The sequence below is a fragment of the Chionomys nivalis genome, chromosome 7 (genome assembly GCF_950005125.1).
Source record: "Chionomys nivalis chromosome 7, mChiNiv1.1, whole genome shotgun sequence".
Lineage (NCBI taxonomy): Eukaryota > Metazoa > Chordata > Mammalia > Rodentia > Cricetidae > Chionomys > Chionomys nivalis.
Genome location: NC_080092.1, coordinates 76,032,490 through 76,102,589, shown reverse-complemented (window position 1 = coordinate 76,102,589; position 70,100 = coordinate 76,032,490). Strand labels below are relative to the sequence as shown.

Genomic DNA, 70,100 nt, shown 5'->3' with positions numbered 1-70,100 from the left:
ATTCCCAGCAACTACAGTTTGGGTATCGGCCATCTGTGGGATATGGTGCCTTCTTAGGGTGTGCAGGCATACATGTAGGCCGAACAATATATACATAATAAATTAAGTAAATAAGTAAAAAAGGCTAGTTAGAAATAAGCCTAAGCTATAGGCCGTGCTTTTCATAGTCAGAAATCTCAGCGTCATTGTTTAGCAAGTCCCTCTGGCTGAGACATTTCAATTCATCTCAGTCCTCTCTCTATCCAGTAGTCCCACCTATATCTCCTGCCTCGCTATTGGCTCCTTAGCTTTTCACTAAACCAATCACACTGCCACATCTTCCCACAGTGTAAGGGAATAATCCAGAGCAGCGTCCCAGCCCCTCACACTGGAAGTCTTGCCTGGTCACAGGAGACAGCAGTTCAGGCCTCACATCCACTCTTGCCAGAGTCGTTAACTCCAAGGAGTGCCAGTCACTCTGCTGCTCACCTTCTCTGCTGGTGGGAAGTCCTGCTGGAAGGAAGGACTGGAATAGAGCGGCTGTGGTGTCTCTTGCAGGGAAAGGTGGAAGAGATGGAGCAGCGCACTAAGGAGCTTCTCCGAGAAAACCAGGACCTCAAAGATAATTGCGCTACATTGCAGCGGCTGAACCCAAACACAGACAAACAGGCAGAGCTCCAGGGGAAGAAGGTACAGCTGCTGACCAGAAGTGTACTTGGAACAGTCTCTCTGGCTCTACAACTTAAATTAACCCATTTCTGTTTATCTGCATGTGGGCACAGGGCTGTGATCTCTCCTCCAGCCTGATTGCTCCCTCTGTGTCTGGTTGGAGACGCCCCTTCCCAGAGCTCTCTGTCCAGTAGCCCCATCTGTAGCCCCTGACTCGCTATTGACCGATCACGGTGCCGCATCGTGACGCAGTGTAAAGGACATTCCACAGCAGTGTCCCAGCCCCCACTGCGAGTCTTACTTGGTCACAGGAGAAAGTCAGGTCAGGCTATGTATCCACTCTTGCTATAGAGTTTTTCCTGGGGTGTCTACCCTTCCCTGAAATGTGTCCCCATCCAGTTATCTCCCAGTACTGTACCCCTCCACTCACCCCACCTACCCTGATCCCCTCTGTTCCCACGCCTACCCAGCTACAGTCCACCCTGGAGATCTTTATCTTCCCTTTCCATACGGATCCATGCGGTCCCATTTGAGCCTTGTTCCATAGCCTCTCTAGTGGGTGTAGCATGGATATTGCCACACCTTTTGAGACAGGCCTTCTGCCCTAGAATGGATGTCCATAAACTTACAGAGACCTGCCTGTCTCTTCCTCACAACTTGTGGCCTAAAGTCTTTTTTCTCTGTTGGCAAAGGCAGACCTAATTCCATGATTGCACTGGCAGGCATGCCAATGTTGCGCCTTCTGACTCACTGCGTAGTTGCTCTGGCTGGCGTGTGCCAGGGCCACTCCAGTGAATGCCAGTCACTCGGAAGCTCCTGTGGAAGGAAGGGCAGGAAAAGAGACGCTGTGGTGTCTCTTGCAGGAAAAGGAGGAAGAGATGGGGCAGCGCCTTGAGAAGCTTCTCGGAGAAAACCAGCAGCTGAAGGAGATGTGCGCCCTCCTCCGTCAGCAGAAGTCAGACACGCAGGCAGAGCTGCGGAGGGGGCAGGCAGAGCAGGTACAGATGCTGGCCAGAGGTGAACTTGGAGCATGTCCACGAGAATCGCAGTGTCTCTGACCCCACGAGTCCTGGCTGTCCTGGAACTCACTCTAGACTAGGCTGGCCTTGTACACAGAGATTTACCTGATTTCTGCCTCCTGAGATTAAAGGCTTCAACCGCCACCACCAGGCGGTTCTTTACATCACACCTAATATTGATTTACGAGTGAGTGGGTACCGCCTTGTGTTTCTGGATCCATGTACCTCACTCTTTTTATAGTTCCATCCATTGCCTTCAAATTTTGTGATGCCAGCCGGGCGTGGTGGCGCACGCCTTTAATCCCAGCACTTGGGAGGCAGAGGCAGGCGGATCTCTGTGAGTTCGAGACCAGCCTGGTCTACAGAGCTAGTTCCAGGACAGGCTCCAAAGCCACAGAGAAACCCTGTCTCGAAAAAACAAAACAAAAAAAAAAAAAAAAATTCGTGATGCCAGTGTTTTTGTTTTTTGTTATGCTTTTTGGGTTTTTTTTTTTTGTTTTGTTTCTTGTTTTTTCAAGACAGTTTAGCTTTGGAGCCTTTTCTATAACTAGCTATTGTAGTCACGGTGATCCTTCTGTGTCTGCCTCCCGAGAACGGGATTAAAGGTGTGCACCACCACTGCCTGGTGTGCGAGGTCCTTCTGACTATATGTTGCTTTTATCGATTAATGAATCAAGAACTGCTTTGAGCCTACGGCAGGAAGAACAGAAGTAGGTGGGGAAAGCCAGGCTGTATGCTGGGAGAGAAGGGCAGAGTCAGGAAAAGCCAAGGAGCAGCCAGAGACAGAAGCTGGGAACTTTATCTGGTAAACCACAGCCAAGTTTCGACATACAGACTAATAGAGATGGGTTAGTTGATTTGATTACATTGATCCACCTGTATTTATGCCAATAAATAACATGTAATTTTTTTAATTACTATATTTCTTAGCTCTCTATTGCTGTAAAGAGGCCCCATGACCACAGCAACTATTATAAAGGAAAAATATTTAATTGTGGGGGCTGCATTTTTAGAGATTCTGTCCATTATCATACGTGTGACATGGTGTACAGGTAGACATGGTGCTGGAGAAGTAAGTGGGAATCCTACATCCTTGATCTGCAGAACAGGAAGTGAACAGAACCAGAACTTGAGCATAGGGGACCTCAAAGCCAGCCCCAACATGACACATTTCCTTCATAACAATACCACACCATCTAAAACTGATACTCCCTACGAGGTCATGGATGCCAGTTACATTCAAACTACCATTATCCCATGTAGTAAATGGTTGCGTGTGCCCTGTGGCACATAGAAGGGGTCCTGAGATATATCTGGCCTGGGGATGTGGCTCTGGGGTACTGTTATGGCTGCGTCCTGGAACCCCTCAAACAAGACCACCACAGAGCTACTAATCCAACACACCGCCTCAGCGGGTGGGGAAGATTGGCCAAGGCATTAGGGTAAGGGGATTTTAAGGGAAGAACCCGCAAGCCTTGGCTGTACAGCATTGGGTAAAAGTACCATTTCTTCCTGGGGGTCTAGGGAGCACGGAGGGAGGGAATGAGAGGAGGGAGAGAAACTGGTTGGAATCTAAAACTTGATTTAAATAAAAATTTTAGTGTGAAGTCAGTCCCCTTGGATATACCATTCTCTGCTTTGTATTTTAAAGTAGTTACTGAGTTAAAGGTGCCAGCATAGGCATCGCTATCCTGTTGCTATGACACAACCTACGTCCTAGGCAGCATAACGAAGGGGGGGTTCAGTTTGACCTATAGTCCCGAGGGGTGAGTGCATCATGGTGGGGAGGCAGCAAGCTGTAGGAATGGTGGCAGAAGCAGGAAGCTAAGAATCCACGCGTCTTCTTCAGCAAGCCTGAATTTTAGTGAGAGCAGGAAGTGGCCAAGGCTGTACGTGATGTACGACCTCCAGCAAGTCTGCACCTTTCCATAACCATAAATGGCGCCCAGCTAGGGACCAAGTGTTCAGATGCCTGAGCCCGAGAAGGACCTTTCTCATGAAGCGACCACAATTCTTACCTGATAAAACTTGTCCTAAAATAATCTGCTTTGGGGCTGAAGATGGCTCCCCAAGAGGTCCTGAGCTCAATTACTAGCCACCACATGTGGCTCACAACCATCTGTATTGAGATCTGGTGCCCTCTTCTGGCCTGAAGGAGGCATTGGAGGCACTGCAGAGCAGCAATGAGCCTAGAATATAAAGCAGAACAGCTCTAGGTTTAGGAAGAAAGACAAGCCTTTGTTTAAAAGAAGAGACTAGATTCTTAGGCTCTAGGTTAGAGCTGGTGAGCAGGGTCACTGTGAGGGTTCTTTGCAGTGGGGAATTGCTGGGACGGTCTTCCTTCCTTTACAGAGATTGTAACATTTTTGCTGGGTATTTTTCCTTTATATCTTACTGTAAAATTCACTGTTTGCTTTAGGCCCAACTTGTTCAACAGAACAAGGAGCTCGTTGTGAAAAACCAAGCGACATCAGACACCATGCAACACCAACGAAGTAAAATTGGCGAGCTCCTCCAGCGTTTAGCTGTACAACAGGTAGACTACAAGATGGCAGCTACAGGATGTAGCCTTTTTTCTCTCTGCGTCCAGTTTCGTTTTCCAGTCTACTTATTTTGCCATTGGCCAAAGAGATTCTTTATATTAACCAAGGTTAGCAAAACATAGTCACAACATACAGAGGGGAATCTCACACCACCTGATTCATCTCCTTCTTTTACATTCTGTCTTAAATTCTGTGCCTTTCTAAATTGTTTTCAATGGTGGCTACTAGTTTTTAAGACAGGGCTTCCCAGTGTAACTGTCCTGGTCGCCTGGACGGCACACTGGATTTCAGACTGCTTCTGCCTCCCAAGTGCTGGAATTAAATGTATGATAATAGTAACAATTAACTTGGCTTTTATCCACTGAAAGCAGTGTGCCAGGGCCACTCCAGGGTTGGGAATCACTCAGCTGCTCACCTTCCCAGCTGGTGGGAAGCTCCTGTGGGAGGAAGAGCTGGAATAGAGCGGCTGTCGTCTGTTTTGCAGAAAAAGGTGCGAGAGATGGAGCAACGCATTGAGAAGGTTCTCCGAGAAAACCAGCAGCTGAAATATAGGTGCGCCAGCCTCCCTAAGCCGAACTCAGATGAAGACACGCAGGCAGAGCAGCTGCAGAGCGAGCAGGTACAGATGCTAGCCAGAGGTGAACTTGGAGCATGTACATGAGGATGCGGTGTCTCTGACCCACTGAGTCCTGGCTGTCCTGGACTCACTCTAGACCAGGCTGGCCTTGTACAGAGATTCATCTGGTTCTGCCTCCCAAGTGCTGAAATTAAAGGCACGAACCATGACTGCCAGGTGGTTCTCCTTTACGTTACGCCTAATAATTGACTTATGAGTGTATGCATACTGTCTTTGTTTCTGGGTACCTCACTCTATTATATATTATATACTATATTATATATAGTTCCATCCAATGCCTTCAAATTTCATGTCAGTGTTTTTAGTTTTTGTTATGCTTTTGGGTTTTTTTTTATTTTTTTTTGTTTTGTTTTTTGCTTTTAAGACAGGGTAGCTTTGGAGCCTTTCCTGGAACTAGCTCCGGGCTAGGCTGGCCTTGAACTCACAGATCCCTCTGTGTCTGCCTGTACTGGGATTAAATGTGTGCACCACCACTGCCTGGTGTGGGAGGTCCTTCTGTCTATGTGTTGCTTTTATTGGTTAATGAATAAAGAACTGCTTTGAGCCTACGGCAGGAAGAACAGGAATAGGCGGAGAATTCTAGGTTGTATGCTAGGAGAGAAGGGCAGAGTCAAGAAAAGCCATGGAGCAGCCAGACACAGAAGCTTGGAACTTTAGGTGGTAAACCACAGCCATGTGGCAATATCCAGAATAGAGATGGGTTAGTTTAGGATATGAATTTAGCCAGAAATATGTTTAAGCTATTGACCAAACAGTATTGCAAATAATATTGTCTTCTTAGTGGTATTTTGTGGCTGGGCGGCTGGGACAAGCAAGCGGCCTCCCTCCAAAAACTACCACATTTTTCTTGTCCATTCTTCAATTGAGGGGCATTTAGGTTGTTCCCAGGTTCTGGCTATGACAAACAAAGCTGCTATGAACATAGTTGAGCACATGACCCTGTGGATATATACTCAAAATTGGTATTATTGGGTCTGGAGGAAGGTTGACATCCAAAGGGGCTGTACTAGCTTGCATTCCCACCAGCAATGCAAAAGTGCTCCCTTTTCCCCACAACCTCTCCAGCATAAGTTGTCATCAGTGTTTTTGATCTTGACCATTCTTACAGGTGTAAGATGGAATCTCAGAGTTGTTTTGATTTTCATTTCTCTGATGGCTAAGGATGTTGAGCATTTCCTAAAGTGTCTTTCAGCCATTTAGATTCCTCTGAGTTTTCTGTTTACGTCTGCACTCCATTTTATTGGATTATGTGATCTTTTGGTGTCCAATTTCTTAACAATTTATTGTTTCTCTCAGTGTCTGTGCTACTGGGTTTGTATTTAGGAAGTGGTTCCCTGTGCCTGTGTGTTCAAGTGTACTTCCCACTTTCTCTTCTATAAGGTTCAGTGTGGCTGGCTTTATGTTGAGGTCTTTGATCAATCTGGAGCCATTTTAACTCTTGAGTGTGGTTCCGTGGCATTTAGTTCCATTGGTCCTCCTGTCTGTTCTTATGCCAATACCAGGCTGTTTTCAGTACTGTAGCTCTGTAGTAGAGTTTGAAGTCAGGGGATGCCTCCAGAAGTTCTTTTATTGCACAGGATTGTTTTGGCTTTCCTGGGTTCTTTTTTCAAGGTCTTTGACCATTTTTGCTAGGATTTTGATGGGCATTGCCTTGAATCTGTAGATTGCTTTTGGTAAGATTGCCATTTTTACTATGTTCTGCCTACCCAAGAGCATGGGATATCTTTCCACTTTCTGGTGTCTTCAATGTCTTCAAAGATTTAAAGTTTAGTTTGATGTTGTCTGTTGGCTTGGTGTATATTGCCTTTATTATGTTTAGGTATGTTCCTTGTATCCCTGCTATCTCCAACACCTTTATCATGAAGGGATGTTGTATTTTGTCAAGGTTTTTCGACATCTAATGAGATGTTCATGTGTTTATATGGTGGATTACATTGTCAGATTTTCGTATGTTGAACCATCCCTGCATCTGTGGGATGAAGCTGACTTGATCATGGTGGATGATGGTTCTGATGTGTTCTTAGATTCGATTTGCCAGTATTTTATTTAGTATTTTTGCATCAATGTACATGAGTGAGATTGGACTATAATTCTTGAGCTACAGGGTAGAGCTGGTGAGCAGAGTTGCTGCGGGGAATTGCTAGGACGGTCTTCCTTCCTGTACATACACAGACTGTAGCATTGTTGCTGGGTAGTGGTTTTTTTTTTTTTTTTTTTTGGTTTTTCGAGACAGGGTTTCTCTGTGGTTTTGGAATCTGTCCTGGAACTAGCTCTTGTAGACAAGGCTGGTCTCGAACTCTGCCTCTGCCTCCCGAGTGCTGGGATTAAAGGCGTGCGCCACCACCGCCCGGCTGTTGCTGGGTAGTTTTATATCTTGCTGTAGAATTCACTGTATTTGTTTGCTTTAGGCCCAACTGGCGAGGGATCAAATGAAATGGCCATTTAACTAAACAGGTAGACTTGTGCAGGAAAGCATTTTCAAGAAAAGCACACTTCGTGCTTTCTTTTTTTTTTTTTTTTAAATATTTATTTATTATGTATACAATATTCTGTCTGCAGGCCAGAAGAGGGCACCAGATTTCATTACAGATGGTTGTGAGCCACCATGTGGTTGCTGGGATTTGAACTCAGGACCTTTGGAAGAACAGGCAATGCTCTTAACCGCTGAGCCATCTCTCCAGCCCCACTTCGTGCTTTCTTTACCGGCTCTGGGGAAGGTCTCCCTGTGTAGTAGCCTTGGCTGGCCTGGAGCTCAATTTCTCCTGTCTCTGCCCCTTTGGTTATGGATTGAAGGTGTGTACTACCATGCCCAGATCAAAGAAGCATGGCTTTAGAAAACTCTTTCTCATGAGTTCAGCACGTTACTGTGTGCGCGCGCACGTGTGTGTACCCAACCATGCATGGTACTAAAGTCTCTTTCTGTGCAGAAGGAACAGAAGAACAAGCTTGAGAAGACTGAAGAAGCAAAGAAGAGGACAACAAAGAAACTGGTTTTCATGGCATGTTCCTTTCTGCATGGCTATGTGGGCGGGTGTCTGTTTTTAGGAGATGGAAAGGGATAGTAAGATATTAGGATCTTTGGATAGTATTTACCTATGGTGCTTTGCTTTTTATCCAAAAGGACAGAGAAAGCCGAGCAGTGGTGGCAGGCAGATCTCTGAGTTCAAGGCCAGCCTGGTCTAGAAGAGCTAGTTCCAGGACAGGAACCAAAAAAGCTACGGAGAAACCCTGTCTCCAAAACTCAAAAAAAAAAAAAAAAAAAAAAAGACAAACATCTGCCATTTAAGATGTTTCAGAGAGGTGGATGTGTCTGATATGATCAAGGAGTATTGAAATTGAGCATCACAACACTATAGTAATCTTTGTGTTAGGAACAAGTTAATAACCATAAAGTGATACAAAGGGAAATTATGACACAGCCAATTTTGTTATTGATGTTGGCAATTATCATTAGTGTTAAATCGTTCTTAGTAGTCATGGTAATGAAAGCCCCATTAAGTAGTAACTACCTGAAGTAGCTTGTTGTAAAGGAGGCCTCCTGATGCTGACAGGTACCTGCAATCTGCTTTCCGAAGGTAGGGAAAGAAAAGGGAAGATCCTGCTGTCTGTCAGTCTCTAGCGAGAGCTGTATCTCTCTCCACAAGCATAGTTGGTCAGTTTTTGAAAACTGGATGTTTGCCAGCTCGTCCTTCCAGCCTCAGCCAGGTAGAGGTGGAGGCAAAAACCCGCAAATAGTAGGATTAGGCGAGGTGTGTCTGTGAGCTGTGTGTGTACAACCAAGACGTGGGGAGTGCTGAAACAACCAGGAACTCTAGTAGGAGAAAGCCCTCCCAACCCAGACCCAAGCACCTCAGGCCTCATGGGCCTCTTTACATCTGACACAATTTTAAGGTCTACCTTACCCTGCCAGTTCAACTGAAACCCTGGCATTACCGTGCCTGCTCAAGCTCTCCAGCATTTGGCTAAGTCCCCAGCGCTGTCCTTCCTCCCAGAGGTTCCTTATTCCTCGTCATCTCCCACCACCTTACCCCCCCACCCCCAACACACACACCCCACCCCATCCCTCCCTTTGAAGCCAGTCTGCTTTGGGGCTACTTTTCAGCCTAAGATCCTAATTCTAATCCCTTTGTTGACAGGGGCGCCCCCTCTTTTCTCTCATTGATCTACCAGAAAGCACAAACAACGCAGACTAGGAAGAAGAAAGAGTTGAGCCTTGGGCCCAGTGTTGGAGTAGCCTGTGGAGGTGAGAAGGCTTTCCATCAGCGTCGCTCGGGATGCACTTCCTGCCAGCATTCAGTCTTCCCTGCCTTCTTCCTTAAGTTCTTCCTTAAGTTGCTCCCAGTCTGTAAGTCGCTTAGGAGTGCAGGCATACACGAAGGCAGAACACTGCATAGACAATAAATAATGAGTCAATCATTAATCTCTTTAATATTCAAAATAAATTCCTTTTAAAGATATCGGTTCTGTTTTTTCATCCCCACCCCCACCCCAAGACAATTTCTCTGCATAACAGCCATGGCTGTCCTAGAACTTACTCTACAGACCAAGCTGACTTCCACCTGCCTCTGCTGGGATTAAAGGCATGTTACACCATGGCCTACCTTTTTTATTTTTCGATACAGGGTTTCTCTGGCTTTGGAGCCTGTCCTGGAACTAACTCTTGTAGACCAGGCTGGCCTCGAACTCACAGAGATCCACCTGCCTCCAGTGCTGGGATTAGGTTTGGTTTCTTTTAAAGGGGGAAGGACTAGAGAGATGGCTCAGAGGTTAAGAGGCACTCCATGCTCTTTCAGAAGATCTGAACTCGGTTCCCAGCAGCTCCAGGGAACCTGCCTCTCTCACCTGGCCTCTGGCTTGTAAGCTGAGGGACAAACATGAATAACAATTCCTAGCATTTTTAAAGGGGGCAGTGCGATAGCTCAGTGGGTAAAGACACTGCCAAACTGGTGACCTGACCTGAATTCCATCCCGGAAACCCACATGGCAGCAGGAGAGAACTGACTCCCAAAAGTTCTCTGACTGCCAAATGAACACACACACTAAGTAAACAGTATTTTAAAGAACTTACCTGAAAGGAGACCGTTCATTTATCAACTCGTATGAATTGATAACACTTGCGGATTAGGCAAAAGGCTATGGGAACACTACCATCTCACGGTCTTCTCAGTCAGTGGAAGAGTGTACCTGGTCCTGCCTTCTCACTGACTTTATGCATATTGAAACAGTGAATTCTGTATGCTTTATTATTGGGGCCCACAGGTTTGAGTCCCTTCCTTGTCAGAGTTACGACAACAGGTGGCTACAGAGCAGACGAGATCCTGACCTAGGGTATGGGTAATTAGTGTCTTGAGTACAGAGCTATCCAGCTCTGCCTGGACCAGAGTTTGGAGATGCTCTATGCTTTGTATCATGTTAATAAAGTCCGCCTCCCCTTTTGGAGTGGGGTATCAAAATGGGTTTCCCTCCCGATGCTATTCTGTGTTTCATGTCTTATTTCTGTTGCTTTTTGCTTAATTCTGACCCTCACATTCCTGCCCTGGAACACGCCAAGTCCAGCTCAAAGACTTCTCCAAACCTGCCTAATTGAACTGTCGCAAAGGCAATTCTGCTTTCTCCGGTTTGGGGGACCAAACTGGCACAGCTCCTGGGCATCAGCAGTTGGTCACCGCAGAAACACCTAGGAAAGCTCTTCCTGCTGGGGCTCTCCTGATGTAACCTTCATCCAGTCCCTTTGATTTTAATTGTTTTCATGCATAGGATGTGTTGATGAATTCCCCTCACTCCAATTCCTTTTCTACCCTGCCTGTCTATCTCCCCCCCCCCCCCCCCCCCCAGCAATTTCACATGCTCTTGTTTGTAAGCGCTCTTAGTCCTCAGGGCTACTTGTGTGACTCTGGGGCCCACCTACTAGACGCCTCAGGAGCTGCTCCCCTGGAGAAGACCGACTCTCCCTTTGCAGTAGCCAGTCTGACAATGTGTGACTTCATTGTCATCTACAGAGTTCACACTTAAGACCCACGCAATAAACAAGAAATGAGAATGAAGAATTAGGGCCGATTTTGTGTTTAGACTGGTCAGAGCTATCTTCAGCCTCATGTGGTCCATGGACCAGGTATGGACAAGCCATCTAGACAACAACCCTCATCTCAGCTTTATAATAAAATGAAAATGAAACAATACTCCTTCTGTGTCACTGAGAACTCGAGCCTTTTGTGTTACCCCACCCTCAGAGGACCAGATGCAATGTGAGCCCTACTCCACCATGGAAATGGCAAGTGCAGTTGATATTTCCCAGTATGCCTTCCTGGTCCCTGAGGGGTTGCCGTGGCTCCCTAGATGGTTCTAGAGAAGAACTGCAGCTTCCTTCATTTTGTTCTAGTCAGCTCTTAATTGAGCACTTGAATGGAGAGAAGCTGGGGTGCGCATAACCCGAAATCAGCAGACACCGTTTTCTGGCGAATTGCCCACCTCTTTGCCCCTGCTGCCCCGATGGTTCCCCAGATTAGCAGGGGCAGCAGGCACCCTTCCACCACTGCAGGAAAACAGTTGAGGTGGTAATGAGCCTTTCTGCTGGGGGTGAAACAAGCGGATCTAACCACAGTTCATTATCTCCAGCTGCTCTTAACCAAGGTTGAGAAGGGGAAACTATGCCCCAGGCAGTTCTGAGTCATTAAAGAGAATCAGTCTTCAATAACCCACTGCTTGCCTGCCTGCCTTCCCCATCCCCTGTGTACCCCTGTAGTTCAAAGTTGTGAGATACCGGCAAAATGATAGTTTTGTGAGCAAATGGTAGTTTTATCTAAACTGGAACTCTGAATCTTTATGGTTATAAATAGTTATAACTTTATAGTTAGTTGCGGTAACAGTTTTCTTTCATTTCTCTATCGCTGAAATCTTTCTGCCTTAGCTCCATTACTTGCTAACTTAGGGTCGGAGAAGAAAATGGTAAACCCAGCCTGGTAACACACTTGTGCAGCTGCAGCACTTGGAAAAGCTGGGACAAGATTGCCACGATTTTGAGGCCAGTTTGGGCAAAATGAGTACCAGGCCACCAGCCAGAGCTACATAGCAAGACCCTGTTTCAGAAAACAAAGGGTTAAGAGAGAGGAGCCATTGATTGTGGAGGTGGTGATACAGTTCTAAAGTGGCTAGAAGAAACACTGGCCCCCACTTGAAGATTTATGTGTAGGACTGCTAGAAGGTGTCAGATTCCTGAGGCTGAGAACCAAACCTGGGTCCTCTATAAGGGCAGCAAATGCTCTTCTCTTAACCGCTGAACCATCATTTCTCCAGCCCTAAATAACACTGAACAAATGTGTTTTGCACTGTGTTGATTGTGTCAAGTGGTTTTTTGTTTTTTTTTTTTTAAGTTAGAAAACTTGCTAAGCCTCCAAATTGGCTCACGGTAAATGCTTCAAATGCAGAGAAAGGTCAGCGGCAGAACTCGGGTAAATTTTGCTTGGCTCAGTACTGCACTGAGTTCTCCCTTTCTTTGGACTGGTGACAGTAGCAGTAGCAGGGAAGAAATCAAGGCGATCTCAGTGGTGGTCACCATTTGGCCAGCAGCATGCATGGTTCCTGTTGGGGAATTTCTATTCTGTGGAGATGATTGGACCCAATAAAATGGGGGGGGAAAGAGTCCACTGCCTACAAATCCCAGGTAATCCCATTAAGAGGTTCAGTCTGCTCTGCCTATTGGTATTGCTTTCTCCCTGTGGAAAGACTATGACGCCCCTGCGCCAGGGACCAAGCGCTCCTTTACCCAGTCAATCAACTACTATTGAGCGCCCACAGTATGCATAGCTTGTATTAGTCCAGGATTTAAAAAGCCCTTGCCGTCAGGGACCCACAAAATTAATGGAGACATTGTGCCCTCTGATAACTCACAATGCCAAGGGAGAAACTCAGATGGGGAGCGGGGGGGACATCTCCAAATCTAATGTGCGAAGGAGACAGCCTCCTAGAAGAGGAATTTTAGAGCACACGGAGAAAAGAGGTCCCTGAGGCCAAACGGGATGGAGGAGTCACCAGGTTAATACAGGAGTGGAAGCCGGGTGGTGGTGGCGCACGCCTTTAATCCCAGCACTCGGGAGACAGAGGCAGGCGGATCTCTGTGAGTTCGAGGCCAGCCTGGTCTACAAAGGGAGTTCCAGGACAGGCTCCAAAGCTACAGAGGAACCCTGTCTTCGGGAGGGATTGGTTTGTGTCTTGAAAATGTCTAGTTGTCAGAGCCTGGAAAACGATGTAGGCCAGCAGGCTTGCCTGGAAGTCAACAGCAATCCTCCTGCCTCTGCTTCCCATAAGCTGGGGTTACAAGCGTGACCTCCATGCCCAGCTAATACAGGTGTTTGCCAAGTGGTAGTACCTTGGCACAGAAATGTTCTTTCGAGGAGATAAAGAGACGAGATGGGAGAGAGTCAGAGAACCCTGAGTAGCTGGAGTTCCAGGCAGTGATGAGCTGCCGGGTGTGGGTGCTGGGATCGGACTTGGATGCTCTGGGAAGAACAAGGGTTCTTAGCGACCGCTGCAGCCCAAGTGCTGCCATTTTGTAGTTGTTTTACCAGACAGATTCTCATTACCCAGCCCTGCCTGTCCGGGTCTTGTGACCTCAGCCTTCTGAGTGTTGATTACACACCTGTGGCAACCCACCTAGGAAAGAAACATTTTGATGATTTTTGTGCTGCTGGGGTTTGAACCCAGGGCCTTGCGCATTCTGGGCAAAAGCATTTCCTCTGCTGTCAAACAGCACCAGTAGGCTAAGGATCTCAGGAAAAGCAGTTGTGCTAGATTGTCTTAAATGGTCTTTAAATCCATGGATAAGAGTCCTTCGAAGAAAGAATGCAACACACCAGAAAGGAGGCAGCATCGTGAGCCAGGAGGTGGAGTCTGGAGTGATAGAGTGAAGGATGCTGTCTGTTTTGTTTTGTTTTGTTTTTCAAGACAGGGTTTCTCTGTAACTTTTGGAGCCTGTCCTGGTACTAGCTCTGTAGACGAGGCTGACCTTGAACTCATAGGGATCCGCCCGTCTCTGCCTCCCAAGCGCTGGGATTAAAGGTGTGTGCCACCACTGCCTGGCAAGGATGCTGTCTTAGTCACTTAGTCACTGCTCTATTGCTGCAATGAGACACCATGACCAAGGCAAGCATTTAATTAGGGACTTGCTTACAGCTTCAGTGGAGTAGTCCATGATCATCGTGGCAGAGGGCATGGTAGCAGGCAAGGAGAAGATATGGGGTAGGGTGGCTTCCAGCCTGAATATGAAACTGGGAAGAGGCTGTGCGGTGGGGAAACCTTGTGGAAGAAGCTGCTATACCAGTTTGATCAGTGCGAACACCAGGTACATTTCCCTGGGTCAATATTTTACATCCAGTCTCAGGATCTCATAGTGTGCATCTGTTCCCTGGGTCGTCCTCTGATTCTAAACTACTACATGAAAAGCTCCCAGGGCTTTCTCTGCCCTGGTGCATCTTGCTTCCTAGCCTCCCTTTTAACCCTCTAGCATCTGCCCACGCCACTGATCACTCTAAAATTTCAATTGGCTGTTCCACCCTCCACTTAGAAGTCCCTTCCAAAGCTCGTGAGCTCACAGGGCCCTGGTGAACAAGTAGGCTTCTGCTCAATACAGTGACCTTATCTAGTCTTCAACTCTAGTCCCTGCCCTCCTGCTCTGTGCTCACGTAGCTCAGGATAGCCATGAACTCCTGATTCTTCTGCTTCTATTTGCCAAACTCCAGGAATACAGGATTGCACCAGCATGCTTGGCTTGTGCTTACTCATGACATGTCAATTCTCTAGGACCTACATTCTAAACCAGCATCCTGCTTGCCCCCTGTACTGACTCCTGCTTCCTTCTGTCAGTCCGTGGAGCTCTGAAGACACACATTTATTAAACACCATCTCAAAACAGATGAGGAAAATGCTGAGCTTGGCAGTGTACATCTGTAATCCCAGCTAAGAAGCTAAGTCAGGCGAGTCTTAAGTTCAAGGCTAGCCTAGGCTATAACAAGACCCCTCACAAATTTAAAAAAGAATAAAACCAGCCAGGTCGAGGTGATGCAGGCCTTTGAGCTCAGTACTCAGGAGACAGAGCTGGGGATCATGGAAGATGCTGAAAGCTGGGGGCTTAGTGGCTGCCCTCATGGGAGAAGGGAGATAGAGTCAAGCCTCTGGCCTGTCCTGAACTCCTAAGCCCTCTGGTGGAGAGTCTGCAGTTAACTTCCATTCTGCTTCATTCTGGGCACCCCAGCATGACTTGACACCTCAAAATAATACACACTCACATCCCACATGGCCTATATATGGCTTATACACAAGCTCTATAGAAATTGAATTGCAGGGGGCTGGAGAGATGGCTCAGTGGTTAAGAGCATTGCCTGCTCTTCCAAAGGTCCTGAGTTCAATTCCCAGCAACCACATGGTGGCTCACAACCATCTGTAAAGAGGTCTGGCGCCCTCTTCTGGCCTTCAGGCATACACACAGACAAGAATATTGTATACATAATAAATAAATAAATATAAAAAAAAAAGAAATTGAATTGCAGCTGACCGGATAATATATTAGATTTACCTATTTAATTTTTGTTTAATTCCATAATGTGACTTTCTTTCATTTTTTCTTCTTTTTTCTTCTTATTTTTTCTTCTTTCTTTCTTTTTTTTTAAAGAATAACTTTTTTCTAGGTTCCTTTCATGGTCTGCAGATCTAAGGCTGTGACAGAGGCTAAGGAATGGGTCAATAGTTCTACCATTATTACAGTAGTTAAGCTAAACACCTCTCCCAGGATTTGCCAAATCTAAAGGCCAAGCGGCTGTACCCACTCCATTTACTTGTCTGTTCCTTACCGTCCACCAATTCATCCAGGCACCAATGCATGCTGTGGTAGAAAGGCTAAGTGCGGTATGAGACTGCCCTCTAGAGGTTGCTCCGGGAAGGTGCAGGTGGGGTGTTGAGCTCATTCCTCACTCAACCTTAATGAACACATAAGGTTAAACTCACAAGGACACACAAAAAGACACGTCAATACAGTTTGTTGCAATGACTGATGGGATGAATTTGTGTACCAAGCCCGCTGGGAGCACCAGGGGAAACTGAATGTCTCCAGTAACAGGAGTTGGCATTACAGTGCTAGTACCTTCCAAACTGGCCTCAAAGGGTGTCTAGACACTTCCAGGCATCTCTGTAGAGGAAAGCTATTCCGGGTGACAGGAACAGCACTGTAGAGGGGCAGAATAAATATAGTACTGAGTAGCCAAGACACATCTAGCTGGGGAGGGAGGGCCGAGTGATGAGGAAGCCCATCCGACAAAACTCCTGCTCTTAAGGATGACATCAGAATGCTGACTACAAAGCTGTCGGATCTTAATTCTTGGAATGAGTGCATTGATTTGTTCATTAGATGGGCATTTGCTGAGTTAGCCCTCGCCTGTGCCAGAAGCTATTTTAAGCATGGTGCGTACATCGGGCAACAACAACACCCACGTGACAGTCCTAACCTGCTGTCACTCAGGTCCCAGAGGATCCAGTGCCCGCTCATGAACTCCTTAGACACCAGGCATGCATGTGCTACACAGACATTTCTGCAGGCAAAACACCCATACAAGTAAAAATTACACATAAAGTCAGGCGTGGTGGTGCACACCTTTATTCCCAGCCCTTAGGAGGCAGATGCAGGCAGATCTCTTGAGTGTGAGGCCAGCCTGGTCTACAGAGTGAGTTCCAGGACAGCTGGGATACACAGAGAAATCCTGTCTTGAAAAACAAAAATTACACGTAAAAGTAAGTTAAATCAAAAAGAAATTTTAGATTTATCTTAGATATACGAGTATGTTAGTTGCATGCATGTCTGTGCACGACAGACATGCCTGGTGCCCTCAGAGGCCAGAAGAGGGCATCAGATACCCTGGAATTGGAATTAGAGATGTAGTGAGACACAGTGTGGGTGCTTGGTCCTTTGGAAGAGCAGCCAGTACTCTTAACCACTGTGCCATCTCTCCAGCCCCTCTTTTTCCTTTTGAGATAAGTTTTCTAACCCAAGATGGCCTTAAAATCACTGAGTAGCGAAGGATGACCTTGAACTTCTGACCTTCCTGTTTCCACTGCTCCATTGAATTCCAGTTCATGTCACCATACACAGTACTTGTGCTGAGGATTAAACCCAGGATCTTCATGAATGCCCAGCAAGCATTCTACCAACTGAACTACATCCTCAGCGAAACTAACTTACCTTTTACGATAGATGATAGATAGATTAGATAGATAGATAGATAGATAGATAGATAGATAGATAGATAGATGATAGATAGATAGAGATGCAGAGTAAAAAGATTAGGGATATTAGGGTAGGGATTGGGCAATTGCCATATTAAATGGGGACATCGGGCAAGCTTTCAGTAAGACCCAAAGAAAACTATTGAGTGAGCCACTTGGTTGCAAACAGGAACCGGAGCAGAACACCCAGGGGAAGGGAATTCACCAGACAGAGGAAGGGGGTGAGAGCCTTGATTCTGACTAACGATTACTGTAGCCACAGAATTTGCAAACAGAGTGTGAAGTGGTACAATGTAAGGATACACTTGGGTGGTAGCAACAGGAAGATCAAGAGTTCAAGGTCAGCCTCATCTAAATAGCAAGTTCAAGACTTGAGTGGTCGGTGGATGGCTCTGTGGGTAGAGGTGCTCACTGCTATCCCCGATACTGAGTTCAAGCCCTGCTAATGACACGGTGGAAGGATTGAACTGACTTTGGAAAATTCCTTTCCTTTCTTTTTTTAATTTTTCACACTTTTTTAAAATTTATTTTTATTTCACGGGCTTTGGTGTTTTACTGGCTTTTTGACAGGGTTTCTCTGTGGTTTTGGAGCCTGTCCTGGAACTAGCTCTGTAGACCAGGCTGGTCTTGAACTCACAGAGATCCGCCTGCCTCTGCCTCCCGAGTGCTGGGATTAAAGGCATGTGCCACCATCACCCGGCCTGGCTTCAGTTTTAATCACAGTTTTTAGGGGAGAGCACACGCGCCACAGCATATATTCAGGCTTGAGGCAAGGGTTCATGTAGGTGTTATCGGGCATGCCAAGGCACGCATGTGGAGATCAAACAACTTGTAGGAGTTAGCTCTCTCCTTCTGCCATATTGGGGCCTGGCGTTCAAACTCAGGCCATTAAACTAGGTGGTAGGTGCCTGAACCTCTGAGCCATCTCCAGCTCCTTTATCCCATGTTAATGGGTTACTTTTGTTCAACTTGTAGTTAATGTCATATGTCTTTCCCTCCCTCTGACCCTTCTTATTTTCTTATTTTTTCTTTTTCTGTGTGTGTGTAAGGGATGAGTGTGGACAAGGTCTAACTGTATAGCCAACGTGCAGTTCTCAGGGCTGGAGAAATGGCTCATCAGTTAAGGGTACTGGCTTCTTTTCCAGGGGACCCTGGTTTGATTCCCAACACCTACACTGTGATTCACCATATCTATAAATACAGTTTTAGGGTATCAGCTGCCCTCTTCTGGCCTCTGTAGGCACTGCACATATCAACATATGTAGACATACATGCAGGCAGGCAAAACACCCACACACAACAATAAGTAACAAATAAAAAGAACTTGTGATTCTCTTGTCTCTACCTTCGAAGGGCCAAGATAACAGTGTGTGTAACCACGTCTGGCTGCTCTTTCTTTTTATGTCGCATTGTATTGGGTAGGCTGGCCACAAATCCTTAGACTCATGTGAATCTCCTGTCTCATCCTCTTTGTAGATATAACTAGAAGTGTGCACCAACATGCCCAGCTGTAGTTGATACCAGTTCCCTACTACAGAACTAGTACTACATAGATAATCAATAAGAAAGTAGAAATCAGGCTGGGCAGCAGTGGCGCACGCCTTTAATTCCTTACTTAGGAGGTAGAGACAGGTGGATCTCTGTGAGTTTGAGGCCAGCCTGGTCTACAGAGCAAGTTCCAGGATAGCCAGGGCTGTTACATGGAGAAACCTTGTCTCAAAAAAAAAAAAAAAAAAAAAAAAAGGAGAAAGAGAGAGTCAGAATTTTTGCTTTCTGCTGCTTGTCTGGCTACCATGTGACCAGCCACCTCAAGTTCCTATGGCAGCACCCACAAACTGTGAGCTCATCTTTCCTTGCTTTGCTTTTCATGGGCATTTGTGTCAGAGTGAGAAAAGTAACTAGTGCAGTTAGAGAACGAGCCAGCAGACGACAGGAAAGCTTAGGTTCTTCTCAAGTACACAGGGATCAATCCTGAGGCACACTGGGCCATAAAACAAGCTTAAGTAAATTGAGAAGACTCAGCACAATACAAAGTATGTGCTCTGGTTGGAATAGAAAGAGTTATCTGAATATAGTGATTCACCGTAACCCCAGAATTTGGAAGGATGAGACAGGGGGGATGGCTGTGAGCCAGACCAATCAGATATGAAGTGAGACCCTGCCTCAAAGCCCTTCCCAATGCAGAGAGTACTTCTGAACTTACGGTCATTGAGCGCCCATAGGTAAACAAAGAGCCCAAGATGTGTTCCAACCTTACAGAGTACGGGGTGAGGCTGACCACACATAAGCCCCCTGCCACACGCAGACATGATCCTCATCAAAGAGTGAATGGTACCTAAGTCAGAAGTGGAGGCTGCACAGAAGTGAAACAAAAGCAGCGTGGGAATACATGTAAGCTTAGGACACAATTGCACACACCCACAGTGCCAAGGCAAGAGGGCCTCCCCTAATCCAGTGGGTATGTAGTAAGGCCCTGTCTCACAAAAATAGGAAGGAAGGAGAAGAAAATGATTAAATAACGTCATCTTAAATGCAAAAAAAAAATTAAAAAGAAAAAGAAGAAAAAGAAGTTGAAAGACGGGGACTGGAGAGATGGTTCAGCGGTTAAGAGGATTGACTCTTCTTCCAGAGGTCCTGAGTTCAATTCCCAGCAACCACATGGTTGCTCACAACCATTTACAATGAGATCTGGTGCCCTTTTCAGGGATGCAGGTACACATGCAGGCAGAGAATTGTATTCATAATAAATAAATAAATAAATAAATCTTAAAAAAAAAAAAAGAAGTTGAAAGGCTGCCTTGCCCCTTCCACCATGTGAGGGTTGAGCAATACGGTGGTTTGAATGAGACTGGCCCCCATAGGCTGGTATTTGAATGCTTGGTCCCTAATTGATTAAACTATTTTGGAAGGATTTGTACTTAGGCTTCCTTGTTGGTTGTCAGATCCAAAATAATGACACAGAGACTTCTTATTAACTATGAAAACTTGGCTTTTAGTTTAGGTTTCTTCCCAACTAATTCGTATAACTTAAATTAACCTATTTCTATTAATCTTCATTCTGCCATGTGGCTTTTACTTCTCTTCTGTATACTTGACTTGCTCCACATCTCGCTGGAGTTTCTCCGACTTATCTTCTTCCCAGAGTTCCTCTCTCTCTCCCCAGAAATCATGCCAATTGTTTCCTGCCTAGCTATTGGCCATTCAGCTCTTTATTAAACCAATCAGAAGACACCTTAGACAGAGACATATCTTTGCAGTATACAAAAAGATTACCCCACAATAGCCTTTGGGTGTCACTCGGGGTAGGCATTGAGGTTTCAAAAGCCCACACCATGAGTAGCGATTTTTTTTTTTCTCTGCCTGATGCTTGTGGATCAGATGTAAACTCTCAGTTATTGCTCCAGGACCATGACAGTCACAGACTGACCCTCTGAAACTGTAAGCAAGATCCTAGTTAAATGCTTTCTTTTATAAATTGCCTTGGTCATAGAATCTCTTTACAGCAATAGAACAGGAAAGACTAAGACAGGCAAGAAAGGATTATCTTGAAAGCAGAGAAGGATTGCTGAACCTGTGGGTACTGAGATGGTGGACTTTCTAGGGTTATGAGAATAAATTTTTTGTTTATTTGTTTTTTGAAACAGGGTTTCTCTGTAGCTTTGGAGCCTGTCCTGGAACTCACTTTGTAGACCAGGCCGACCTCGAACTCATGGAGATCCACCTGTCTCTGCCTCCTGAGTGCTGGGATTAAAGGTGTGTGCATCACCACCCAGCAAGAACAAATTTCTTATAGCAGACTGAACAAATTAAAATAATGATAGATAGGGGCCAGTGAGATGACTTGGAGGGCAAAGGTACTAGTTGCCAAGTCTGACCATCTGAGTTAGATCCCCGGGAGTTCAAGACTAGCCTGGGCTTATAGTATGAGGAGACCCACTCTGACCACTGCATACAACCATAGCACTCAGGAGGCAGAGACAGATTGATTTATTTCTGTAAATTCAAAGTCAAGGTTAGCCTGGAAGAAAAAAAAAAAGTTAAAGCATAGACTCTCCCTGGCACCTTATCTGTAGTGGATGGACTCCAAGACCCCAGTACATGCCTGGAACCCAGTAGACAGAACTTTGATAACTGTGGATCTGGTAATGATGAGTTAAGCTATTAAGTGACTGACTTGCTGATAGCTTGTACCGGGCAATGCCAGGCAAGGGGAAGATTCCCCTCCAGGGACAGGCAGGGACAGGACATGACGGTACAAAACTTCACCATGCAACTCAGACTGGTGTGCACATTTAAACTGACCTTTCCCATACAGCAGCCTCTCTCCTCCTACCCTCACTTTTCCCTCACTCTTGATGCAGATACTCTTGTAGCTCAGGCTAGCCTTGAACTCACAATGGTGTCAAAGAGCTTTAACTCCCAGTCCCCCTGCCTCCATTTCACAAGAGCTGGGTCACAGGTGTTTGCCATCACACTGTTTCTGCCATTCTGGAGACTGAACTCAAAGTTTCATGGGTTAAGGAGGTCATCAGATCCCCTGGGACTGGAGTTACAGACAGCTGGGAGTTGGCATTTGAATGCTTTTATAAGGGGCCAGAGTTCTGACTTTTCAGTCATTTTGCTTTTTTGTTGTTTCAGAATCTTGTTGTGCAGCCCAAGTTAGCCGAAAATTTATGTCAATCTTCCTGTCTCAGCTTCCTGGGCACCAGGATTACACCTGCCTAACTTTAAATATTTCCGTTAGAAATATAGCCGGGCGGTGGTGGTGCACGCTTTTAATCCCAGTACTCAGGAGGCAGATGTAGGCAGATCACTGTGAGTTAGAGGCCAGCCTGGTCTACAGAGCTAGTTCCAGGACAGGCTCCAAAGCTACAGAGAAACCCTGTCTTGAAACACCAAAAAGAAATAGAAAAAAGAAAAAAAGAAAGAAAAGAAAAAAATTAAGAAACCATTGTGAGCTTGGGCTGTTCACAACCACCTGTACCTCCAACTCTAAGGGATTCCACACACTCTTCTGGCCTCCTTGGGTACCTACACACATGTGGCATGCACTTACACACACACACACACTTTATCTCACATACAAATATAAACATTTTTTTTTTTTTTTTTTTTTTTGGTTTTTCGAGACAGGGTTTCTCTGTGGTTTTGGAGCCTGTCCTGGAAAAATATAAACATTTTTAAAAAGTTTTTTGAGGCCAGGTGTGGTGGCACATGCCTTTAATCCTAGCACTTGGAAGGCAGAGGTAGAGTCAGATAGATTTCTGTGAATTGAAAGCCAGCCAGAAACTGTCTCAAAACAAACAGGGGCTGGAGAGATGGCTCAGTGTATAAGAACACTGGTTGCTCTTTTAGAGGACCTGGGTTCAATTCCCAGCACCCATATGGCAGCTCACAACTGTCTGTAACTCCAGTTCCAGGGGACCTGACACCCTCATGCAAAATATATACAAGCAAAACACCAGTGCACATTAAATAAATAAATAAATAAATCTTTAAACAAACAAACAGAATTTGAAGATTGGAAAGATGGTTCAACAATTAACAGCACTGACCGTTCTTCCAGAGGTCCCAGGTTCAATTCCCAGCACCTCTGGAATTGGAATTACTCTACCAGCACAAACCAATACACATACGATAAAAATAAATAATATTGTTGTGACTGGAGAGACAGCTTCATGGTCAAGAACACTGGTTGCTCTTGCAGAGAACCAGTTTCAATTCCAATTCCTAGCACCCATATGGTAGCAAGTAACTATCCCTAACTCCAATTCAGGGGATTCTCACCTTCTATTTTTGTTTTGATTTTTGGTTTTTTGTTGTTTTCGTTTTACAAGTGAAGGTTTCTCTGTGTAGCTGGCCTCGAAGTCAGAGATTCACCTGTCTCTGCCTCCCAAGTGCTGGGATTAAAAAGGGCACGTGGCACCACTGCCCAGCATATACATAAATTTTTTTTTCAAAAATTTACTTATTATGTACATAGTGTTCTGGGCACCAGATCTCATTATAGATGGGTGTGAGCCACCATGTGGTTGCTGGGAATTGAACTCAAGATCTCCAGAACTACAGTCAGTTTTCTTAACCTCTGAGCCTTCTCTCCAGCCCCCTATACATAAATATTTTAAAACATTTTTTAAATAAATATTGCTTTTGCAGGGTGGAGGTGGCACACGCCTTTAATCCCAGTGCTCGGGAGGCAGAGGCAGGCGGATCTCTGTGAGTTGGAGGCCAGCCTGATCTACAGAGTGAGTTCCAAGGTAGGCTTCAAAGCTACACAGAGAATCCCTGTCTCGAAAAATAAATGATAGATAGATAGATAGATAGATAGATAGATAGATAGATAGACATTCAGATAGATAATTGCTTTTTACATGTTTTTTGAGGGGTTTTTTTTGGGGGGGGTGTTTGTTTGTTTGTTTCTTGGTTTTTCGAGACAGGGTTTCTCTGTAGCTTTGGAGCCTGTCCTGGAACTAGCTCTTGTAGACTAGGTTGGCCTCAAATTTACAGAAATCTGCCTGCCTCTGCCTCACGAGTGCTGGGATTAAAGGTGTGTGCCACCAGAGCCTGGCTAAAACGTTTTTTTAAAATAATGATTAATGTTAAATACTGTTGTAGTTTGCTTTCTGCGGCTGTGATAGACAACATAACCAGAAGTAACTTGGGAAGGAAAGGGCTTACTTCATCTTACAGTCTACAACCATCATGAAGGGAGGCCACGGCAGGAAGCTTAAGGTAGGAATTGAAACAGAGGCCATGTCAGAACACTGCTTACTGCTTTACCTGACTGTGGTAATTTGAATGTAACTGGCCCCCATAATCTCATATGGAGAGACACTGTTAGGAGGTGTGGCTTTGTTGGCATGATTTTGGCCTTGTTGGAGGAAGTCTGTCACTGTGGGACCCAGCTTTGGGGTTTCCTATGCTCAAGATACTGCCCAGTGTTTCAGTTGACTTCCTATTGCCTACAAGATTGTAGGTCTTTCAGCCACTCCTCCAGCACCATATTTGCCTGCATGATGCCATGTTCCCCACTACTATGATGATGGACTGCACCTCTGAAACTGTAAGCAAGTCCCCTCAATTAAATGTTTTCCTTATAAGAGTTACTGTGGAAAAAAAAGAGTTGCTGTGGTCATGGTGTCTCTTCACAGCAATAAAAACTGTAAGACATCCCCCCCCCCAGCTAAAACTGCTAAGACCCCCCCCCCAGCTTATTTGTTAATGTCTTACATATTCCAGGACCACCTGCTCAGGGATGCCACTGCTCACAGTGATCTGGACATCCCACATCAATCATCCATCAATCAAGATGTCCCCAGAGACTTGCCCACAGGCCAAGCTGATGAAGGCAATTCTTCAGCTGAGAGTCCGTCCCTCTTCCCCACTGATACCAGCTTGTATCATGTTGATAAAAAAGCATACCCACAGGGCTGGAGAGCTGACTCCGTGGTTAAGACTGTTCTTCAGGGGACTGGGTTCCATTCCCAGTACTCACAAGTCAGCTCACAACCTCTGTGACTTCAGTTCCAGGGATCCAATACCTTCACACAGACATACACGAAGGCAAAAACACTAATGTATGTAAAATAAAATTAAAAACAAAAAACAAGCTGGGTGGTGGTCGTGTATGCCTTTAATCCCAGAACTTGGGAAGCACAGCCAAGTGTATCTCTGCGAGTTCAAGGCCAGTCTGGTCTACAGAGCTAGTCCCAGGACAGCTAGGGCTACACAGAGAAACTCCATCTCAAAAAAGAAAAAAAAAGAAAAAAAAAGAAAAAAACAACCCCCCCCAAACCATACTCTCTTCTGATATCCTAACCATATTTATTTTTATGTGTTTATACATGTTTGTGTGCCAGTGTGTGCATGTGCATGTCTGTGTAGGCCAGAGGACATTCTATCCTTTCTCAGGTACTTTCTACCTTTTTTTTTGTTTTGTTTTTAAGATAGGGCCTGGATTTGCCAAGCCAGAGAACTCCAGAGAGCCACTCTGCCTCCTCTGGCAATCCCCAGCACTGGAATTACCAGCCATGCCACTATGGGTTCTGGAATCCAGCTCTCTTTACTGAACTCCCTCCCCAGTTCCTGGCATCTATCTGGTTTTTTTGTCAGTTTCTTGTTGTTTTTCTGAACAGAGAGCCTCATTACATAGTCCTGACTGATCTCGAACTTGCTATGTAGACAAAACTGGCCTCCGCTAGCGCTGGATTTCCCATCTCTGCCATCCCAAATGTCTGGATTGCAGGCTGGTGCCAACATGCCCAGTTTATCATTTTGCAGCTTTCATATTTTTACATTATGAACCTTTTCTGTTTTTAAAATATATATAGATGTATATATATAAATGTGTGTGTATATATATACCTGAAACACTTGTAATCCGGGTCCTGGGAAGGCAGAGACAGTAGGATCCACTCCAAATGCTCTGTGTAGCAAGTACCTAGTCAGCCAGGGTTACATACCAGAGACAAGGTTGTCTCTGAAAAAAAAAAAGGAAGGGAAAAATGATTCTTTTTTCTTTCTTTTTCTTCTCTCTCTCTCTCTCTCTCTGGTTTTGGTTTTTCAAGACACGGTTTCTCTGTGTAGCTTTGGCTGTCCTGGAACTCACTCTGTAGAGCAGTTGGCCTCTAACTCATAGAGAGATCTGCCTGTCTCTGCCTCCTGAATGCCGGGATTGAAGGTGCATACTACCATACCTGGCAAGAAATATTCTTAAATTGGGCATGATGGTGCATGCCTGGAGTGGAAAGCCACCCTAGACTACATGAGACCCTGTCGAAAAAAAAAAGAGAAAAAAAAAAAAAGAAGGAAGCCGGGGTGGTGGCGCACGCCTTTAATCCCAGCACTCGGGAGGCAGAGGCAGGCGGATCTCTGTGAGTTCGAGGTCAGCCTGGTCTACAAGAGCTATTTCCAAAAAACTACGGAGAAACCCTGTCTCAAAAATCCAAAAAAAAAAAAGGAAAAGAAAAACATCATGATTTTATTTATATTCCTGCTTACTTTTAAAGATTTATTATTTTAATTATGTATATGTTTATGCATCTGCATGTCGATGTGTACCTGAGTGTGGGTGCCTGCAATGGCCAGAGGTCATTTTGAATCTCCTACAGACAAAAATGGAGTTACAGAGGGCTGAGAACTGCCTGACATGGATGCTATGAACCAGAGTTCGGTCCTCTGGAAGAGCAGCACATATTCTTAACCACTGAGCCCCTCTCCAGCTCCTGTTCCTGCTTATTTCATTTTTTTGGTGGGGGGGGACGACAGGGTTTCTCTCTGTAGTGCTGGCTGTCCTGGACCTCACTCTGTAGAGCAGACTGGCCTCGAACTCACAGAGATCCACTTGCCTCTGCCTCCCAAGTGCTAGGACCAAAGCATGCACCACCACCTCCCGCCTACTGCTTATTTTGTAAGTGGACTACATAGCTGATTTACTCGGGGCTGGTAAGATGGGTCAGAGGTAAAGCGATAGTCTTGCAAGAGAGACAATAGCGTTCAATCCCTGTAACCTAGGGTGGGAGGAGGGAACTGAGAGCTGTCCTCGATAGCTACAGTGCCAGTGTGGTGCCCACAAGTTGAAACTCACAAATACAGTAGCACACACACACACACACACACACACACACACACACACACACAAATAGGGCTGGAGAGGTGGCTCGTCAGTTAAGAGGACCTGGGTTTTATTCCCAGCACCCACATAGTGACTCACAAATATCTCTAACTCCAGTTTCAGGGAATCCAATGCCCTCTTTTGGTCTCCTAAGGCACCAGGCCCTTATGTGCCACATATTCATAGGCACGGGCAAAACACCTATACACCTTAAAATTTTTAACAACAACAACAACAAAAAAAAGTTTATTTAAACATTTACTATCACTGAGCATTTCCTTTTCATATTTAGTAAATTCTGTACAGGACGTGGTGGAGAATGTCTTTAATCCCAGCACTTGGGAGGCAGAGACTGGGGGAATCTCTGAGTTCAAGCTCCAGGACAGCCAGGGCTACATAGAAGGAAGGGACTTGTCTCAAAAAACCCCAAAGCAAAAACTCTGCAATGCACATCTTTTTTTTTTTCCTGAGAACCTTTGCATAACATTATTTAGTACAGGTTCCCAGAAGCGACAGTACTGGGTCAAAAAGGGTGCAGTATGTAAAGGTTCTCAGTGACTCAAGGATTACTGGGTCAAAGAGGATGGCTCATTCATAGCATTCCAAAAAAAAAAAAAAAAAAAAAAAAACTGCCAAACTGCTTTCCAGGAAGGTTTTCTAATTCATACCAGCTGTGTGGGAACTGCGTTCCTAATTCTCTGCTCCTACCCTTTGTGCTTGTGGCACCTATGTGTGGTTTCGTTAGCGGGGTTTTGCTACTTAATCCAGACTGGCTTGGAGCTTGTGCGCTAGTGCGTAGTCTTGCTGCCTTCGCCTTCTGTTGCCCGGATTTATAAGCGTGCACCACTCAACTTCTTCTTCGCACGCTTCATTCTACCGAGTATTGTTTTCTTCTAGAATCCGCCTCCGATATAATTTTCTGCCCCCACCTTGGTTTTTTCTTTTTCTTTTTTTTCTTTCTTTTTCTTTTCTTCTTTTTTTTTTTTTTTTTTTTTTTTTTTGGTTTTTCGAGACAGGGTTTCTCTGTGGTTTTGGAGCCTGTCCTGGAACTAGCTCTTGTAGACCAGGCTGGTCTTGAACTCATTTTTTTTTTTTTTTTTTTTGTTTATCTAAACTCATGAAGCTGAGTCTGACCTTGAATTCCTGATCTCCCTATCTCCACCTGCTAAATGCTAGGATTACAGGTGTCAAACACCAACCCTGGCTTTAACTGTGTTTTGGGGAAAAAAAAATCCAGTTTGTAAGTCCATGTCTGCTTACCACTGACAGAAGCCACAAGAGCACGCACACTACTTGGAAATTTTCCAACCTCCCTTAATTCTCAGGCGGAAGCGGAGATTTTTACAAATCACTATGGTGGAATATACCGCAAAGGCGTCGGCTTTCCCTACCGGGAAGCAACGTCTCGCGTGATCTCGGTGGTCGTTGGGCCCTTGGACTGGACTACAAACCCCAACATGCAACGCGCTCCTAGGTCCGAGCCACCGAATGAAAGCGCGGAGCCCGTGTCACGTGTCCGTCTATGTCAAGCACCCGGTCGTCTCTCCCACGCCTTTTTCTTCCGCTTGCACCTTGGTCGCCATTTTATGTTGAAGGTTGTAGAACCTCTAAGTCTCATCGACTCTCTGGTGGAGCATTTCGGAGTTCGACCAATCCTAACACTGATCTCGGAAAAAGAACCCGCCTTTATCCGCAAGGAGGCGGGAATCGCCACGAAGCTCCTGTGGAGAGAGAGGAAGAAGCTGAAAATGACCAATAAGAAAGAAGGAGTTGATGACGTCAACCAATTGGAACGCGGGAAGATAACGGCCAATGGGAGTGGAGGGACCCCGGGACACGTGGGTGGGGAGCCGAGCGCTGAGACCAAGGGCTAAAGCTGGGAGGTGAGTCAGTCACCTTGAGCAGCAAGAGTGCCGTGGGCCGAGCAGGGGCTGCAGGGGAGTGGGAGTGCAGGTGACTTGGGGCCGGGAGCCAGGGCTCCGAAAAGGCAGGGCTGGGCCACTTGGAGCAGCATTCGTCTCCAGGGACGGGGAAAGACTGCGGGAGTTTTTAAGCTTTACCAATTAATGTTAATTACCAACGGTAATGAGCGATAAACGGCCGCTGGGGAGAGTAGGGGACAGCTATGTAACATGGGCAGATTCCTGCACGACGTCTGCCAGTTTCTGCCTCCAGCCTTCCCGGGAGACTATTCCTTTTCGCAACATTTCCCTCTTGGGGCCTCAGCCGCCTCCTTTATTTCCGATCTCAGTTGCTGTTCTTCTGCAGACCCGCTCCGCAGAAAGTGTTTGACCCCGGAATCGGCGCTGTCCTTCTGACCTCTAATGCCCTCCCTAGCTGGGGCACAGGAAAAGAGGGGTCGGGGAAAGCCAGCGGAGGTGGATGGGGACGACTAAAGGTCGCCACTATAAGCAAACAACCAGGCTTTCATAGGAATTATGTTTTTTTTTTTTCCTCTCCTTGCAGATTGAAAAATGCAGACCACCAAGGCACTGCTCGTTACTCCAGTTCTGGTAAGCTGTGTCTCCGGGTTACCCTATAGTGTCGTGTGTGGAATGGGAGCGAGCTTGTGTAATGAATGGAGAAAGAGGAGCTAGCGCCCATGATGGTGATGGCTCTTTGGGGAGGCCATAAGATTTGGTGCAGGTAACCTATCCTTATTCAGGCCTGTAAACCAAGCTTCTTGGCTCTCTGAGTGTCCTCAGAGAGACTGCAAATGACCTTTTATTGTAGCCCTGGTTTAGATACGTAGCCAGACAACCGGAAAACAGTTTTTCTAAACCTTGCCTGCATGTTCAGTTCATCTGGAAAGCTTAACACTCCCAGTGGCCAGACTGCACCCTAGACCAATTGCATCAGATTGTGAGAATAGAGGTGGAACTCCAAGCTATTTTTTTTTTTAGAACTCCCCAGGTGATTCCAATGTTCTGCCAAGTTTGATAGTCATTGCACTAAATGATGTGTCAAGAAATCCATTTCACTGGGGTCTCTCCTAAGATGGCTATCCCCAGAGCCAAACCAGGCTTTCTGGCCCACTGCATGCAGGGCATGTTGCTGTGAGTGCGTTTTAGTAAATTTCTCCCTTTGGTGCCTTTTGTTATCTCAGTACGCTTCCTATAGCTGACTGGATGTTGGAGTCTTACTCTATTCTAGGAAGTTGATTAAAGCTGTGCCCTTGGAAATGAACTTTGGTACCTTGTTTGGTGTGGGCTTGGTTCTGAGGATTGAGCCCAGAGCCTTGTGAGTGCTCTCCAGCCTGGTACACGATGTCAAATGGTGCTGGTGCCACTGCTGGCTACTGTAGACTTTCAGGACAACTGTGTCTGCTGCAGACCTACTCAAGAGAAATAAGAACAAGTTAATTGACCTTGAAATTCGATGAACTGGTTTTGACAGATCTTATCATTATCAATTAGATTTGGTTTTGCTTTTTCTGGTTGTTTTTTTTTTTTTTACTTATGTATTTTGGGTTTTGGTGTTTGTTTTTGATTTGGATTTGCTATGGCTTTCTGATTTTACAGATCCGCTCCTGTACCAGGGGTCTAATCAGGCCTGTGTCTGCCTCCCTCTTGAGTAGACCAGAGGCCCCATCTAAACAGGTTAAACAGGTAAGGAAGTAAGGCTCCTCAGGCTCTCCCTAGGCAAGACTGAATGGCTGTTAGGAGAATTGGAAAATCTATGATGCTCTTGTAATTCTAAGACTCAAATAACAGTCATAGATGTGACTTGCCTTGCCTGAAAATAGGGCTGACATTCACCCTGCAAGCAGGGTATTCTGCCCTTGTCAGGCTCTCACAGCTGTTTCTTAGCTCGGGTGGGTGGGGTGAGAATGGAGCCAGCCCCCTGCTAGGTGCCTCACTGCCCCCTTGCTCCCTTCCTTCCTCCTTTCCTCTCTTCCAGCCTTCCTGCAGCAGCTCCCCTCTCCAGGTGGCCAGACGGGAATTCCAGACCAGTGTTGTTTCCCGGGACATTGACACAGCTGCCAAGTTTATTGGTGCTGGGGCTGCCACAGTTGGTGTGGCCGGATCCGGGGCTGGCATCGGAACAGTGTTTGGTAGCTTGATTATTGGCTATGCCAGGTAAGTTTGGGGCTGCCCATAGTGTTTTTCAGTATAAGTTCCACCCCGTTAGGGCAGAAACGTAGCAGGGAGGGGGCCTTTGTGTTGATGTTATTTACCTCCTATTTCTCCAGTGATCTAAGTCAGAATTGAAGTATGTATCCCACCTGCCACATGTGAACTTGCCAAATTGTTAGTCTCCTTTCCTATCCGTGTAGGTGAGGCCCTTTTGGAATAGTAGCTTCTTCCCCTCCCCTGGACCCTCACCCTTTCGTGTCCCTGGCAGGAACCCGTCTCTCAAGCAACAGCTCTTCTCCTATGCCATTCTGGGCTTTGCCCTGTCTGAGGCCATGGGGCTCTTCTGTTTGATGGTCGCCTTCCTCATCCTCTTCGCCATGTGAGGCTCCATGGGGTCACCCAGCCGTCCCTGCTGCTTCGACTCCATGCCGGTCCTGGTGCTGGAGTGTGCTGAGCTTTACCATTAAACAACAACGTTTCTCTAACCATATGCCTGTGCCTGTCTTTCTGCTCTGGGGGGCTGGAAGAGGCTTTGTGGAACGAGAAGTGACACTTGAGTCAGCCTTGGTGATAGGAAGTGGACAGAGTATGGACGGGACCCGGTGTCTCTCAGAACAGCTATGAAATAGCTGTGTAATCATAGTCGGTACTTTATCCCTTTTTAACTTCCGTGTTGTTGGCTTTTGCGTTGTTTTAGTTTTTGTTTTGTTTTTGGCGGGGAGGGGGTCTTGTTTTATTTTGTCAAGTTCTTAAGACCTTACTGTGTCGCTCAGGCTGGCCTGGAACTGGAACTTGCTATGTAGACCATGCGAGCTTTGAAATTATGAGATCCACCTGTTTCTACCTTTCCAGTGCTGGGATTAAAGGCAAGTGCCACCACCACCCAGCAACAGGTAACATTTTAATTTTCGAGACAGGGTTTCTCCGTAACTTTTTTTGGTTCCTGTCCTGGAACTACCTCTTGTAGACCAGGCTGCCCTCTAACAGAGATCCACCTGCCTCTGCCTCCCGAGTGCTGGGATTAAAGGCGTGCACCACTACCGCCCGGCAACAGGTAACATTTTTGAGGAGCTTAATTTACAGCAAACTCTGTACTAAATGTTCAACAGCAATCCTATAAATTGTAAGCATAGCCATTAAACTTGTTTGGTACATGATGGACCTATGCTTTAGGGAAGCAAAATAATTTGTCCAAAACACTGAGCAGGTAAGTGGAATTAGCCTATACTTAAACGTGTTACTCATTCTGCCCCCTTTCCCCTAATCTTCATTTCCACACAGTTTAAGGTAGCATATTAAAGTGTTGAGCGGGAGAGATGACTCTGGGGTAAAGGTTCTTTTTTTGGGGCAAGGTTTCTCTATGTAGCCCTGGCTGTCCTGGAACGCACTCTGAAGACCAGGCTGCCTCAAACTCAGAGATGTGCCTGCCTCTCTCTGCCTTCCCAGTGCTGAAATTAAAGGGTGGACCACTACACCCACCTGAGTAAAGGTTCTTGCCACGTGCCTATTGAAATGTTCTTGAATAAACAGAAGACAAGTTTCCTCTTAGAGAATCTATAATCTTTGCTTGAGACTGAGGGTGCTGTTGGAGGGTGTCAACTAATGAATTGCTTAGCTTCGTGTAGTATCTTCTGTGCCTGGGCCTTCCCTCACCCTCAGTTGGCTAAAATGGCACTGATAACCAGGTAAGATAGTGATTAAGCTGCTGCCGCCCCTCCTGTGGTGTGGTGTGTATGTGTGTATATACACACCGGCATGAGAGTTTTTGCGTGCATGCGGGCACTCAGGCCAGAAAAGGCTGTCAGATCCCCGGCAACAGGAGTTACAGGCAGATGTGGGTAGTAGTTCTGAACCCACATCTGCAAAAACAGTATGCAGTTTTAACCATTAAACCAGCTCTCCTATAAGGAACAAGTTATTTTTATAAGTAAAGAAACCAAGGAAAAGGCACAGAGGTGGGGAATCCTGTCTTAAGGGTGCATAGCTGGTTAATAAATCTGTAGAACCTGTTCTTATCACTGCTGAATTCGGTAACTAGCCCAAGGTTATGCAGCAAGCCAACATTTCCAACCCAAGTCCATTTGACATTTTCTCCTGTATTTCTTGGCTTTGTTGTGTAGGGACCAGGTAGTTCAATGATTGGCTTAGGGTGTTTCTGTTCAGTGGGGCAGTAGGAACATACCTAACAGCCACTAGATAGCAGAAGCAACAGGTTCTCAAGCTGACTACCATTGACAATGTCCTCTTACTTGGTTTTCCTAAAGAAATTCCCCCAGGGTTACCAACCAGTGCTGAGTCCCAAAACAGACTGGCAGTCTGAAGCCAAAGACAAGGAACAGGACTGAGGCTGGCTGGCAGAGTGTCACCAAGGGAGCAATAGATGAGCTGGCAGTGCTGTTACAGAATACCACGACTCTTGGGGCATGATGCTGGCACCCTTGCCTGGTCACTTGCTTTAGAGGTAATCAAAGAACACTCCCCGGGGAAAGTAGTTGCTTTTTCTTTCCTGTGAAATACCGGGAACCTATTTTTCTTCAAGAGACTGAGAAGGATCTTCCCTCCCATCCCAGGCTTTACAGACTCTTGGAACTGACTGAACTTAAGAGATCAGCAGGGCTGGGAATCTGGCAGATGGACTCTTGGAGGGGAAAATGCTTTCATATCCACTATAGGCTAGTTAGTATTATAACCTCCACTCTAAGCCTTTTTAGGATCTGTGGCATAGGAGTTGGTGCATGCATGAGATTATTTTGCTTAGTTCAAAATACTTGTAAATGCAATTGATCTTAGGGGATTTATGTAAATAAACTGCTCTGAGAAGAGCATAGGAACCACAATCTTGGGAGCTGAGCGTGAGTCTGGCAGTGTGGCTCAGTGGTAGACTGCCTGCCTAGCTAGCGTGTTTGAAACCCTGGGTTCCATTCCCAGTGAGAGGCAGGGAAGTCAGAAATGGATGGGCTTGGGAGGCAAGCAGAAATACAGATCTCAGCCCTGTCCCATCCTAGCTAAGATGTTACTATCTCCTCTGAGTGGTGACTTCATCTACTGTGGGAATGAGACTTCTCGTGATATGTTTATGTATGTGTGTCTGTGTATGTGAGTGTAGGTGCCTGAGTTAGAAGTGTCACATCCCCTGGAGTTGGAGTTTCAAGCCCTTGTGAGCTGCCCAGTGTGAGTGCTGGGAACCAAACATGGGTCCTCTGGAAGAGCAGTTATGCACTCTTAACTACTGAGTCATCATTCCAGGCCCTGAACCTGAGCTTTTACATGAATGCTGGAGATCCTAACTCGGGTTCTTGGGCAGCAAGCACTTTCCCCACTGGAGTGTTCTTTATTACGTTATTAAAGAGCTATTGTGAATGTGTGTGGTGGTTTATGCTAGTAAGCCCAGTACCCCAGGAGGATGCAGGCAGTAGAAGTAACAAGCCTTTGCTCTAGCTAGGTTTAAGCCAGCTAGGCTTATGTGACATCATACTTCAAACACCATCAACAGAACTGAATATATTCATGTTAGGGGGAGTGTTTTCAGTTATTAAAAGCTTTCAAGTATCTGGTCCAAGCTCTGATTTTTCCTTAGTTTCCAGGTTTCTGATCTAGTAGGGAAATGTTCATGTATTCCTGACATCGCACCAAGACAAAACCCTGAGTGCTGGAGGGAAAGGAATGGGTGCCTCCACAGCCCTGGGAAGTGGGAGAAGAATCCTCATGCTGCATCTTTTCAGAAAGTGATCTGAACACATGTCAACCCCTGCTGCCTGTGGATGACACCTGCAAGGTGTTAGCGAGTTGTACTGGCCCAGTGCAGAAGTTGGGGGGATCTAGAGCTGGACACTCATGGGAAGTTGGTTCAGCCGTCAGCCAGTCCCACAGGGCATAGAAGTAGTTCCAGAAAGCCTGCACTGCCCTCTAGCCAAGTTCCCTGTGGAAAGGAGCCAGATGTTGCCTTGAAAAAGTCAATGGAGACTGGAAGGAGTTTGCCAGCTTCCTTTCTGATCACGTGTCTCCTCATATCACCCCCCACCCCCACTCTCTCAGTGTCCCGAGTCCCTCTGGTGGGTGGTGAGCTGGTCCTTTAGTAGCTGCCGTCTTCAGCAGTCCCTCAGGCCTTGACTTGCAGGTTCTTGGTGGAAAGTTTGGCTCAGCACTTTAAAAACAAATACCTAAGGAAGGGGTGGAGAAGAAGTGAAATGCTGGAGATCTATGGCGGGGGAAGGGCCTGTGGCCGCAAGGCAGGGCCTCCTTCCCATCCTGCTGACCTTTGTGCAGCAACCTAATGTCCCTAGAGCTACAAGGACAGGGGCCCCGGGCTTCTCTGTTCTAGAGGAGGCCCTAGCCAATGGCCAGACATGAGTAACCAAACCACTGAAATAAAGTAGCAAGTGCTATAATAATAAAGGATGAACAACCAACCATAAGAACCAGTAGAGGGGGTAATTAAAACTAATTCATAATAATAATATGCCTAGAAATGTTATGGCTTGGCAGAGAAAGTGGAGTTCAACCGGCTTTAAAAGATGTGTAAGAATAATAAGCGTTTATTATTAGCCCTGGGCAGTCATTCTGTCCATTCATTATCACGTTTTCTGCTTTTAGTATCTTCAGTTATTGTCCAGCTTTACTATGAGGAGCAGAGGTTTGGAGAGGTTAAGTAAGATTTCTTCTGGTAAAGCAAGAGGGAGAGAGTATTTTATTTTTTATTTTTTAATTTATTATGTATACAATATTCTGTCTGTGTGTATGCTTGCAGGCCAGAAGAGGGCACCAGACCTCATTACAGATGGTTGTGAGCCACCATGTGGTTGCTGGGAATTGAACTCAGGACCTTTGGAAGAACAGGCAATGCTCTCAACCACTGAGCCATCTCTCCAGCCCCAGGAAAGAGTATTTTAAATAGAAAAAATATTATGTAGAAAGGCCTAAAATAGCTGGGCATGGTACGTGCCTTTAATCCCAGTACCACGGAGGCAGAGATAGGTGGATTGCTGTGAGTTCCAGGCTAACAGAGCTATATAAAAGGGGGACGAGGTAGAAAGGAGAAGGTGACAAGTCAGGGAGGTGCCAATTATCCTTACAGTGCTTGTCACTTTTAAAAACACTGGTACTGGGCATGGTGGCTCACGCCTTTAGTCCCTGCACTCTAGAGGCAGAGGCAGGCAGACCACTCTGAATTCAAGGCCAGCTTCGTCTACAGAATGAGTTTCAGGACAGCCAGGGCTACACAGAGAAACCCTGTCTGGAAAAATGAAACAAAAAACCCACTGGTGCAAATATCACTCTCATCCTCAGAAAAACCTCAAGGGGTGGTATCTTCTCCAACATTGTATAATGCAAAACAAACAAACAAAAACCAGGACTTTAAAGATGGTGGGATTAAAAAGTAATCTTTGGCCAAGTGTGATGAAGCATGCCTTTAATCCCAATACTTGGGAGGCAGAGGCAAGTAGATTCCTAGTCCGTAGAGGCAGTTCCAAGACTGCACAGTGAGACCCTGTCTCAAAGAAATCACCCTAATCTTTTTGGGAGGTGTGTTAGTGAGAGGGTCTCCAAGCCCAGCCTGGCTTCAAAGATATATAGCCAAGGGCGACTTTAAACTCCTCACCCTCCTGCCTCTTCCTCCCAAGTGCTAGGATTACAAGATTGTGATATCATGACTGGCTCTAAAAGTCAAATCTCCTAAACAAGGCAAGCATGGTGACGGATGCCTGTATCCCAGACTTGGAGGCTAAGGAAAGAGAAAATCCTTTCAGATTTGAGGCCAGCCTGTGTTACAGGGTGAAACCCTGTCTCAAAAACCTAACAATATTCTGGTTGTTGCCCCATCATTTCCAGATCTTGAACTTGAAAAGTGTTTTAGCCAGACATGGTGGTGCAAGTTTATAACCCTAGCACTCGGGGCTGAAGACCAGTGGGAGTTGGAGGCTCATCTCGCTATGTAGATTGATGGAGGGAGAGAAGAACCGTGGTATAGAAGCGAGAACACACAGAGGAATCCCTCCATTCCAAAGGCAGGTTTGGGGCCTCTGTGACTGGAACCAGGTTTGGTTCCCCGCACACACATAGGGTTTCACAACCATCCACAACTCCAGCTACAGGAAATCTAAAAATGCCCTCTTCTGACCTCCATGGGCACCAGGCACACACATGGTACACAGACATGGATTCAGGCAAAACACTCATACATGTAAAATAAAATAATGTTTTAATAAAATGTTCTCATTAAAAAGAATCAAGCCCAAACAAAGATACATCAACAAAACATGGAACCACACTAAAATATTTTACTGATTCACCAGGTGGTGGTGGCACACGACTTTAATCCCAGTACTCGGGAGGCAGAGGCAGGTGGGCTCTCTGTGAGTTCAAGGCCAGCCTGATCTACAAGAGCTAGTTCCAGGACTGACATCAAAGCTACACAGAGAAAGCCTGTCTCAAAAAACAAAAAAATTACTGATTTTATTTACTGTTAAGTTCTTAAGATAAATTATACTAAGCCCTATGCTGAATTCACAAGTAACAAGACAGAGCCTCGGGTGTGTGTGGTTAGAGGGTGCAGAGGGCAGGGCGACTCATCCCGAAGGACCATAGTTAGTAAAATGACAAGGTAGTATGCAGTGAGTGTGGGGGTAACAGTGGCACAGAGTGATCTGGACTTGTCTGGAGTCAGATGCAGTGCCGCCACCTGCTCTCAGTGTGATCCCGTGTGTATGCCTAACCTTTGGATGCCTGCTATCTTTCCGCCTGTCAGAAAAGGCTAATAACAGGCCTTACATCATAGAACTGGTGAAAGGAATAAATAAGATGATGAAGTAGATAAAAAGTGTGTGGCCTGAAGCACTCGATTAGCAGCTTCAATAAAATGTTAGCTATTTCCAGATCCCCAGACCATTTGAGAAAATGCACAAATTAAGAAAGCATGGGCTAGCTGGGCGGTGGTGGCGCACGCCTTTAATCCCAGCACTTGGGAGGCAGAGGCAGGCGGATCTCTGGGAGTTTGAGGCCAGCCTGATCTACGAGAGCTAGTTCCAGGACAGGCACCAAAGCTACAGAGAAACCCTGTCTCGAAAAACCAAAAAAAAAAAAAGAAAGAAAGAAAGAAAGAAAGCACGGGCTTTTGGGTTTTTAAGAGACAGGGTTTCATTGAGTAGCCCTGGCTATACTGGAACTTGCTCTGTAGATAAGGGTGGTTTCAAACTCGCAGAGATCTGCCTGCCTCTGCCTCCCAGTGCTGGCATTAAAGGCATGCACCACCACTGCCTGGCTTGGAACCCAGACTTTTCATTTGTTGGTTTTTATTTTTTGAGACAGGGTGTCACTTTGTAGCCCAGGCTGACCTTGAACTCAATTTGTGGGGCCAACTATTCTGGAACTCCGACCCTCCTGTCTCCTCAGCTTCCTTAGTGCTGGAATTACAGGCATGTGCCATCCTAGGAACCAGGCTTCTTTGGGGTGTTGGGGAGGGAATATTGGGGAGACCTAATCCAAAGTGAGGCCCTGGGCATTTGCTCTAGAATGAGTATTCATAAATGTACTGAAAATAATATGAATAGTTCACTGGCTGTAGTGGTTTATGCAGGTAATCTCAACACTGGGGAGGCTGAGGTAGGCAGTTGTATATAGAGACCTTGTCTCAAAACAAAAAATTCATATACTTTGCTGTAGAAATATCAGTATGTTATGAATGTTGCCTCAGTCCAGCTGGAAGGGTTGTCTAAATTCTCAGTCGTATGGTACCACTGGTTTTCAGGCAATTTTATGAGACTGTACACACACACATTCTCATATTCGTTTCTGGAGGACGCGGTTTAAGGTCTGTTCCGCTTAGTCATAAAATTAATTTTCTTATTACAAATCTCAGTATAGTTCTAAGAAATTCAGAGTTTCAAACCCTTAATTCTAGTATTAGCGGGGAGAAAAAATACTGAGCTTGGAATCAAGCTTGACGTTTGACTCTCTCTACCTAGCTGTCATAATCTCCAGGGCAATGCCTTAGCAACAGCTCCTGACCATAAGCAGGCCCCTCATAAATAAAAACTGAGTAAACAGAAATGAGGTGGTGTTTCATTCGCAGGTTCTCATTCCGTTTTCCCTCTTGGTCCAGCCGCAGGCAGGGGGCAATAGTAGTCCTTGGTGGAAGACAACGAGGCATGATCCAGCACAGAACCGTGGAGACGCGAAGGACCCTAACTTAGTCAAGCTCTCCCTTAGAGCGTTCTACAGGAAGGCTGGACCTCAGTCCTACCCTAGAAGAGCATCCGATGGTCCCTCCCTTTAAAGGGATAAGCTGTGGCTCTCTCCATCTTCTCTGAACTTCCTCCGCCCAGATCAACACTTGAACATGAAGCCTTCCACGGAGGTGGGCTGCCAGGGCCTCCGAAGGAGAGCAGAACTAGCGCCAGCCTGGAACGACTAGTCCGCTAGCCCCCGCCCCCAGCCCTGGAGGACCGTGGGTGGACGCTCTGGCAGCACGCCTCTCTCTCGCTGGTCCGGGAGGAGGTGGGCGGAGCTAGCGCCGCCCGGGCTGGAGAAGCGGAGGGTGGGGACACTCTGGCCCGGCTCTCGGTGGTGCGGGAGCAGCGGCCGCTCTGGTCGGCGGACGTGCTGCTGAGCAGTCCCGGAAGCGAAGCAGCGATGGCGGAGAGTCCGACTGAGGAGGCGGCGACGGCGACGGCTGGCGCCGGGGCGGCAGGCCCAGGGGCGAGCGGTGTTGCTGGTGTGGTCGGCGTTAGCGGGAGCGGCGGCGGCTTCGGGCCGCCTTTCCTGCCGGATGTGTGGGCGGCGGCGGCGGCGGCAGGCGGGGCCGGGGGGCCGGGGAGCGGCCTGGCTCCGCTGCCAGGACTCCCGCCCTCGGCCGCTGCCCACGGGGCCGCGCTGCTTAGCCATTGGGATCCCACGCTCAGCTCGGACTGGGACGGCGAGCGAACCGCGCCTCAGTGTCTACTTCGGATCAAGCGGTGAGCCGGGGTTTTTCCTCCCTCAGCCGGGAGCTCCGGGACTCGACCTTCCCCGCCCCCCCCCCCAATTCGGGGCTCACTCCCGCCTCATGTCTTCCAGGCCCAAACCCTGCCGGCCTCCGCTGACGGGGCTTTAGTGTCTCTCCCTCCCTCCCTCCCTCTCCTCAGCACTCAGCCCTGCACGCCCAAACCATCCACGGTGCCCTCGGGCATACCCCGCCCCTTGGCGACCTCCGGCGAGCCTTGCGGCTCGGTTCTGGACGCCCTTTCCCTACCCCCTCCCATTCGCCCGAAACCCGACCCTTTTGCTCTTCGGTAACGTTGGGTCCCGCCCTTCGCGCCTCCTCTCTTCCTTACCCCACCAGCCTACCTAGAGGCTGCCCTCAGGCCCCACCCATAGGTCCCCCTCATCTCTTCTGGAGCCCCGCTTGGGACATACTGTGCCTGCATTCCTTGTTGCAGACTCAAGCCAGCCTTCTTATTTTCTTTTTTGTTTTTTTAACCTTACCTTTCCTCAAATCCCCACCATATGGTCCTTTCCCCAGGTCTAGATGGCCTTCCTGACTTTCCAGGTCTTCTCTTGAACCCCTTTTCCGGTCTCCCGAAAGCTGCCCCACTCTCACACCTGTTCCGGAAACTCAGAGTTCCTCCCCTCTGCTAGTATCACTTTGGATTGTAATATCCTATTCAAAAACTTTTCCCCTGTATCTCCCCCCTGGATTGTCTGTCTGATTTACTTTTGTGAAGCAGATGGACTTGTTCACATATAGGAAACAAAAGGCCTGTGGCCTTTCCGTGCTTGTTTCTTGGGTGACTGATCTTAGATCGTATCGCTTCGTAGATGAATGTGTTTTTGCTAAAGTGCTTACTTAGTGTAATCCTATTGCATGGGAGAGGGTAGCCCTGTTGAACAGTTTCCTGATGACCAGACTTGACTCTCTTCATGCCCTTCATAGGCACTATTCTGAACATTCCAAGTCCCTTCAGGTGTTTGCCCACCTACATATTTTTTAAGTTTCTAGTAAATAAACTGCACCGTGTGTTTAAAGGACCTGGCCCAGTACCTGATACAGAACAGCAACTTCACAGAGATTGCCACCTCTAACTTCAACACAGAGTTTGACCCCGTGGCAGTTTGATGCCCCAGTCCTGATACACCTTTGAGTTTGGCACAAACATGTTTTTGGTCTGCTATCCTACCATGTCTCCGGACTTCCTCATAATTGACTTTTCCTTGAGCCAGTTCTCAGCTGATCCATTCTAGTTGATTAGGTAATGACCTAGAAATTTCATTTATCCTGGTTACTAAATGTCATCTTCCAGATAGGAAATTCTGGTCATTTCAGAGGGTTCCCTTCTCCCCACCATGAAGAACTCTCTCCTGTTAGTTTCCTGGAAATACAGACCATGGTGGACTTACTCCTACAGTCTTCATGCAGTCTCCTTACCAGCAGAGGCCCACCATGCGGCTTTTGGAACAAGTTTAGGAGTAGACTTGATGCCTTCCCAATTACTTTTTTTTTTTTTTTTTTTTTTTAAATCTCTGCTTGGTTGTAGTGCCTGGGAATCTGGGAAATAGATGGGAAGCAAATGAGCTTCCATGTAGGAAGAAGTGAGTGGGATGTGGCTTTTCCAGGATGCCATCTGTTTCTGATCCCATTGGGATGTTGGCTTATTTTTTTCTTTTAAGTGCCCCCCACCTCCAGGGAAACAATGCCCCATTTGATAATAATTTGCTCTCTGCCCGCCTGACGAGTATTCAGATGAGGCTTCTCAGCCAACAAAACAGTGCAAACATTTGTGGTACCAAGCACCAATTTCTCAAAACCCCTGGGCTCACTGAAGTGATAATAGCTGTCCTGCTCCAGAGTTTTTCCTTTTTCTCTCCTCATTCCTCCAACTTCTCTTGATGTTATACAGGGATATCATGTCCATTTATAAGGAGCCTCCTCCAGGAATGTTCGTTGTACCTGATACTGTTGACATGACTAAGGTATGTAACTTGATAGGGTGGGGGCAGGGGAATTATTGGAAAATTAGACTCATAAAGTTGAAAGAGCCTAAAACATTATTTAGCTTTCCTCTTGTAATAGAGATGAAATCAAAACCCCAAGAAAGTAAGTGGTTTGCCCAAAGTTGCACAGTGAAAAGTGGAGCAGAATCTTAAGTAGGTCTGTTGTTAGCGTACACACAGGTATTGTTGGGCTTGGAAAATCCTCAGATTGACAAGATGTGCCTCTTCTTCCATCTTAGATATTAACAGGCCACTCTTTCCTCTCAAATGCTCCACCCTAGGTGATAAATGAATGGTCAACCTATCCATTGTACCCCCAAGCTCTTGTTCCATCTTAGCATCTTGATTTTTACTGTGGTACTGCAAGTCAGGTGCAGGGAAAGCTGGGGATGTGGTCATCTTGGTTTGTGGTAAAGGATCCTTTTCTAGATACTAGATTTAGAGTATCTCCCTCCCTCAGAGACCTGTCCTCTCTTGTCCTCTACAGAGAATGATCTACATAATGATCATATTTCTCAGGCATATATACCTAGGTTTCTCTATCATTGAATGTTCTTAGGAGTGAATTTGGACATATGCTGTTGTTGGGAAGAAATCAGATTTCCTAAATCTAGTGTTTTAAGCAATAACTAATGAGTTCAGATTTCCTAAAGTAAAAACTCAGCTTTTGTATTCTAATATACTTTTTTATTTTAAATAGACTTTCTTTTAAATTGATTCCCCCCCCTTTTTTTTGTTTTTTGTTTTCACATGGTTAGAAATGTTTTTTCCTGCTAGGTGGTGGTGGTGCACGCCTTTAATCCCAGCACTTGGGAGGCAGAGGCAGGCGGATCTCTGTGAGTTCGAGACCAGCCTGGTCTACAAGAGCTAGTTCCAGGACAGGCTCCAAAACCACAGAGAAACCCTGTCTCGAAAAACTTAAAAAAAAAAAAAAAAGAAAAGAAAATGTTTTTTTCTGGGACCTGGTGTCTCCAGTCAAATGCTAGAGTAATATGCCAATCCTTGAGGCCTTAGACTTGATGCCAGTTGACTTTACTATTTCCAGAGTTTGCAGACTAGAATATAGCCTACTGTGTTGCCAGGACAAGGTAGGATTATAGATTGAGGCATGGGAATGCAAGGTCCTTTCCCCTTTAGCTGTTATTCTGAGCATACTTAAGTCGTTAGAAGCCTTTGAAAAAGAGGTAGAATTGAGCCAACTCAGCTTCGCTTCTCTTCTTGAAGGGAGATTATGTCAAATAATTACAGCTTGTGGAGGAAGAGAACTTAATGTTATGTTTTAAGGGATACTGATATATATATAACAGTAGTGTTGGGGAGCTTTGGGGGATGGTTTGTTTTCTTTAAATGTACTCCTGAGTTTTCCCATTTTTCTTTGTATCTCTGACATGGTAGTTTAGATCCTCTGGAGGAAACAAGCAGACACCTATGCATCCATTGTAGTCGTCATCTCTGCACTGTTATTGGTGCTGGTGCTGTAACCTCCAATGCTTTTCTTCTATTCATCTTACTTCCCCTTCCTATCATACAAACATAGAGTAGAATTGTGTCATAAACATGGTTAACCTTGGCAAATCCAAACATCCTAGTAAAAGTATGTATTAATTCCTTAAACATAAGAAAATGCTATTTTACATGTTTAGGTTCCATTTGTTGTCCATACACCAATCAGCGAGGTCTGATGGGGGAAAAACAAAAACAAAACCCCAACCTTTAAGGTAATATGAACAAGGGTCATTTTTCACCTCGGGCTTTAACTTATGAATATAACTCCGAGTGTGAGGTATGATGCTGTCCCACTATAGTGAGATTCACTAAATTTGAAGACCCACTTATGGGAGTGAGCCCCCAGGCAGTTCATTCTGTATGGTGAGGACGTGGAATATGAACACCAGGCAATGCATGTTCCTGGTGTGGGTAGCAGGTGGAAACCAGGAGGGGCTGTGGTGGGGCATCACCTCACAATTTTGAGATTTTGAGATGGGGTTTTATTTTACAGATTCATGCATTGATCACAGGCCCATTTGACACTCCTTATGAAGGGGGTTTCTTCCTGTTCGTCTTTCGGTGTCCACCCGACTACCCCATCCACCCACCTCGGGTCAAACTGATGACAACGGGCAATAACACAGTGAGGTTTAACCCCAACTTCTACCGCAATGGGAAAGTCTGCTTGAGTATTCTAGGGTAAGAGGAGACTTCTAAGTGGCCAAGTTGTTATTAGCAAATAATCACTTTAGAGCAGCCATCGTCAACTGGGGTCTCAACTGAACCCACAGCATAAAAGTGGTCAACTCTTTAGTTCTCAGGATGGTTCCTGACTGGTGTCATTCTAGATGGAAAGGAGTAAAATCAAATTATTATATATAAGGAATGTCTTATGAAGTGATCTACAAGTGTGGTCCCTAAGCTGCCACAGCAGTATCTGCAGATTTGAAGGTTCCATTCTATGAGATGTGCCAGAAATTTTGGAGCATGCCAGTGGTCTGCTTTTGGGGCTGTGCAGGTGATTATGCTGTACACTCCTTTGAGAACTAGTCCCTTAGAACATTAGGGTCTCACTTTTTTCCATAAGGCTCGAGAATGACTCTAGGACTGTTGTATTCATGTAGGGAGTGTCTGATTGGAGTCTCTGAATGGGTGCCTTTGGAGGCGGTGGTGCTAATAATGATTATGATAAAATAATAATTGAATTTAAAAAAATCTGAGTTTGGAAATTATAGCAGTTATGAAACAGATATCAAGTATACTCCCTGGGTGCTACTGGGATGTTGCTTTGTGGAATTTTTACTCATTCTGTATCAGCTGCCTTTGTGAGTTTAAAATTCAGAATGAAGAATGTCTTGTAGCATGTTTTAGATTGTTCTTTTGTGATCCAGAGTTCCTTGAGGTGGAGAATAAATATGGATTGGATGTTAAGAAAGTCACCTAAACTGGTGATCCTGTTTGTTTCTTCCATCTAGCACATTTCTAGGTTTGTGTGAGAAAGGCAGCTAAAACAATATTAGAGATATGGTTCGTATTTTTCTAGAATTCTCAAATCTAAGGCTATGATATACTGTATTCTATACTGTTGATAGATGACAGTTGGAAGTCCCTTTGAAGGAGAATGCCCATAATAAGTCTTTCATCTTATTAAGCTACACAAGTGTCTCTGCTGGTGGGATTGGGCGTATGTGTGTGTCCCTTGGTAATATGACAGCTGAGTCTTGGGGTTGGTGTGAAATTTGTTCCTGAAAGCGTCAGTGAGCTAACATGAAGCCATTTTGGATACTTAAGAGCCATAGAAAGAGCAGGCAAAGAGTGGTGGTGGAAGAAGTTTGCTGCATGGAAAAGACCCATCCAGAAATAGAAAACTTACAGTTAAGAATCATGGAGTAGAAAAATTCTTAGTATTTTTAGTTGGCTACATTAGCTTTATTGGCTTACTTCCTTCTCTTCATACCTAGAAAGAACCAATGAGCTGACTGGCTGCTGAAAGAAATGAAATGAGAGCTGACCGTGTTGACTTGAATTCCTGTCCATGTAAAGTGGGGAGTAGAAGGCAAAGTTGCTAGGGAACTGCTGGGAGAGAGCAACCTGTGAAGTTAACTGTTCCACACCCCTGACTCAGGCCTTCCTCGAGTATAGAAGAGAAAGGGCAGTGCTCAGTTAAATAAGCTAGTCTTGGCTCAGGTTGTGTTCCGCTTCTATCTCTCATGGCATCTTGTTTATTAATTGGTCTAAAATAAATACCTACAATGCATGGAAGGACTAATCTCTGTTAAGGCCAAGGCCAGTATGGTCTATGTACCAAGTTCTAGAACAGTTAGCACATTAGTGAGACCCTACCACAAAAACAACAACAAAAACAGTGATGTCCAACTGACCCACTTCTTTAATGCCTGATGTGGATGTGGTTTAGTTAGGAGTGGTGTAGTGCATACCTGTAATCCCTGGAATTGAGGCAGAGACGGGAGAGTTGCTTTTAAGTTGGAGAATAGCCAGGGCTATTCCAAGACCCAGTCTAAAAAAAAGATTGTGTGGGGTATTTTTCCTGGTATTCAACTTGTTCTCCACATTGTGAAAATGTACCTACCACCTTCCTTTCTATGTTAGCAGAGTTGTGTATCTTCAGAGATTTATCCTGCTTGACTTGTTAAAGAGCAGAGTCCCTGACCATGAACTTCAACGTGTAGCCTTATAGACAACAGCTTTAGCCACCTTTGTGCCTCTGATTAGCTGTTTTTCCTCCACCAACTCTGTCACCACCAATAAATAAATAAGCATTTTGAAGTCACAGGTTAACATTTAGACAACCTTTAGAGTTACTTTTATTAACTTGGATCCTTGTTTTGGTAGGGTAATCTTTCATAGCTACTGTTTCTCTTCTAGCTCAAAGAAAGTCTTTTCAGAATTGTCTTGCTTGCTCTCTGTTTTCTTCTGTTCTCAGTTGATAGAAGGATATAGGCCTTTGACTGTTCTGGTAAATGAGAGTAAGACAGAAGCTGGGAATTTCCCAAGTATTAATAGTGAAAGAGAAAGTTCCAATGAGTCACTAATGATGGTGATGCTGCTGCTGTCAGGGTTCCCTGGCTGTTCTCTGCATCACCCTCTTCCTGTCCCTCTGCTGTATTTGCAGTACATGGACTGGCCCTGCCTGGAGCCCAGCCCAGAGCATCTCTTCTGTGCTCATCTCCATCCAGTCCCTGATGACTGAAAATCCCTACCACAACGAGCCAGGCTTTGAACAGGTAAGGACTCTTACACTATATGCTGAAGCCTGCAATATCAGAGGCTATAGGTGCTCTGAGCTGCCTCTTGAAAGTCTTTCTCTTTTTATACTAGGATAGCCCCACATAACGCCAGTGTAGGAAAGAAAGGGAACTGACATGGATGCTCTTTATTTGTCGAGAATTACAGTAACAGCTGGACATGGTAAAGCATGCCTTTGATCCCAGTACGAGGGTTACAGAAGCAGGTAGATTTCTGAAGTGAAAGTAAGCAAGGTCTATGTAGCGATTTCTAGGCCAGGTGAGATTGTATAGTGACACCCTGACTAAAAAAAAGAAAGAAAGAAAGAAGCCCGGTGTGGTGGTGCACGCCTTTAATCAAGTGTGTTATGTGCTGTACATGCATGCACATATGCACATGGCATGGAAGCCAAAAGAGGGTCACCTGAAGCTGAAGTTGCAAGAGATTGTGAGTTGCTAGATATGATTGCTGGAATCCAGACTCTAGCCCTCTGGAAGAGCAGCAAGTGCTCTTAACTAGCCCCTAGACTAGATTTCCTTGCTCCAGTCTTTCCAATACTGAGAATCACAAATCACAGACCCGTGTCTTTCTCTAGCTATTATTTTGGAGATAGAAAGTGTACTATATTATTTGTGTAGTTAAAGGTGCTACTCGTGGGCCAGGTGATGGTGGTGCACACCTTTGATCACTGTACTCAGGAGGCACAGGCAGGTGAATCTCTGATTTCAAGGCCAGCCTGGTCTACCGAACAAGTTCCAGGACAGCCAGGAATGTTACACAGAGAAACCCCGTCTTAATAAACAAAAAGTGGGAGGGGGGCTAGTCATTAGTAAAGGCAAGAATATTCTAATTAGCATTGCCAAAAAAAAAAGTCATAGGAAGTGCACATTTACCAAAGGTAATGCTGTATGCCAGGCTGTGCTATTCCTATATATATGTGTATTGTTTAATGTTTATGCTAACTATGAGGTAAATATTGTCCTAATTTTCAAGTAGGTGATAAAGGATTTTATTTTGTTTTTCAGATGATCTCATTTAGTTCTTAACCTGTGTGTGTATTAATGCACATGCATGTTTGGGGTAGAACCCTATGGCCAGGTGCTTTATAACTTATTTACATATGTGTAGCCCCCAATTTTTGCCTTTTTTTTTTTCTGAAACAAGGTTTCTCTTGTGTAGCTATTTTTTTTTTTTTTTTTTTTTTTTGGTTTTTTTCGAGACAGGGTTTCTCTGTGGCTTTGGAGCCTGTTCTGGAACTAGCTCTGTAGACCAGGCTGGTCTCGAACTCACAGAGATCCGCCTGCCTCTGCCTCCCGAGTGCTGGGATTAAAGGCGTGCGCCACCATCACCCAGCTCTTGTGTAGCTTTGAAGCCTGTCCTGGAACTAGTTCTTGTAGACCAGGCTGGCCTCGAACACACAGAGATCCACCAGCCTCTGCTTCTTGAATGCTGGGATTAAAATTGCACCACCTGGTGGATCTGTGTGCCTCTGCCTCCCAAGTGCTGGGATTAAAGGCGTGCGCCCCCACCACCCGGCAAGTTTTGACTTCTTTTTTTGTTTGAAAAGTTAAAAGATTCTTTCTTTGATAACTTACAGTAGATAGTGATGGTGGGGTGGAGCCCTACAGACATGAAAAGGAATTAACCAGAAACCTTCAGTATTGTTCTCCATTTTATCCTTACTTAATAGGTCTTCTATTGAGGTAATCTAATGGATCTGGTTTACTGGTTACAGTCATTTGACCTATAATAGAATGGCTGTTTTTATAGAGAGAGAGGCCAAGGGTCCGAGGTTTAGTTGTTTGTTTTGGACCTACAATGGATAAGGTGTTCTTGGACCATGTGTGTTTATTTGGGTTATGTACCCTGTACTAATCCTGAGTATCTTTGTACTAACTTTTCTCTTTGACTAAATGGGTACTATGGTATCTTTCAAATTACAGGAAAGACATCCAGGAGACAGCAAAAACTATAATGAATGTATCCGGCATGAGACCATCAGAGTTGCAGTCTGTGACATGATGGAAGGAAAGTGCCCCTGCCCTGAACCCTTACGGTATGTGCCACTAAGTGTCCATCCATTTTAGAGACTCATTTTGTACCTGTGAGGACCTTTGCATCAGAGTCCATTGTTAGTAGAAAGAGGGAGGATTTATTTATTTATTCATCCATTTATTTATTTATTTATTTTGGTGGTGGTGGGGCGGGGGGTTCAAGACAGAGTTTCTCTGGGTTTCTCTGTGAGTTCGAGACCTGCCTGGTCTACGGGAGCTAGTTCCAGGACAGGCTCCAAAGCTACAAAGAAACCCTGTCTCGAAAAACCAAAAAAAAAAAAAAAAAAAATAGTATGGGCCAGGCAATGGTGGCGCATGTCTTTAATCCCAGTACTTGGGAGGCAGAGGCAGGCGAATCTCTGTGACCTCTGTGAGTTCAAGGCCAGCTGGGCCTACAGAGCGAGTTTCAGGATAGGCTCCAAAGCTACGGAGAAACCTTGTCTCAAAAAACCAAAAAAAAAAAGCCGGGCGGTGGTGGCGCACGCCTTTAATCCCAGCACTCAGGAGGCAGAGGCAGGCGGATCTCTGTGAGTTCGAGACCAGCCTGGTCTACAGAGCTAGTTCCAGGACAGGCTCCAAAACCACAGAGAAACCCTGTCTCGAAAAACCAAAAAAAAAAAAAAGAGGGGTGGGGAGTATGGAGTATGATGGGGAAGGTAGTGCATATCTTCAGAGAGCCTCTGATTTGATGAAGGGGTGGAGAGAGCCCAATGAGAGTAAACACCATTAAAACCAATTTCAATGCCAGGATGGTGCACCCCTGTAATCCCAGCACTTGGGAGGCAGAGGCTGACAGATCTCTGTGAGTTCAAGGCCAGTGTGGTCTTCAGAGTGAGTTCCAGGACAGTCTAGGCTACACTGAGAAATCTGTCTCAAAAAAAAAAAAAAAAACAACAATTTTTTCTGAGTGCTAAAATTACGTGAACTTACAACAAAGTCAGTTCAAACTTCCTAAGAGGGAGTATGTATGTAATGAGAGACAGAGAGAGAGAGATATGTGTGTGCACGCAAGTACTCTTGGATACCAGAAGTCAGATCCTCTGGAACTAAAGTTACAGACAGTTATGAGCTGCTATGTGTGTGCTGGGACATGAACCCAGATCCTCTGGAAGAACATCCAGTGCTCTTTTTTTTTTTTTTTTTAATTTTAATTTTAATTATGTACATGTATGGTTTTTTTGCCCATGGATAAGCACATGTGAGTGTGGTGTCCAGGCTGGAAGAAGGTGTCAGATACACTTGAGCTAGAGTTCAAGCAATGTGAGCCACCTGACATGGGTGCTTGGAAACCAACTCGGCTCTTCTGCAAGAGTAGAGTCTCTTAACTGCAGAGACATGTGCAATTTGGCCTTAAGATTAGGAAGTGACTGGGCAGTGGTGGCACATATCTTTAATCCGAGCACTCAGGAGGCAGAGGCAGGTACATCTTTGTGAGTTTGAGACCAACCTGGTCTACAAAGACAGTTCCAGGATAGTTGGGAGTACTCAGAGAAACCCTGTCTTGAAAAAAAACCAAAAGGAAAAACAAAAACAACCCTAAGATTAGGAAGTGACTGGGACTTGTACCTCATGTTTCTGACTTGTCTGTTCAATTCCCAGGGGAGTGATGGAGAAATCCTTCCTGGAGTATTATGACTTCTATGAGGTGGCCTGCAAAGATCGCCTGCATCTTCAAGGCCAGACTATGCAGGTAATATAGTATAGTCTTGCTAATTCTCGAAACCCCACACAGAACCTGAAGAATCCCCCAGGTTCCATCCACATCTCATAAAATGTTACAGCTAAAGAATCCTTTGTCATTTGAGGAGCTGAATCCAGCAAAAAATACTGCTTTGCTTAAGAAAGTGTGTGGAGATGATTTCTAGAAATGGCATAGTCATACTCAGTCAAGTTGGAACAATCTGTTCTGGAACGTACATTACAACCTTTCTTTCTAGTCTAGTCCTTTCAGCTCTTCCAAGAACATACAGACTGCTGAGAACCTCAAATATTATAGAGAGTCACTGTTGGAATTCTGACCCTGACCCTAAGGGCTCATGGGGAACACTGTTGTAGGGTAGCGTTAGGTGTGTAGTGTCATGTTGATTCCTACTCTGAAGGTGGTAATAAGTTCTCTGCTTGTACTGGGGAAGTGTGTGCTGGCTTCATATAAGAATAGGCTCTGGGGCTGGAGAGATGACTTAGAGGTTAAGAGCCCTGATTGTTCTTCCAAAGGCCCTGAGTTCAATTCCCAGCAACCACATGGTGGCTCACAACCATCTGTAATGAAATCTGGTGCCCTCTTCTGGCCTGCAGGCATACAGACAGACAGAATACTGTAAACAAAATAAATAAGTCGAAAGAAAGAAAGAAAGAAAAGAAAGAAAGAAAGAAAGAAAGAAAGAAAGAAAGAAAGAAAGAAAGAAAGAAAGAGAGAAGGTGGCACACACCTTTAATCCCAGCACTCAGGAGGCAGAGGCAGGTGGATCTCTGTGAGTTCGAGGCCAGCCTGGTCTACAGAGCAAGTTCCAGGACTGGCTCCAAAGCTACTGGAAAACCCTATCTCTAACCTCCCCCACACAAAAAAAGAATAGACTACACACCTGAAGAGGGCACTAGATCTCATTATAGATGGTTGTGAGCCGCCATATGGTTGCTGGGAATTGAACTCAGGAACTCTGGAAGAACCGTCCTCCAGCCCCCCACCCACACTACTTTTTAGGGGACATTAGAGGAAGCCTGTCCAAGTGTGTTCTCCATGAGGAGATTTTGTCACTGGTACCTTTTAGCAATTACCAATGTTCAGATTGTGAAGAAGTGTTCAGTGAGGTATGGGTGAGAGGAGCAATTTCTGGGGAGATGGCGTGGGGGAAATGTTGCCAAAGATGAAGGAACATTTGAAGAACTGATAGTCCCAGAGTAAAGCTAAAATCCTGCCTTGAAGATTAAAACCCTCATGAGTGAAAAAGGTGGACCATTGATATAGTGACCGTTACTGGCACCCACTGATAGCTGCTCCTAAGACTAATGTTCGGTTGAGGTTGTAGTTGGTTGTGGATTTAGTTCATTGGTAATACACTTGCATAGAATGTACGGGACTTAGAGAATGAATCTTTATAACCACAAAAGATAAACATGGAAGGAGTTTTTGTTTTGTTTTTTTAAAGAATTTTTTATGATGGATTTAACTTTTATTTTATGTGCAATGGTGTGAAGGTGTCAGATCACCCTGGAACTGGATTTACAATCACTTATAAACTGCTATGTGGGTGCTGGGAATTGAACCCAGGTCCTCTGGAAGAGCAGTCAGTGCTCTTACCCGCTGAGCCATCTCTTCAGCCTGGAGTTTTTGTTTTTGAGTGTGGAGTTTATTGGGGGGGGGGGGGGTGCCACCCTGTCTAACTCCTTTTTTTTTTTTTTTTCTTTCTTTTTAAGACAGGGTTTTACTATGTTACTCCGGCTGGCCTGGAGCTCACTCATATATATTTTAGTTTCAAAAACTTCTGTTTTTATTTTTTGATATATTCCATTCCAACTATAGTTATTTTTTTGATACTTTGAAGATAGTTAAATATATAGAATGTTTAGTGATCTTTGGCTGGGTGTGGTGGTACACGTCTTTAATACCAGCAGTAGGGAGGCAGAAGCAGACCCATCTCTGAATTCAAGGTCAGTGTGGTTTACAAAATGAGCTCCAGTCAGCCAGAACTGCACAGTGACACTTGGTCTCAGAAAAAACTTAAGTGATCTTTGATCTAGAAGACGCATACTGAGATCAGAGCTAGGTGACCCTGGAGCATTGCCCAGAAACCTAGAAAGGCATACAGGTGTCTGGGGAAAGAGTACAGATACTTATAAGAAAGTCAGTACTGAGTTTAGACCTACCTGTGACCTTAGAAAAGCAGAGTGTTGCTGGGCAGCGGTGGTGCGCGCCTTTAATCCCCAACACTCAAGAGGCAGAGGCAGGCGGATCTCTGAGTTCAAGGCCAGCCTGGTCTACAAGAGCTAGTTCCAGAACAGGCACCAAAGCTACAGAGAAACCCTGTCTTGAAAAAACCCCACCCCACCCCACCCCAAAAAAGAAAGAAAAGCAGAGTGTCCTCATTGAGGACAGAAGATGGAGGGAGATTATTTTCTTGAGTTTTCAAGGTTAGCTGAAAGCACAGGCTCTCGGGGTTGGAGAGATGGATGACTCAGCAGTTAAAAGCGCTGACTATTCCTCCAGAGGACTAGTAACTCCAGTTCTAGGGAATCGGAATCCATCTTCTGAGCTCCATGGGTACTGCACATATGTGCTCTACAGACATTCAGGCTATGCACTCGTACACATAAAATAAAAATAAATAAGATCTCAAAACAAATTTAAAAAGAAAACACAGACCCACCTTCCAGTCTTCCTTGATACCTCATGGAATTTCCCCCATATCCTCTATTGGCTCACTTTTAAAAAGAGTGCAGACATGTTTTAGTGTGAGCCCAAGCTAGACCTGTTTGAGGCAGTAATACACTTTCCTGTGGACCCTGTGCTGCACTGTGCCATCCTCTGCCCCTGTGCGATAGACTTGAATCTTACATCCCCTTGTCTTTTCCCCACAGGACCCTTTTGGAGAGAAGCGGGGCCACTTTGACTACCAGTCCCTCTTGATGCGTCTGGGACTGATTCGGCAGAAAGTGCTGGAGAGGCTCCATAATGAGAATGCTGAAATGGACTCTGATAGCAGCTCATCCGGGACAGAGACAGACCTTCATGGGAGCCTGAGGGTCTAGACCCTGCTCCCCTGCCCCTCCCCCAACTTGAAAGTCCCAGCAGAGCCCCTCCCCTCACCCCAGGGACGGAGAGGCACTGTGCATCTCCCTTCAAAAGTGTCGGCTTCCCGGCATCCCGCAAGATGGCAAGAAGCAAGCAAACTCAATCCCAGGGTGTGGGAGTGGGGCTGTTCCCAATCTGACCTCCTTGGTGCTGGAGCACCTGGGGCTATAGTCAATCCTGGATCAGGGCCAGGGCACTTTTGCAAGAGGACCTAGAGTGGTGGCCTCTGGCAAAGCTAAACAACCAACACACCTCTCGCAGGGCCAGCCAATTAGGGATAGGAGAAGACAGAAAATAAGAACCCAAGAGGGAGCATGCCCAAATGGTTTATAGGGATAGCTGTGAGTTTGGGTGGGGTGCTGTCTGTGACATTTAAGCAGTCTGGTTGGTTATCTGTTTGTCTTCAGTCTTGAAGCAGGGCTTCCCAACACCCTTTTCCTCCCTTCCCCCATTATTTTCCATGGTCCAGCATAACTTTGTTTTTCCTAATTTATAGTCACTGTTCTAGACAGACCAAAGAGAAGAACAGTGGTGGGGTCTGGGCTGCTGATCAGTAAGCTTTACCTAGCACCTGAGCACCTTTCTCCCTCGCACCATTTCCTCAGCATTTTAGGTTACAGGTGGAAGGTAAGTCCCACTGGGACGGAGCCCAGGTCTCTGTGAAGCCTGCACAGGTGTCAGAGGAAGCTGCTTACTGTGTTCCCACAATCACTGATTTGAAAGGTTCCCAGCACAGGCAGCTGCAGCATGTATGGGATTTGAGCCACTACATAAAATAGTCTCTTACAGATTTTCCTGAATACTAGTCAAAGGAGGGTGGTTTTCTTGGGGTAGAGCACGGGGAGACTTGATACTAGTCCCTATTTTGTTCAGCTGTTCTTTTGTATTTTCATTTTCATCCCAGTCTGTAGTTCTGTCATCCCTTCAGCCCGTCCCCTGGGGTTTTGTGAGCATGGAGAGCCAATGGCAAGGGGGTTGTGGTGGAGACTCCTCCCTTTACCTCTCCCCTGTTACTGGCTCTGCTCCTTTTTTGAATTTAGCTACAGTGATCCTTCAGCTGGTTGAGTCAGAAAAACATGTTTTCAGTGGCTTGGGATCAGAGAAATCCATCCTTCCCAGTTTGATACAGTTCACACTTTTCAGGTTTGCTGTTCTGACTCCTAGTAGGTAGTTAGTGATCCATGTGGTACAGGCCTCCTGCACTATCCAGCCCTGAGGAAAGCAGAGAACTACCTGCCCTGCCCGCTGCTATAAAGGTCTCTGCCTTGTGGATCATGGGACTCCCTAGAAGATACAGGGAGAAGATAGGGCACAAAGAGGGACCTCTTGGGAGGGCAGAAAGAAAACTGGACAAGGACAGTTCACTTGGGGAGCAGAAGTTTGTTTAGGCTATCTGGAGGCTGGGTCAGATGTGGAGACTTGAAAAGGGACCCTGCTTCCAATTTCCCTCTTCCATTCCCAGAGCTAGTCCAGGGCCGAGAAGAATGACTTTGGTCTGTGGGTCCAGTGTTGTCTGCCATCCATTTAAGTGTTCCCACTTTCAAGTGACAATCTTCTCCTTGGCCCTGCCATGGGGCAGAGCATGTCTGGCACAGCAGCCTGACTTTTATGCCCTAATCTTAAGTTGAGGAAATATATGCACAGGAGTCAAAGAAATGTCTTTATATCTGACTGTACATAAATGAAGTTTTCTTTTTTCCTTTTTGGTGCAATAAAGTTTGTTTTGGCAGAAGGAGGAAGCACCTATGGGTGTGGGAGGGTTTGTGTAAAAACATGAAATCAGTGTTTATATCAGCTGGGCTAAGAATTACAGGCGGGACGCCTGTTTCTAGATGCTGAAAACTGGGGTTTCTGTGGGAAGGAGTATTTGTGTCTAGTTTTAGATTTGGAAGTGGAGAGTCTCCATGTGCTGTGTCCAATGGATTCAAAAGTAGCTTTCAAGACTGACTGACTGAGCATGTCCTGTGAGGACAGTTTGAGGTAGAGATGGGCCCAGACTGTGGCAGCCGAAAGATGTTTCAGCGTTGAATCCACTGTATTTCAGTGTCTAGGTGCTGATGAAGCACTTTAGAAATACCAGGCTATAAATTTGAGCCTCCATTGCCACCTCATTTACTTGCTTTCTGAGGTAGGAAGGACAGTGATGGGGAAAGTGGGCTCTGGGGCTAGTAGAGCCAGATAATAGCTTTCACCACCTCTGGCATTCACTACCCCATGAATCATACCTGCTTACTGGAGGCTGCTTAAAGGCCAAATGGGCAGTGACATAAAAGAGTAAGGTGGGGCCAGGCGGTGGTGGCGCACACCTTTAATCCCAGCACTCGGGAGGCAGAGGCAGGCGGATCTCTGTGAGTTCGAGGCCAGCCTGGTCTGCAAGAGCTAGTACCAGGATGGTCACCAAAGCTACAGAGAAACCCTGTCTCGAAAAACAACAAAGAGTAAGGTGGGGACTAGCAATTGCCCACCTTGAGTCTAGGAGCTGTGAGGAACCTGAACAAAATGCAGCATGAGCTGCGCCCATGAACTGCGCTGCCTGCTTTCCTCTACTGGACTTCAGAAACTTCAGTCTGGTCTCTCAAACTAGGGGCTCCACAGAAGACACTGAAGCTAAGTCACAGTGACTGTGAGAATGTAGGTCCACAGGGATAGAAAGGAGTGAGGAAGTTTGCATTAGTGGAGTAGTAATTTGAGCTGTATTAAGGCCAGATACAAGACACTGCTGCTTGGCCCAGCACTGTGGGTTGTGGGTGTCCTTTTATGTGTTGTTACTCAGGTTATCTTACTGGATAAAAGATAAGTCCTGGGGGGCGGGGGACAAGAAAAAACGTGGGATGAAGTTTTTTTTGTAAACAAAATTGTCCAGGTTTATTCACAGGCAGGTCCCCTTCTGGCTGCTGCTGTTGTCCTCTCCACACTCTGTCAAGGGAAGGCTTCTCTGGCCTCCTCAGCTGAGATCTCCTGCGAGTAGAGATCTGTGAAGAGAGCTGGCAGCCAGTAGTGGGCCTCCCCTGGAGCCTGCAGGTCCAGCCAGGCTAGGCCTTCCTTCAGCAGGTGTTCCTGGAGAGAAGAAGAGGGCTGAATTGAGGAGGGATTATGGGTATCTCTGAAGAGCTAAGCAGCCCCTCACCTACTTTAGCATATGCCTTCCTTTGTTCACACACCTAAATGGGAACAATGTTTCACTTTGGCCAAGATGTGAAAAAAAATGGCACCAAGTATTTTAACAGCTGCAGAAAGGTAAAGAAGCTTCAGTGTGATAAAGATGGTGGGAAGAAGGCATATGCTATATGCTGTCAGTCACTCCTCTCCAGCTCCCAAGAGCAAAGTAGGGATCAGGGTTCTGGATGGCTTGGAGATAATATGCAGGGAGCAAATGGGAGGGATCATATTTGAACTGTAAGCAACTAGCTTCCTAAAATAAGCTGTGTCCATATTTTATGTTCTCTCCATTTTACAGATAGAAATGCAGAGAATTGCTGGGATATGGAAAAGGTATTCTAGCCTAGGTTTCACTAGTACGAGTTTGTATATACAAAATTATCCACCATATAATATAAATTTTGTAATTACAGATAATTACCTTCAGTGGTTACCAATTCTTGCTCTGTGCTATTATTTCCAGTACAAACTATATCACTGTCTTGACTGACCAACAGCTCCAGGTTTCCTGTATCCAGGAAAGCTAGTGGGTATCATTGGTCCCTGTGTAGCAAGTTTACATATCAAGGTAAGAGGCCAGCTTTAGAAAGCTCTGCCTTCTCAGTGCTACCACAGAGATGCTGGGCTTCCTGCTGGTGCTAAAGTAGCAGGCTTCAGGGTAGGAGGGAACAGCAAAGCTGCTCTTTGGGCCCCAGGCCATCTCCTGTCACATACCAACACTTGCCGTGCTCGCTCCGTCTCCCACTTGAGACTGGCTTTGATTTCACTGACAGTCACGTACCCATTTTTCTGAAGGAAAGAGAGATAGGAACTGAATCAGTCAGAGTGTTCATTTCCTGGGGCCTAGCACCTGCAGAGAAGCAGGATGTAACAAGCCTGAGCACACAGAGAATGGGAAAGTTGCCAGCAGAGAGGTGACTTTCAGGAGATAGGATGGAGAAAGACGGGTCCAAGGCACTAAGATCCCAAGATAACACCGTCATAGAGAACTCCAGAGTATGCCAAGAGAAGATTCCAGATGACTAACCAAGAAGGAACACAGATAATCATAAATTTCATCTAAATATTTAACTATGAAGCCCCTGCGCCACATCACCCTACCCATCCTCCAACATTGAAAGCCCCTTGCTCATTATGTTTTATATTACAGAGTTAAAAATGAACACATCAGGGCTGGAGAGATGGCTCAGTGATTAAGAACACTGGTTGTTCTTCCAGATGGACCCAGGTTCAATTCCTAACACCCACATGGCAGCTCATAACTGTAATTCCAGTTCCAGGGGACCTGGCAAAACTCCAATGCACAAAAGTAAATTTTATTTTATTTATTTTTTTAAAATATTTATTTATTTATTATGTATACAATATTCTGTCTGTGTGTATGTCTGCAGGCCAGAAGAGGGCACCAGACCTCAATCCAGATGGTTGTGAGCCACCATGTGGTTGCCGGGAATCGAACTCAGGACCTTTGGAAGAGCAGGCAATGCTCTTAACTGCTGAGCCATCTCTCCAGCCCCCAAAAGTAAATTTTAAAAAACGTCTTTCCTACGTCATGGCGATGGGGATGTTTATGCTTCAGGCATGCTGAGGAACTGAGTTGGGGGCTGGCAAAGTTTTAAATTTGTGAGGAATCCACAGGCGTTTGAGACATCAGAGGGTCTGTCTGTTCCAAGAACTTGTCTGCACGACTGCCTGCCAGTCTAGACTAAGCTCAGGGCAGAGACTGTACCAGCCTCTCTGTCCTGCAGCCTAGACAGGTGCTCTGCACTGCAGTTCTCAATAAATGTTGAATGAGCACAGGCATGAGTAGTTCATAAGACAGTCTCCACCAAAGACCTGAGCAATGGACAGGCGCACACTGCTCCTGACTCCAGCCCAGGCTGCCCCTCAGTGCTAAGGCACACCCTACCTCTGCCAGCTGCAGCACAACGGTGTGATCCATATTGAGCTCAGCTGGAACAGACTGAATGAGGTAAGTGCCGCCCACGGGGATGATGCCAAAGCCAGTGCCCAGCGCTTTCAGCTTCTTGATGGCCCTGATCAGGTCGTCTCTGGAGTGAGGAAGAGCAGCTTCAAGACCCTTGGCAGATCAGGCCTGACACTCAGATGCGTAAGTGAAACTGACCGAAGAGCACCGGCTGGAGTGAGAATGCTTGTCCATCCGTAGGGCAGCAGCTGACTACTGCCACATTTTATGACTGGAGTTGGAAACTCATGAAGAGAAAAAGAAAACTCCCAGAACCTGTGCAGATCATACACAGCCAGCACACAAGGAGGTTCATGTCCCTTGCCAGAGAAAGGACATCAGTGGTTTGAATGCCCTTCCGAGCCCCGAGGAGCAGACTTAAATCTCTTTGAATACACCAGCTCACCCTCCTCTGAAAAAACTGATGTGCAAAGAGCATGGCTAATAGCCTTCTGCCCCTGCTTTCTTTTTCAATATTCCTGGTCTTCATTGTTATTTGAGGCAGGTCTCTTGGGAGCTACATCTAAAACAGCCATTTATTTATCTTTTCTTAGTTGGATTCACACAGCTGGATCAGCTAGGTCAATTTATGCCTCATCACCTCACCCTCAACTTGGTCCCCAGCCTTTTTAGGTGCCTGTATTAGTCTCCTTGACACCAAATAATCTCAACTCATTAAAAAATTTGACATACGCCTTTAATCCCAGCACTAAGGAGGAAGAGGCTGGTAGATCTCTGTGAGTCTTTGAGTTGGAGGCCAGCCTGGTCTACTGAGCAAGTTTCAGGACATCCAGGGCGATACAGAGAAACCTTGGCTCAGGTAGAAAAAAAAAGTTTACTGTATACCCGATGTAGTGGCACAGACCTTTAACCTCAATACTTCTAAGGCAGTGGCAGGTGGAGTTCTCTGAGTTTGAGACCAACCTGGTCTACATAGTGTGTCCCAGGCTACACACTCGGGGGGGAAAAAACCCACCACACACAAGAAAAGAAAAAGGTTTTATGGGACTAGGTATATAGTTCAAGTGATGGAGACCTTGCCTAGCATAAGGACCTGGGTTTGATCCACAATACCACACAACGCAGAAAACAAGGAACATATTTTTATCATTCAGAAGATGGCAAATGGCTCTAAAGTTAGCCTCAACACCAGAGGAGGAGGGTGCTGTGTGATCTTTAGTGTTCTTTCTAGCCCAGTGTATTGCGTTCCTGTAATTCCAACAGTCAAAAGGTGGTGGGGCTGGAGAGATGGCTCCACAGTTAAGAGCTGTTCTTCCAGAGGACCTGGGTTCAAGTCCCAGCACCCACAAGAATCTCTGACTCCAACTCCAGGGAATCTGAAACCACCTTATGAGCTCCTTGGACACTGTACACACATAGTATACAGACACAAACAGGCAAAAAACCCCAAACACATAAAATGTAAGGAAAAAAATGTATAGCTGGGTAGGAGATCAGGAGTTCAAGGCCACTCTGGGATCCTTAGTGAGATTCCAGGACAGCCTAGGCTACACAGAAACCCTTTCTAAAAAAACACTCTGTAATACCCCCAGGGATTGGAAGCAGGACCTACTGGCTGACGTCCTGAGCAAACTTGCCCCTTCCTTTCAACACCTGCTGATGTAGCTCCTCCAGAGTTATCAGACCTGTTAGAGAGGGCAGAAAGAAAATAAAAACACCACTTCAGATATATGGACCCTCTCTACTCAACCTCAAACAACAAAGGTCACTCTAGTTCGCCAACCTCTCCTAAAGTAACAGGCCAGACCATAAAAGCGAGGACTGAGACCCTGTTTCCACAGTGAAGGTCCAGGAAAATCTGAAAGTGAAGCAACGAATGAACACGGTGGCTTCCCCAGGATTCCCTCACTCAGGAGACAAAGGTAGACCATGAGTCCCAGGCTGGCCTGGGCTACGGAGCCAGCCAGACCTTGTCTCAAACAACAAAAAGACGGCACCACCAGATGGCCGATTTGATTGTTGTTTGGTTTGAAACAAGGTCTCTGCCTGGTAGCCCACATAGGCCTCCAACTATATAAGCAGAGTTGGCCTCCAACAACTCACAGTGACTGTGAATTTTTTTCTTGAGACAAGGTCTCTCACTAAACAGCCCTGGTTCAAACAGCTAAGATATGTTTCAAGACCTTGCAGGCCTTCAGGCTATAGGATTTTAGCAAAGGAAAACAGAATAGCCCAGTCCACAAGACGCAACCATGCTTACCTCCATTCCGATGTTTTAGGGCCAGGCACACTTCAATAATCTGGACGCCCAGCTCATAATAGAAGTCACCAACACCCAGCATCTCAGACCAAAACCCTTTTCCAGCTGAAAACAAAAAAATAAAAGTTGTATTATTCATTTTCATCCTTTCTTTTAACATTAGATTAAAGGTTCTAGCCTGTGTGAAGTCTTCCTACCTAACCCCAAGTCCTGCCTTGCTTACTACTGAAGAGCTTCTGAGCCAGGGACGTCCATGCAGAGTGCACACCTCAAGTCCCAGCGTTCTGAAGGAGGAGCCAGGAGGACTAACAGGTTCATAGCAAGTTTGAGGCCAGCCTGGGCTACATGAGCTCCTGTCTCAAAGTGGGAATGGGAGAGGAGCAGAATAACTCAGTAGGTAAAGTGAGGACTTGAGTTTGATCCCAGAGCCCATGTTATAAAAGCCAGGCATGGAAAATGTGCCTGTGATCCAAGGGCTAAGCAGACAAGCACATCCCTGAGACTCTCTTGCTAGCCAGACTAGCTACCATGAGACTTCCAGGCCCTGAGAAACAACAGCCAAAGTTGTCTTTTGACCTGCACCCCCACACACACACAGAAGACCCTGATAGTGTCCTAGTACAACCCCTCTCTGTGAACTGAAATTACATTTGAGGGAGCTATAGTAGCACACAACTATAGTCCAACATTTGAAAGCTACAGGATATAGCTAGTTTGAAACCAACCTAGTCTAGATGAGATGCTGAGATGCTGAGTTCAAGGCTGGCCTAGGCTAGAAGGCGAGCCTAGGCTACACAGTGAATTATGTAGCCAGCAGAGCTACATAATAAAATTTTCAAAAGGAAGTGGGGCGGGGGGGCAGGGGACACGCCACTGGAGATGCCTCAGCAATTAAGAGCACTTGTAGCCAGGCAGTGGTGGTGCATGCCTTTATGCCCAGCACTCGCGAGGCAGAGGTAGTTGGAGCTCTGTGAGATTGAGGTCAGCCTGGTCTACAGAGTGAGTTCCAGGACAGGCTCCAAAAGCAAGACAAATAAACAAACAAACAAACAAACAAAAACCCCAAAGCAGCCTCTAACTACAGCTCCAAAGAGTCCTGACGTCTGACTCCAGAGGGCACCTGTACTCATGTGCACATCAGACACAACGCACATGTACCTCAACATAATAAAAATACATCTTTAAAATACTTTCCTTTTTCTAATAAAAGGAAAGTCAAGAAAAGAGAAAAGGTGCACTACAAATTGTCCAAGGAAAGTTGATACGCACAGACTACAGCCTGCACATCAGAGGGGCTCACACCATCCTCCTACTGCTCCCTAAACACACAGCCTCCTCCATATTTCCTTGCTAGCATCTAGAGAAGCCCACAGAAGTGAGGTCAACAGGGGAGCTTCTCTCCCTTAAGGGCCTTACAAGAACACCAGGCCCCACAGACAGTCCCTTACAGGCCAGAGGATCCACCCCAATGGTAGCACACATATCTTGGAACTGGACTCGAAATTCAGGGTTCTTGCGGATCTCTTGCTTGTGCTTGCTGGCAAATTCTTCTAGGTTGGTCTTAAACATGTCCAACTGTTTTGACATCTGTTAAGAAAGACAAGTGGGAAAATCTGAGCAACCCAAGTGTAATCAAGGCTAAAGATAGGTCCCCAGCCTGGTGGCAGAGAAAAGTTTAAAATAACCAGTGTCTGGCTGGTGAGATGGCTCAGCGGTAAAGGTACTTGCTATCAAGCCTGACATTCTGAATTTTATTCCTGGACCACACATGGTAGAAAGAGAGAATCAATTCCTGTACATTTAAATTGTTATCTGACCATCTCACATGTATTGTGGCGGAGACCATATACTACACACAAATAAATGCAACAGCAACAACAACAAAAAGAAAAGCCGGGGGCTGGAGAGATGGCTCAGAGGTTAAGAGCACTGGCTGCTCTTCCAAAGGTCCTGAGTTCAATTCCCAGCAACCACATGGTGGCTCACAACCATCTGTACTGGGATCTGGAGCCCTCCTTTGGCGTGCAGACATACATCGAGGCAGAATGTTGTATACATAATAAATAAATAAATCTTTAAAAAAAAAAAAAGAAAAGAAAAGCCGGGCGGTGGTGGCGCACGCCTTTAATCCCAGCACTCGGGAGGCAGAGGCAGGCGGATCTCTGTGAGTTTGAGACCAGCCTGGTCTATAAGAGCTAGTTCCAGGACAGGCTCCAAAACCACAGAGAAACCCTGTCTCGAAAAACCAAAAAAAAAAAAAAAAAAAAAAAACAACAACAAAAAGAAGCAGTTTCCTTCAGATCCATCACTACCCCATTTATTATGTGCTTTCTCTGTTTGTTTGGGTCCTTTTCTTGAGACAAGGTCTCATGGAGCCCATCTGGGTTTGCGCTCACTGTAAAATAGTGGAAGATGATCCTCCTGCCTGTACTCGCCAGGTCCTGAGATCGTGCGCATGTGCAGTGGTGTTCAGTTCTGTGCTCGCCCTACCTATACCCTGCACAGTTGTGTTGCAGGCAGAAGGGAGATGATATTGTCTCCTCCACTCTAAAATCTGTATTTGTGTTCAGTATCCCTGTCCTGAAGAGGGACATGCATGTCTAATGAGTTCTTCTCTTCTTCCTGGAGAAATTTATTCAGCTGAAGGTACATCTAACAATCTATTTTTTCTTAAAAATGAAAGAATAGGATGCTCCTGCAAACAGAAATGGTTTGGCCCCTAGAAGAAAGGCTGGGCAGGAAGAGTGAAGACTAAGAATTGGGATTGTATTGCTTACTGAACCTTTAACTCTTGTACCTCCAGATAAAGAATTGCTATGGTGGAGCATGCTGCAGCCCAAAGTCAAGTATAAGCCTTCGGAGATTGTAGGATCTTTATGTGAGCTGTATAACCTCTCTCTGTTCCTGATTAACAAAGAACAGCTTTTAGGCTACTGAGAGAAATCACTCCTGGTCCAACACCTCATGTTTCACAGAAAATTACTCCAAATCTCTGTGTTCTCTTAATAACCTCTCTGAGTTAATGCTCATGTGCCACCTTCCCTAAAAACAAGAACCTTTTTATTTTATTTATTTGTTTTTTGTTTTGATTTTTCAAGACAGGGTTTCTCTGTGTAACTTTGGAGGCTGCGCTGGAACTTGCTCTTTAGACCAGGCTGGTCTCAAATTCACAGAGATCCCCATCTCTGCTGGGATTAAAGGCATGAACCACCACCGCCCAGTCTTCTTTATTTATCTTTTAATATTTATTTATTTTATGTGTGCATGTTTGAGTCTATATACGTGTACCACACATGACAAGGGCCTAAAGTGGTAATAAGGTTTTGGATGCCCTGGAACTGGAATTACAGGCACTTGTGAGCTGCCATGTGTGTTCTGGGAATCAAAACCGGTCCTCTGCAAGAGCAGTAAGCACTCCTTTTATGAGACAAGGTTACTCTGTGTAGCCCTGGCTGTTTGAGAACTCTCTCTGTAGACCAGGCTGGCCTCGAACTCACAGAGATTCACCTACCTCTGCCTCCCGGGTTAAAGGCAAATGCCACCAACACCCTGCAGGTTCTGACATGCTTCAGGCTTCTGCAGGCACCTGCATGTATGCATGCGAGCATGCTCACACATAAACACAACAATCTGTCTTTTTAAAAACTTAAAATGGCCGTGTGGTGATAGCACAGGCCTTTAGTCCCAGCACTCAGGAGGCAGAGGTAGACAGATCTCTGTGAGTTTGAGGCCAGTCTGGTCTACAAGAGCTAGTTGCAGGACCGGCTCCAAAGGCCACAGAGAAACCCTGTATCAAAAAACAAAAACAAAAAATGACATGTTATGTCTATTTTTGTAAGATCAAGGGCGCATTTAAGGCTGAGCCACCTCCTCCGCTTTACGAGTCACGATACCCTAGTGCACTCTGAGTCCACACAGAAAAAGGGTGATGCTAGAGAAGGAACCTGCATCAACTCTCCTGCGCATGCCCAGTGTTGTAAACGTTGGGTTCAGCAGGTCAGGCGTATTCTCAGTACTATGTGATATTTAATAGAACCTGTGAGCTGAAACAGCTCAGTGATGGCACACATGCTCAGCACATCCCGGGCCCTGGGTCTGACAAAGAGCCCAATAATAATAATAATAATAATAATAATAATAATAATAATAATAATAAATAAAGGATTTGAGTGCGGTGCTGTACTCGAGTCCCGGCAGTTGGGAGGCTGAGGCAGGTGGATATCTGATTTCAAGGCCAGCCTGATCAACACAGCTAGTTCCACAGCACTGATACACAGGGGGACCCTAGCTCAAAAAAATTTAAAAAAAAAGGCTGGAGAGATGGCTCAGAGGTTAAGAGCACGGACTGCTCTTCCGTAGGTCCTGAGTTCAATTCCCAGCAACCACATGGTGGCTCACAACCATCTATAATGAGATCTGGTGCCCTCTTCTGGCACCTGCATGGAGGCTGAACACTGGGTATATAATAAATAAATAAATCTTTAAAAAAAATAAATAAAAATAATAAAAAATAATAATAATAAAAAATAAAGGAAAGAAAGGGCAGGGAACGGCGACTTTAATTCCGCACTTGGGAGGCAGAGGCAGGAGGATCTCTGTAAATTCAAGGCCAGCCTGGTCTATAGAGTGAGTTCTGGGACTGCCAGGACTACATAGAGATAGTGTCTCAAAAAAAAAAAAAAAGGTGCAAAAAAAGGCACCTGCTCACAGACTGTTTATCCTTGAACAACACAATTCTCATTAATCATTGTGACTAAAGATTATCGTTTAAATGACTATGTAATGGTATGATTTAGAAAACTTTCTGTTTCACTTCTTTAGACACGCTTCGTGGATCCAACTTGTTTACGTTTTCCTAATGCAATGTAACTCCCACTGCAATGCTATTTGCAAATAAATATCAGCATTCTTAGGGAGGAGTTATTCTGATTTTTAAAGAAAATGTGTTTCAATTTTTGTTGTGCTGAGAACGGCACTCAAGTGTTTATGCATGTTAGGCAAATCCTCTAACTCTGAGCTACATCTCCAGCACACTGATTTTTTGTTTTTTGAAATCTAGGTTGACACGGAATTGTAATGAGGCTTGAACATGACCAACCACATATGTAAGGAAAACAGAGGTCCGGGAGTGGTGGGTAGCGTATGCTACTCAGGAGACTGAGCCTGGGGGACCAACTACAAACTGGAAGCTCAGCCTGGGCAGCAAGGTGAGACCCCCATCTTAAAAAGTAAAACAATAAAAAGGCAGGGGGCTGGAGAGATGGCTCAGAGGTTAAGAGCACTGCCTGCTCTTCCAAAGGTCCTGAGTTCAATTCCCAGCAACCACATGGTGGCTCACAACCATCTGTAATGAGGTCTGGTGCCCTCTTCTGGCCTTCAGGCATACACACAGACAGAATATTGTATACAGAATAAATAAATAAATATTTAAAAAAAAAACAATAAAAAGGCAATAATCAAGGAAAATAAAAGGGAAAACACACAAGTCTAATCACTCAAAAATCTTAGCTATTATTAGCGAATCTCCCTAAAACGAAATCTGGATTTGAGTGACACCCAATGTTTAGTTCAGTCTAGACAATCTATAACATCAAAACTACGCTGAGTAGTATTGTTCGATCTCCGTTTCTGACTCGAGCCTGAAAATTACTCACCTGGGCCAGCTGGTCCTCAGCCAAGACGGTCCCTCGCTCCTTGTACTTGGCCTGTTAAGACAAAAAGTCCGGCATGAGTTCAGACAGTGTGCGCTAAGGCTCCCATTGTGCTGCCACAGCTTTAGAATGTAAGGGTAAGGATCTGTCTTAAACAATAATTTCATCGGCGGCTTCCTGACACTCCAGGGCACTCATTCCGGACGGAGAAGCCTGTCTTCTACCAATTGTAGAAGGCGATTTAGGGGAAGAGAACTCCGCTCCGGGAGAATTGGGTGTCTCGAGGGGAGAGTAGGCTGAGGCCCGCCCTCCTTCCCGCTCACCTCGGCGAGTTTCTTCTTGGCGATGGCGCCAGCTCCCACCCCGCGCCGGTGCATCGCCACCCCGGGCCGGCGGGCCGCCCCGCAGCCGGGACACCAGCTCTCTGCGTCCCAGGTTCTACTGCCGGCTCCCAACGCGGAAGCCCGGTGCCGTGAGTCATCCGCTAGCGCCGGAAGTCGCGCGCCCACTTCCTGCCGCGAGTCTTGCGCGTTTAGCGGGGACCCTCTCGCTTTTTCCTGGGGCCACGTTGCACGAAACCCAGACGACGTCGAAGGCACGAACCCTGCCTGTGTTGTATTTCTCTATGCATCCACGAACGTGGGTGCCTGCTGTTCTGAGGCTCCAGCGCCTAGAGAGCAACAGATGCTTCTGGGGCATCACCAAGTCTTGTGTTGACCATGGAAGGAGCCATTTTTTTCCAGACAGGGTCTCACAATACATCCTTGGCTGGGCTGGAGCTCACATTGTAAGCCAAGCTGGCTTCGAATTTTCAGAGATCTTCTGTCCCTACCTTCGGATGTTGGGATTAAATGCATGTGCCATCACGCCCAGCTGAGGGATTAAAGATGTGTTCCACCACCACCCAGTTTAGCTGTACATTCTTAATTTAACTCAAAATCTCTGCAAAAGAATTCAACAGATAAACTTTATTATGTCGGAAAGCGTTCTATCCTGTGACAGATGGGCTTACTGCATGGATTTCTTGTCTGCCTCTCACAGACAGTGTCATGCACAGTTAACACCTGCTACCATGTTAAAGAGCTGGTGAGGCTTTAGATGAGATCACTGCGATTAAAAACTAAATAGAGAGTCTTTTACATTGGCTGGCTTGTAGAAAGAACATTATACAAAGGGAGAAAAAAAGTATGTAACTCTTTTGAGTCTTTGTTGGTCCCTTAAAATATCCAAGACCCCACAAATGTAGATCCAAACTTCTCTCTGAGATATTAAATTCTTAGCCAGGCGGTGGTGGCCCATGCCTTTATTCCCAGTACTCAAAAGGCAGAGGCAGGCAGATCTCTTTGAGAGTTCGAGGCCAGCTTGGTCTACGTAGTGAATTCCAGGACAGCCAGAGCTACATGGAGCAACCCTGTCTCAAACAAACAAAAATGTAATTTCTATCTGCTAAGTACAACTGTAATTCAAGCTCTTGGAAGACAGAAGAACCAGGCGCTCAAGACCAGTCCTGGCACCCACTTCCCACACAAGCAAACACTGTTGTTCTTAAGAGTTCACATATAGGGCGCTGGAGAGATGGCTCAGTGGTTAAGAGCACTGTCTGCTCTTCCAAAGGTCCTGAGTTCAAATCCCAGCAACCACATGGTGGCTCACAACCATCTGTTATGAGGTCTGGTGCCCTCTTCTGGCCAGCAGGCATACACACAGACAGAACATTGTACACTAAATAAATAAATAAATAAATAAATAAATAAATAAATAAATAAATAAATAAAAAGAGTTCACATATAGGGACTAGAGAGATGGCTCAGTGGTTTAGAGCCATCTTCCAGTGGACCAGGGTTCAGTTTCAGCACCCACATGGCAGCACACAGCTGTCTGTAACTCCAGTTCCAGGGGACCCAACACCCTCACACAGACATACATGCAGGCAAAACATCAATGTAAATAAAATAAAAATAAATTATTTTTAAAAAGATTTCACATATAGAAAGAAATTAACAAAAAGATAATATTAGCTCGATGGTGTTGGCTCATGCCTTTAATCCCAGCACTTGGGAGGCAGAGAGTTACAGAGAAATCCTGTCTCAAAAAAAAAAAAAAAAGAAAGAAAGAAAAAATAATTTTAAATGCCTGTCATGGTGGCTTCATGCCATTAATCCCAGCACTCAGGAGGAAGAGGTTAGCAGTTCTCTTAAGTTGGAGGCCAGCCTGGTCTACATAGTAAGTTTCTTTTTCTTTCTTTCTTACTTTCTTTTCTTTCTTTCTTTCTTTTTTTTTTTTTTTGAGACAGGGTTTCTCTGTGTAGCTTTGGAGTTTGTTCTGGAACTATCTCTTTTTTTTTGAGGTTGGATATTTATTTAGTGTGTTGTGGAAAGGAAGGGGAGAGGGAAAGAGAAGGGGAACAAGGAAAGAACAGAGAGAGAGAAGAAGAGGGAGAGAGGAGAGGAGCCCTGGCAGCAGCTACCTCTTTGGGAGGGAGCTGGAAAAGAAAATTGGAACTAGCAATTGTAGACCAAGCTAGCCTTGAACTCACAGAGATCCACCTGCCTCTGGGATTAAAGGTGTGAGCCACCAACAACCAGCCCATAGTGAGTTTCAAAACAAGAATTACATAGTGAGACCCTCTCTCTCAAAAACAAAAAACAATAAAAATGTGAAATATAAAAATAAATATTTAATAATAATAGTGATAATAGTTTTATTTTTTTCAAGACAGGGATTCTCTGTGTGGCTCTGGCTGTCCTAAAATCTGCTTTATAGACCAGGCTGGCCACAAACTCAGAGATCTGCCTACCTCTGCCTGCTGAGTGCTGGGATTAAAGGCGTGTGACACAACTGCCTGACTAAAACCCATTTTTAATAAATCCTAAATGCTTCACTAAATATAGTAATAGGAAGAGCACTCAGCATCAAAAGACACTTGCCTTGATGCCAAGCCTGATGACCAATCAGAAGTGGCATCATGGAACCCACGTGGTCGAAGGAGAGAACCAACTCTTGAAAGTTGTTCTCTGGCCGGGCGATGGTGGTGCATGCCTTTAATCCCAGCACTCGGGAGGCAGAGGCAGGCGGATCTCTGTGAGTTCGAGACCAGCCTGGTCTATAAGAGCTAGTTCCAGGACAGGCTCCAAAGCCACAGAGAAACCCTGTCTCGAAAAACCAAAAAAAAAAAAAAAAAAAGAAAGTTGTTCTCTGTCCTCCCCAAGAGCTCCAATGCACACACATGGATGCAAACACGCATGCACATGCACATAATAGATAAATGTAAAAACTATGTAGTGAGGATGAAAGTACAGCTCAGCCTTTAGTTGCTGTGTGGGTCCTAGGCTCTTGCCCAGGGAGAGGGGAAGAGGAAGATAAACCTCCGAGGAGCAATGAGGTTTATTGCATGGTACAGACCTCATAAACTCCAGAAGTTTAGAAGGGAAGAAACAAAATCACCAAAAATACATGAAAATTTAGAAGTCATCCAGACATGGTGGCGCATGCCCTTTTAATCCCAGCAGTTTGGAGGCAGAGGCAAGCAGATCTCTGAGTTGAAGATCAGCCTGATCTGACCAAATCAAGTTCCAGAACAGCAAAGGCTACCGAGAGAAACCCTGTCTTGGAAAATAAAGAGTAAATAATAATGATGATGATGATATTAATTTCAAAAGTCTATAAAACTTAAATGTTTTTAAATTTTATATGTATGCATGTTTTGACTGTGTGTATGTATACTGTATGTGGGCAGTGCTCTAAGATGCCAGAAGAAG

The 70,100-nt window shown here is 45.7% G+C and overlaps 3 protein-coding genes across 5 annotated transcripts; 2 read left to right on the top strand and 1 right to left on the bottom strand.

Annotated features, from left to right (window-relative positions):
* The first annotated feature begins 28,548 nt into the window (after nt 1–28,548).
* Nucleotides 28,549–31,287, top strand: Atp5mc1 (ATP synthase membrane subunit c locus 1). Of its 3 annotated transcripts, none has more exons than XM_057774116.1 (5): nt 28,549–28,610; nt 29,194–29,240; nt 30,249–30,335; nt 30,628–30,806; nt 31,072–31,287. In XM_057774116.1, the coding sequence occupies exons 2-5, from the start codon at nt 29,202–29,204 to the stop codon at nt 31,184–31,186; spliced, it is 420 nt and encodes a 139-aa protein (XP_057630099.1). In that variant the 5' UTR covers nt 28,549–28,610; nt 29,194–29,201; the 3' UTR covers nt 31,187–31,287. The 3 variants fall into 3 exon arrangements, with proteins under 3 accessions (XP_057630099.1, XP_057630097.1, XP_057630098.1); XM_057774114.1 differs by having other exon boundaries at nt 28,598–28,680; XM_057774115.1 differs by lacking the exon at nt 28,549–28,610 and adding an exon at nt 28,693–28,809.
* A 7,979-nt stretch (nt 31,288–39,266) lies between these two features.
* Nucleotides 39,267–55,045, top strand: Ube2z (ubiquitin conjugating enzyme E2 Z). Its single transcript, XM_057774111.1, has 7 exons — nt 39,267–39,754; nt 41,675–41,747; nt 43,768–43,955; nt 46,390–46,501; nt 48,446–48,558; nt 50,156–50,246; nt 53,132–55,045. The coding sequence occupies exons 1-7, from the start codon at nt 39,432–39,434 to the stop codon at nt 53,300–53,302; spliced, it is 1,071 nt and encodes a 356-aa protein (XP_057630094.1). The 5' UTR covers nt 39,267–39,431; the 3' UTR covers nt 53,303–55,045.
* Nucleotides 55,046–55,884: 839 nt separating this feature from the next.
* On the bottom strand, nt 55,885–66,819 carry Snf8 (SNF8 subunit of ESCRT-II). The gene is made up of 8 exons (XM_057776917.1): nt 66,666–66,819; nt 66,346–66,396; nt 62,140–62,278; nt 60,692–60,796; nt 60,044–60,116; nt 58,414–58,555; nt 57,219–57,293; nt 55,885–56,402 (listed from the first exon to the last, which is right to left on the bottom strand). The coding sequence occupies exons 1-8, from the start codon at nt 66,717–66,719 to the stop codon at nt 56,265–56,267; spliced, it is 777 nt and encodes a 258-aa protein (XP_057632900.1). The 5' UTR covers nt 66,720–66,819; the 3' UTR covers nt 55,885–56,264.
* Between the last annotated feature and the right edge of the window lie 3,281 nt (nt 66,820–70,100).

Bases quoted from the DNA above. Each gene is read 5' to 3' on its own strand.
- Snf8 (XM_057776917.1), bottom strand. From the start codon at position 66,719: ATGCACCGGCGCGGGGTGGGAGCTGGCGCCATCGCCAAGAAGAAACTC. The intron at 62,279-66,345 runs GTGAGTAATTTT...CTTTCTTAACAG, and splicing joins CTGAGGACCAGCTGGCCCAG to ATGTCAAAACAGTTGGACAT. The intron at 56,403-57,218 runs GTATGTGACAGG...TCTTCTCTCCAG, and splicing joins AGCGAGCACGGCAAGTGTTG to GAACACCTGCTGAAGGAAGG.
- Atp5mc1 (XM_057774116.1), top strand. From the start codon at position 29,202: ATGCAGACCACCAAGGCACTGCTCGTTACTCCAGTTCTG. The intron at 29,241-30,248 runs GTAAGCTGTGTC...CTGATTTTACAG, and splicing joins TGCTCGTTACTCCAGTTCTG to ATCCGCTCCTGTACCAGGGG. The intron at 30,336-30,627 runs GTAAGGAAGTAA...CCTCTCTTCCAG, and splicing joins CATCTAAACAGGTTAAACAG to CCTTCCTGCAGCAGCTCCCC.
- Ube2z (XM_057774111.1), top strand. From the start codon at position 39,432: ATGGCGGAGAGTCCGACTGAGGAGGCGGCGACGGCGACGGCTGGCGCC. The intron at 43,956-46,389 runs GTAAGAGGAGAC...CTGTATTTGCAG, and splicing joins GTCTGCTTGAGTATTCTAGG to TACATGGACTGGCCCTGCCT. The intron at 50,247-53,131 runs GTAATATAGTAT...TTTTCCCCACAG, and splicing joins TTCAAGGCCAGACTATGCAG to GACCCTTTTGGAGAGAAGCG.